Source organism: Papaver somniferum, unplaced genomic scaffold, assembly GCF_003573695.1.
Source record: "Papaver somniferum cultivar HN1 unplaced genomic scaffold, ASM357369v1 unplaced-scaffold_18, whole genome shotgun sequence".
Lineage (NCBI taxonomy): Eukaryota > Viridiplantae > Streptophyta > Magnoliopsida > Ranunculales > Papaveraceae > Papaver > Papaver somniferum.
Genome location: NW_020627707.1, coordinates 7,956,558 through 8,028,646, shown reverse-complemented (window position 1 = coordinate 8,028,646; position 72,089 = coordinate 7,956,558). Strand labels below are relative to the sequence as shown.

The following is a 72,089-nucleotide window of genomic DNA, read 5'->3' as shown; positions in this document are numbered from 1 at the left end:
GGGCCTCAGAGTTGAGTTCAGGCTTTTGGATTAAGCCCACAGTTGACTGGTTTGGGCTTTGGTTTGAGCTGGGCCTGTGGTCTTTCAACAATTTACAATGGGCTTTGAGCCTTGGGTTGAGCTGGGCTTTAGCTTTAGCCTATCAGTACACTAGGCTTTTGGAGAGAACTGTGGACTGGGCTTAACAGTTCACTTGTGAACTGGGCTTGGTAGTGAACTAGGCTTTGCAGAGGACTGAACTTGAGCTTTGAAGAGGAAGCAGCAGCAGCAGTAGGAAGGAAAAGGCAGCTGCAGCAACAGCAGCAACAGCAAGGGAAGCAACAGCAGTAGTAGGGGAAGGAAAGCAATGCAGCAATGCAAGTGCACAGTGCAGTGCAGGGGAAGAAAACAGTGCAATGCAGCAGTGCAATGCAGCAAGGCAAGTGCACAGCAGCAGTGCAAGGCAAATGCACAACAGCAGCAGCAATACTGCACAGTAGCTGCACAAGCAGTGCAAGTAGTGGTGGCACTAAGCCAAGGTAACAGTGGCAATGAGGCAATATAGCAAAGGCAATGCAGTAAATAAAACAAGACAAAGAAGACAATGAAGAAAACAAGCAGAGAACAATGCAAAATGAACCAAGGCCTAAGCCAAAGGCAAGGGAGATGGTGAAGCTAACAGAGCAAAACTAAGGCATTCTTCCAGAGTGGGAAGAGAACTAGCTTGCTCATTGTCACTAGTGAGCACTAGTTTCTCCCCACTACTCAATCAACACAATGCATCAAAGTTTTAATCTAACATTCCATTACTTAACAGTGAGTTGAAGCAACAGATGAACAATGGAGGAACAAACATCACAAACATCATAGGAACATGCACAACAAACAGGAACATCAACAGGAAATTAAAACAGGAAACAAAAACATGAAATTAAAACAAGCACATTAACAGGAACATAACAAACATAACAAACAGGAACATAATTAGAACCCTAAAAATTAACAGTGAAATTAAAATTGGAATTAAACCAAAAATTGAAATTAAACCTAATTGGTAACTTGGCTAGTCCAAGAACACCTATTACAACACCCCAAAGCATATATTTATAGTTTATACACACTCTCTCCAAAATCCCCAAAAAAAACAGAAAAATTAGGGTTTGATAAAAATTGAAATTAATGCATACCTAATATCTGAAAACACTTGAGAGCTTCGACCCATGCTTCTATTTCCTCTATTGCGTCTCCTGCTACTCTCAATTGCTTCTCTAACCTAACTTATTTCATCATCCCTTAATCCTAGGGTTTCAGAGAAAAAGGGTTGAGAAATGATGAAATAAGTTGATAGAGGGGTAGGGTAGTGATGGGTTTACGTATGGAAGATATTTGAGGGCTCGTGTGGAGTTGGTGGTGGTGGCAGCGAGTTGGTGGAGAAGGTGGAAGGGGAAGGCTCTGCTGTGGAGAAGAAGAAAGGGGGAGAAGAAGGAGAACCCGATGGACTGGAGAATGGAACTTCGTGCATATTTGTCGAAAGGAGAAACACCAAGAAATAGATTTGAAAAGGTGCATACATGCCATCACATCCATATCTTCCTCTTCTTTATTGATTGATGGTGACAGACGTTTGACACGAGAGGAAGGAGAAAAGGTGCTGAAAATGTTACATAGTGGAGATGCTGGCAATCATAGTGGAGGAAGATCTTTGGCACACAGGGCAAAAATACAAGGTTATTACTGGCCATACATGCATGAAGATGCAAAACAAATATCAATACGTTGCGAAGATTGTCAGCGGCATGGAAAGAAGATACATGCACCAGGAGCACCATTGTCATCTTCAACTAGTGTGTGGCCCTTTGGAAAATGGGGATTAGACATTGTGGGGACATTTTTACCAGGAACTGGATAAAGAAGATGCTTAATAGTCGCAACAGATTATTTCACAAAATGGACAGAAGTGAAGGCAGTACAACATATTCGCGACAAAGATATCTTTACATTCATATTCGAAAATATCATTTGCAGATTCGGAATTCCTGCACAGTTGGTATCTGATAATGGTAAAAAGTTTGAGGGACAGAACATAGAAATGTTACTTAATGCATTCAAGATAAAGTGTGGAAAGTCAACTCCTTTGTATCCACAAGCTAATGGGCAAGTATAAGCAACAAATAAAAAAATTGCAGATATATTAAAGAAGAAATTGGAAGGACATCACAGATCATGGTGCGAACAAGTACATAATGCAGTATGGGATTATAATACAACTAGAAGAGAAGCTACTGGAATGTCACCTTTTTGTTTAACAAACGGAGTTGAAGCGGTATTACCAACAGAAGTTGTTATTCCGACAACAAAAAGAGAAGCTTGGGAGAAGAATCTTAGTGCGGGTTTAATTTTAAACAAACTTGATGAATTAGAAGAAAAAATAGAAAAATCTTTACAACATGTGGAGAATTATCAGCGAAGATTAGCTCGAGAATATAATAAACGTGTCAAAATACGTGAATTTCAACCAGGAGATTTAGTTCTGCGAGAAACACCAATATATCAGCGAGAAAATGGTGGAAAATTAGCGAAAAAATGGGATGGACCTTACATCATTAAGGAGATAGTTGGAAAAAGAGCTTATAGATTAATGGATCCATAAGGGAGAGATGTCGGTCATAGATTAGACAGACCATGGAACAGGTTGTATTTGAAAAGATATTATCAGTAAGAAGCTTTGAGAAGGTATGAATTCTGAAGAAAAAAAAATTGCAGAATTACTCATATCAAAAGAAGATCATGATGTGCGAAATTGTCGCAACAATTATGTTTCAGCAAAATTATCAATGGTATTGCACAATAGCGTCGCAGAACAATTTCAGAAACGACGTCAGCAAGAATCACGAGAAAGATGTGATAGTCTTGCGAAAATTAAAGAGCTTGCGAAGTTAACATTTGTAAGGTTGCGAGAATGTCGCAAGCTATATCCGAAAATAAAGGACAGATTAGCTGTCATCCACTATGTACTTCCTTATAAATAGTCATTCGAGTTGTAAAGGAGAGGGAGATCTTTTTTGAGTAAGAAACAAGTAAATAGGAGAGAGAAAGTCCAGATCAAAGTTCATTCTTGATTTCTTTATCTTTTTGTAAGAACATTCAAAAATTAATCAATAAAATTAAGAGTGTAAAAACCTAAAAATGAGTTGATCAACAATGAAATCATATAAGGGGTGTAGTGTAGGACTTCCTGCAACTACAACAAGGGTATTAAGGCTTGTCATATTTGTGCAACAATCCTGAATAGGCAATAATACTAGAGAAAAAGATAAGACGAGATCAATGGGTCATTACATGAAAGTGTGAATACGTCCTGCGATTACGTTGCAAGACGACAATGTCATGGGGCTTTATTTTCGCAAGAATATTTAGGCCTGTCATATTGTCGCAACAATCCTGAAGAGGCAATAATACAAAACAAAAAGTTAAGGCAAGATCAATGGGTTTTTGCATGAAAGTGCAAAGACGTCCTGCGATTTTGTCGCAATGACAAGAGGTGGCAAAATAAGACCTTTAACTAGGAAGGCAAAATAAGACCACATAAGAAAATGAGTAAGAAAGTAAGCTTGCGAGAATGATTATATGTAAGCAAACAAGCTTGCGAATATATACATGGAAATGAAACTGAGGCAGTGACAATGCCGTAGACTTGATATTATGATCATACTGTTATGAGATACTAATAGTGCAGGAAAAAGGAAAGATGAAACACAAGTAAGAACTTGTGAGGAACAATAACTACACGAAGAGGAATGCATACACTAAAGAAAAAGCCAGAGAAATGGCGAGTGGAGGCAATTTAAAGCTACATCAATTTTAGCGTGCAAAATGAGCTAAATAATGCAGACATTAGCTATACATTGCAATAGATAAGCATTCTCATCATATAAACATCATACTCGCATCATAAAAGCATTGCATAAGCATTTCATAACATAAACATCGCATACACATTTCATAACATAATCATCACATAAGCATTATATTCGCACAAGTACTTTACAAAACTGTACGGAATAATATTGCAGAACTTCGAAATAATATCGCAGAATTTCGCAATGATATCGCAGAATTATTCAGAATTTCGCAGAATTTCGCAGGATTATTCAGAATTTCGCAGAATGTATCAGAATTTCATAGGATTATTCAGAATTTCGAAGAATGTGTCAGAATTTCGTAGGATTATTCAGAGTTTCGTAGGATTATTCAGAATGTGTCAGAATTTCGCAGAATGTGTCAGAATTTTGCATCATGTGATTATTTCGCATAATGTGATTATTCCGAACGATATGATCATTTCGCTCAATTATTTCGCACAATTATAAGCAACTTGAAGAGATTATACTATCGCATGAGCACAAAACATGAGACAGAGGAAAGATGAGAATGAAGAAACAATTCGCACATTCAACATTTTCTCAAAGATTCTACCCTCATAGATAAAGAACAGAGGCAACTATGGATTACCAAGAAAACATTTTATGTTCTTTATCTTCTCGGCAAGAATCACCAAAAATGGAGTAATAATTTCGCATGAATAGAGGCAATCCTTATTATTCTCATTCAAGGACGGATACTGCTTACATTTCGAGAATTGAATATTTCTTATACTTCATCAAGGATACTTCATGCTTCTTATACTTCTTCAAGGATACTTCATACTTCGCATACTTCAAAAGATGATACTTCTTATTTACTTCGCAACATTCCGGAACTTCACAAAAGAATAGAGTCAAGTACGTACTTGTCAAATCCAGTATTCTTTCGCTCGTTCCTTCATCAACAAAGATCAAAGACTACTCCAACAACACGTATCTCTCTCCAACAACTACAACAATGGATTTTTTCCTAAAGATCGCTCTTCAAGCAATATTCAGGAAAAAAGAGGCAAGATGTAGGATCATAATTTCGCGACAACGATACGCTCGGGAAATTCTTAACAACGCATTACAAAAATATCGCAGAGCACTTTGAGAAACGATACAATAGGTGATATTAGCTTAAACATAAGAAAAATGTAATAACTTTGCGAAGATTAGAAGATCTACGAAATTAACATTTGTAAGCTTGGGATATCATCGCAAGCCAGATCCGAAATTAGGGGAAATCTTAGCTGCATATGAGCTGTCACCCACTAGGTTCGAATCCTATATAAAGAGAAAGGCAAGAGAGAGAAAGGGGAGAGATAATCATAAAGAGAGACACACTTTAGGAGAGGATACATTATGTAGAGAGAGAAAGTAGAATTGGTTGTATTATTATTATCTCCTTCTTCTTCCTCCTTCAAGAACCTAGAGCTCCAAATACTCATTAATGGAGTCTCCATGTAATCGAGATGTAATTACAAATAATCATAGAAAAACCTAACCCCGTGGATGTAGATCAAATTGATCGAACCACGTAAATCTTGTGTCTTATTTTCTATTTTCATTATCTTTATCTTTATTTTCATATCAAATAAGTTTAGATCTAGAAATCATAGTCATGATAATACAAGGGGTGTGTTGTAGGATTTCCTGCAACTACATGCAAATCTGCACTACAATGGGGTCTATGTAGTTAACAAGTGCATCAAACAATGGGAAGACACTGAGTATGCGTATATCATAGAAATGGGGTTGAAGATGAGGGAGAAGTTCGATGTGTATTGGCTTGAAAGTAATTTGGTTATGGGCATCGGAGTTGCGTTAGATCCTAGATACAAAGCAAGATGGGTAAAGTTTCGTTATAAGAAGTTGCATGGAACTGGCTATGCAGTGGAGTATAAAAAATTCAAAAAAAATTGACGGAGTATGATTCACAAAACTCAAATGCAGATGAACACTATTTTGGCGCCCGCAGCTCTGTCTCTAGCTCAAGTATGATGGATTCAGACAATCCAGATGAAGTAAGTGATCCTGAATATGCTGAGTTTATGATGGAGAACATTGAATTTGAGGTGCAGAAATCTGAGTTGGACAAGTATTTAGAAGAACCAATGCTTATCAAAGGCTCACCAAAAGATGAGTATTTGTTTGAAATCTTAAGTTGGTGGAAGCTAAATGCACCTAAGTACCCAACTCTTGCAAAGATGGCAAGAGATGTCTTGGCTATCCCAGGCACCAGTGTGGCATCCGAATCAATGTTCAGTGCAGGTGGTAGAGTGCTTACAACACACAGAGCTTCATTAGATCCAGAGCTTGTTGAAGCATTGTTGTGCTTAAGCGATTGGTTGCCAGATTTCATTTGTGAAGGTAACATTTTTTTTCTTTTTTTTGCTTAAAATCAGTGCATAGATCCATCTGTTATTCTTCTTAGTTCCTATTGAAATATGTTATGACTACATAAGAGAAAAGTATCCCAGATGCTGGTTTTGACCAGTATATTTTGATTTAGAGATAAATGAGCAGTACAAAACAAACTATCTACTTGGATGTTTTTTCTGAAATACTACTAATCTCTATTTATTGTTAGAACTTCAATTTGGATCTAATCTATGTGTGTTTGTCTTAATGCAGATATGGAAAATTTGGAAATCAACGACGAATGAAGTCAAGAGGGTCAGAGGCTGGAGCCTGGAGAGGAGAGTGACAGATACTTATCTTACTTTCTATAGCATTTGCTTGTGTTTCTTTTCATGTATGTGTGTGTAAGAGACTTACTTATAGACATAACTACTTAAGAGTAATGTTTTAAGACTTTTTGAAGACAATTTGGATGGTATGTATGAGAAATTTAACTTAAATATCACCTTTGCTGCTCTGCATATGTTTTACAGACAATAGTTGTTTTTCTTGTCAGAATCGGATATTATCGGATAAATATCTGATATCCGATAGCTTAACCTATCGGAATCGATATCTGATTTTGATATCCTATAGGATATTATCGGATATCGAATATCCGATAGTGCTTAACCTGTCGGATATCAGAATTCTAAATATCCGACGGATATTCTTCCATTGACAGGCCTATTTATGATTCTAATGGTATTTTTAATAAATATCATATTTTGTTCAAATTTATCTCTGCATACTCTAGTAGAAAATTCTTGAGTGAATTTCAAATGATGTTATCAAATTCTTGTAATAAAAGAGTAAACAGATTTTTGGACAAAAACATGGAATCAATCCGAGATAAAGATCCAGACCATGAAAAACCGGTTTTCCAATAGAAAGACCTAGATATAAAATCAGAATTGTCTCCCCACAAGTCTCGGTTTCCGATTTTGGTTGAATTTCCTAAAGCTAGTTATTTCCGGTTTTTGATATTTATTCTTCCTATAAAAGATAACCTCTTGCTATGTTTACAAACATATTGGGGAAGATTGATCAAAACCGTAACTAGGGTTTTTCATATTTTCACAAATATGAGAAAAAAGAAATCAAGGGAAGAAAGCTCTGAAATAGACAAACTGGTTTTAAACCCTTTTATTCCTCCTGGAGATATTGAGAAAATCAAGTATCCTCACTTGATCAAAGACAAACATGATCGTACAATCTTTGTGGATAGTACATGCTCTGAAAGATATCAAGCTTTAAAGGGAGTAAGTTTCACTGCTGAGAAGAGATTCGATCCATATGTTTTAGAAACCAATTATGTGAAGTTTGTTCAAGACCGAATCTGGGGATATATGTTCGGGTTTAAAAAACATTCACCTGATATAGTAAGAATTTTTTATGCTAATATTCACAATATTAATCATGAAAATCTTACTTTTAGTACTTTGATTGGAAGTACTGTTCATCATGTTGACAGAAAGGTGATATCAAAAATCATCAATTACAATGTAAAGGGGAATCATATGATTACCGGTTCTGAAATTGAGCACGATAACACTTCAAAACTTATCACTGGTAAAACTGTTGAATGGAAAAAGGGAAAGATGTTAACCAAAGATGTACCCTTCTACTTAAGGATTTTCGGTAAACTTGTTGTAGCAACTCTTTTTGCTTGTTGTTGATGGTGGTTTTTAACTTAGGGTTCAAATCGTAAAACCTTGCATCTGATGTGACGTCACTCTGTAAGGAAACGGTGCCGTGAGTGCTAACCTCTCCACAGGCATATTTATTGAGACGTTCAATATACTTACATGAAATTTATCCAGACTGGGAAATGTAAAAACCATCCCAGATGTTTTGTAAATTTCGGCGCCTCGCATATATTCACTTAATAAAAGTTCATTTGAATGCCTTCTATGCTATGTTATCCGGCTGAACCCTTAATGTTGATATGGCATGACAATTTGTGTTCACTCGCAGCAGAGTAGCACGAATTTCCAAATATCAAGGATAAGGTCTTTGCGTAAGGTATTCAATCAGAAAAAGCATGCTGCTCTCTGGCAATGAACTTAAAAGAACTATGTGTCAACACATAGAATTCAATCAATTGCCCGGACTAACTTGCATAAGTTAGGGTTTTTCGCCTCGACAGTATATCAGACCTTGCTCGTCGAAATTAAACCTAGGAAAAATAGGTAATTAGTCCGCCATGGATTAGCAGGTGCAAAACCTTGCTCAGAATCAGAAAACAGGGAGCCGCAGCAGCAAAGGGATGCGTGGCCATGCCTTAGGCCAACTGGCGCCACTTGCCATTGGCCACGCCCCTTCCTAAACCGTACCCACTTCTCATCGACCAATCAGGTCTCTCTAAAGACGCCATACTAGCCTTGGCCACGCTGCCAAGCTCTAATTCTTACCACGGCGCCAAATCCTAGCCTTGGCCACGCCGCCAAGCCCTAATTCTTACCACGACGCCAAATCCTAGCCTTGGCCACGCCGCCAAGCCATAATTATTACCACGGCGCCAAATCCTAGCCTTGGCCACGTCGCTAACCCTAATTTTACCACGGCGTCGAATCCTAGCCTTGGCCACGCCGCCAAGCCCTAATTTTGACCACAGAGCCAAATCTTAGCTTTGGCCATGCCACAACGCCACTAGCATGCCTCTATGCCACGTCTACTAGCATGCCGCCATGTCATGGCTATGCCACTGGCATACCACGGCTACTAGCATGTCGCTATGCCACGGCTACTAGCATGACGCTATGTCGCGGCTCCACCAGGCGCTACTATTCCAATGACGTCTCTTCGCTATACAACAAGATGCGACCATAATCAATGGCCACTCTTCCTCATGAGATGCAATCTCAGCTATCCAAGTTCGCCATTGAAATGACGGACTTGCGGCAAGACCCATAAAACCCGCCATGCCACGGATACTAGCATGCCGCTATGCCATGGCTCCACCAAGCGCTGTTATGCCAATAGCGCCACTTCGCTATACAACAAGATGTGTCAACAATCAACGACTACCCTTCCTCATGAGATGTAATCTCAGCCATTCAAGTTCGCCACCAAACTGACGGACTTATGGCAAGTTTTAGGCGGCCGAACAAGGCAAGCCTAATAGCATCACATGCTATTTTCCTATGGAAAAGTCTCTTGACTTTGAATTGCCACACATAGCAACCTGCTACACGTTTTCCACGAAAACACTCGAGACATCAAACATGTCACAAACTGGGGGATACTCATCTGGGTATTGGTCTGGCAGTTTACAACGTGCGGCGTGCAATGCGCCCGTTACAAGAAAGTGTCATGAAGTAGGACAATTAGTGGTGGTGAAAAGTAACGGCATAAACAATTCATTACCTTCATCATGGAAGCGTAATGACTGACGGTTACACAAATTCATTTTCCTCATCATGGAAGCATAACGTCTGACGGTTACACGTTATTCTATTCTTCCACCACTCAATCGTTTCCACTTCCTACGAGACCAGGGTACGTTTCAATATGACTTGTATAAATAGGCTTCACCTATTTTCACCAAAACAACAAGTTTTGGTCGGAAACAACAAAATATCTAGAAATCACCTGGTAGCTTTCCATTATGCTAGCCAGTTCTACTTTCAGATACAAGTCATAAACAACCACACCTTCAGAATAAACTATTCTGGTGTCAACACTCTCTTCGCTTCCTCAGACCAACCCTTCTCCTTCACTTTGTGACCGAAGCAAGACTGAAACGACCATTTCTTGGTTTATGCCAGGATTGTACAGATTAATCTCTCAAATCAAAAGTACTCCCGTGCAGTACATTGTTTAGGGTTTAGATTCGTTTCTCATCCACACACCCAAAATTACCAAAATCAGCAGAAACGGTTTTCATCTACAAACACTTGTACAAGAGATTCTTCACTATGGAGTAGAGAATTTGCTGAATTTATATACTACCTTCTAGAAGGCAAAAATATATTTGTGGATTAATTATCAATCAAATGATTAAACTCATTGAATCTCTCAATACCACAACATTCGATAGAAATCTTGGATATCCCTGTCTCATCACCAAGTTGTTTGAAAATGCAATGGGGAACATCTTTGGAGATGAGAAAGATACTAAAACTGTCTCTCAAGTAATTATCAAGCGGATTAGTGAAACTCAAAAGGGATCTAGTATCTCATATGATCAAATCTGTAGCAATGGAGATCTCATGTTCCACATTTTACGACTTGGGAGATAATTAGACTGTATTGAGAAACAGTTGGCCTTTGCCTATAGAGATGATACAGAAACCCTTGAAGGAATCCTAACGATCAATAATGAGTTTTTAAAAGGAGAACAAGAACAAGACTCTGAAGAATATTCTGATGATCAAACAAATGAAGATTAATTTGTCTTCAAAGAGAGAAAATAGACATCAGTTTTTGATTTCTTTCAATAATTGCATAAGGTCTATTATGAATAAAACTATCTTATTTATGAATAAATTATTAGTTTATAATTTTTCTTGTGATAATTTTTTCGTTTACATAGCCTGTGCTTGAATGCTTTATCTTATTGCTATGTATATGTATGGGATGTTTGATTTCGGTTTTCATAACCTTAATATTCGATCTCATATGGTGTGAACCCTTATGGTTTGGGTGACTTTTTGGTTTAGCAGGATTAAGTTCTAGCCCATGCTGGTAGGCTTTATCAAAGAATCATAAGGGGTTATGATTGAAACTAATATGTGAAAAAGTCACAATATATTGAATCGTTTTTGGTTTAACATAAAAGCATATGAGTTTCGGGGTTTCCACTTTTGCATTGCATTAGTTAAAACCGATTTTCAACCTTTCTCTGGTAAAGGTTGGTGTTTTTTGTTGTTCTTTTGTCTTTCAAGAGGATGACAACACAGTGATATTCCTCCCCGGAAAGATGCGAAGAAATGGAGAAGAGGATACGGAGTTTGAGGTAAAAAATTTGTTAGTTAATCGTTTTTTTTTTAAAAAAAAGCCTGATTTTATTGCATATATTTATTGCTTTTGCTTAACAAAATTTTGGTACAATTGATGTGTATTCCATTATTTGTGTATGGATGTGTGTGTGATTCAATTGTTTCCGGCTAAGAAAAACTATTGTTATCTTGTTTTATTGTTTAGTATCAATTGTTTAGGCTTACAAAATTTCGGTGCAATTGCGGTACTATAATGTCTATGTTTGTTTCAATTGCTTCCGGTTGAGGTAAATAATTATGCAAGTTGATTTATTTGGTTTGTATGAATTGTTTATGGCTTAAAAAAAGGTTTTCGGGATGAATTGTTTAGTCCAATTCGATTCCGAATAAGAGAAACTAAGTTAACTCTGATCTTAGTTGGACTTATCAAAGTGGAGGTTTCGGTTATTCAAGTCTAATCGAATTCCTTAACAAGAAATGCTAGTTAGCTAACCTAGTACTTGTCTTGTTTAATAGTGAAAGGTCTAAGTTATTATTTGAATAATTAGAAACTGATGAAAAAAATAGAGTTAATTCTGATCTTTATTTTGGTCTTATCGAACAAGTGATTGTATTTGTGCAATCGGTTTAGCAAAGGAACTAAGGTGCTTAGTCGATTTTTAGTTTTCTAAACTATTAGGGAAAATTGCTTCGAGCACGCCGTCAATCCCTAATTCTTACCACGACGCCAAATCCTAGCCTTGGCCACGCCGCCAAGCCCTAATTCTTACCACGACGCCAAATCCTAGCCTTGGCCACGCCGCCAACCCCTAATTCTTACCACGATGCCAAATCCTAGCCTCTGCCACGCCGCCAAGCCATAATTCTTACCACAACGCAAAATCCTAGCCTTGGCCACGCCGCCAACCCCTAATTTTACCATGGCGCCGGATCCTAGCCTTGGCAATGCCGCCAAGCCCTAATTTTGGCCACAAAGCCAAATATTATCTTTGGTCATGCTATAACGCCACAGTCGTGGCCATGCCACAATGCCACTGACATTCCTCCATGCCACGTCTACTAGCATGCTGCTATGCCACGGCTACTAGCATGCCGCCATGCCACGGCTACTAGCATGTCGCTATACCACCGATGCTAGCATGCTACTATGTCGCGGCTCCACCAGGCGCTACTATGCGAATGGCGTCACTTCGGTATACAAAAAGATGCGGCCATAATCAATGGTCACTCTTCCTTATGAGATGCAATCTCAGCCATCCAAGTTCGTCACTGAACTGACGGACTTGCGGTAAGCCCCAGGAAACCCGCCATGCCACGGCTAGTAGCATGCCGCTATTCCATGGCTCCACTAGGCGCTGCTATGCCAATAGCGCTACTTCGCTATACAAAAAGATGTGGCCATAATCAACGGCTACCCTTCCTCATGAGATGTAATCTCAGCCATTCAAGTTCGCCACCAAACTGATGGACTTATGGAAAGTTTTAGACGGCCGACAAAGGCAAGCCTAATAGCATCACATGTTATTTTCCTATGGAAAAGTCTTTTGACTTTGACTTGCCACACATAGCAACCTGCTACACGTTTTCCACAAAAACACTCGAGACATCAAACATGTCACAAACTGGGGGATACTCACCAGGGTATTGTTCTGGAAGTTTACAACATGCGGCGTGCAATGCGCCCGTTACAAGAAAGTGTCATGAAGTAGGACAATTAGTGGTGGTGAAAAGTAACGGTGTAAACAATTCATTACCTTCGTCATGGAAGCGTAATGACTGACGGTTACACGAACTCACTTCCCTCATCATGGAAGCATAATGTCTGATGGTTACAGGTTACTCTATTCTTCCACCACTTAATTATTTCCACTTCCTACGAGATCAGGGTACGTTTCAATATGACTTGTATAAATAGGCTTCACCTATTTTCACCAAAACAACAAGTTTTGGTCGGCAACAACACAGTATCTAGAAATCACCTGGTAGCTTTCCATTCTGCTAGCCAGTTTTACTTTCAGATACAAGTCATAAACAACGACACCTTCAGAATCAGCTATTATGGTCTCAACACTCTCTTCGCTTCCCTCCCTAAGACCAACCGTTCTCCTTCACTTTGTGACCGAAGCAAGCCTGGAATGACCATTTTTTGGTTTAGGCCAGGATTGTACAGATTGATCTCTAGAATCAAAAGTACTTCCGTGCAATACATTGTTTAGGGTTTAGATTCGTTTCTCATCCACACACCCAAAATCAGCAGAAACAGTTTTCATCCACAAACACTTGTACAAGAAATTCTTCACTACGGAGTAGAGAATTTGCTGAATTTATATACTACCTTCTAGAAGGCAAAAAGATATTTGTGGATTAATTATCAATCAAATGATTAAAATCATTGAATCTCTCAATACCACAACATTCCATAGAAATCTTGGATATCCCTGTCTCATCACCAAGTTGTTTGAAAATGCAATGGGGAACATCTTTGGAGATGAGAAAGATACTAAAACTGTCTCTCAAGGAATTATCAAGCGGATTAGTGGAACTCAAAAGGGATCTAGTATCTCATATGATCAAATCTATAGCAATGGAGATCTCATGTTCCACATTTTACGACTTGGGAGATAATTAGACTTTATTCAGAAACAGTTGGCCTTTGCCTATAGAGATGATCCAGAAACCCTTGAAGGAATCCTAACGATCAATAATGAGTTTTTAAAATGAGAACAAGAACAAGACTCTGAAGAAGATTCTGATGATCAAACAAATAAAGATTAATTTGTCTTCAAAGAGAGAAAATAGACATCAGTTTTTGATTTCTTTCAATAATTGCATAAGGTCTATTATGAATAAAACTATCTTATTTATGAATAAAATTATTAGTTTATAATTTTTCTTGTGATAGTTTTTTCGCTTACATAGCATGTGCTTGAATGTTTTATCTTATTGCTATGTATATGTATGGGATGTTTGATTTCGGTTTTCATAACCTTAATATTCGATCTCATATGGTGTGAACCCTTATGGTTTGGGTGACTTTTTGGTTTAGCAGGATTAAGTTCTAGTCCATGTTGGTAGGCTTTATCAAAGGATCATAAGGGGTTCTGATTGAAACTAATATGTGAAAAAGTCACAATATATTGAATCGTTTTTGGTTTAACATAAAAGCATATGAGTTTCGGGGTTTCAACTTTTGCATTGCATTAGTTAATACCGATTTTCAACCTTTCTCTGGTAAAGGTTGGTGTTTTTTGTTGTTCTTTTGTCCTTCAAGAGGATGACAACACAGTGATATTCCTCCCCGAAATGATGCGAAGAAATGGAGAAGAGGATACAGAATTTGAGGTAAAAAATTTGTTAGTTAATCGTTTTCTTGTTTAAGAAAAGCCTGATTTTATTGCATATATTTATTGCTTTTGCTTAACAAAATTTCGGTACAATTGATGTGTATTCCATTATTTGTGTATGGATGTGTGTGTGATTCAATTGTTTTCGGTTAAGAAAAACTATTGTTATCTTGCTTTATTGTTTAGTATCAATTGTTTAGGCTTACAAAATTTCGGTGCAGTTGCGGTACTATAATGTCTATGTTTGTTTCAATTGCTTCCGGTTGAGGTAAATAATTATGCAAGTTGATTTATTTGGTTTGTATGAATTGTTTATGGCTTAAAAAAAAGGTTTTCGAGATGAATTTTTTAGTCCAATTCGATTCTGAATAAGAGAAACTAAGTTAATTCTGATCTTAGTTAGACTTATCAAAGTGGAGGTTTCGGTTATTCAAGTATAATCGAATTCCTTAACAAGAAATGCTAGTTAACTAACCTAGTACTTGTCTTGTTTAATAGTGAAAGGTCTAAGTTATTATTTGAATAATTAGAAACTGATGAGAAAAATAGAGTTAATTCTGATCTTTATTTTGGTCTTACCGAACAAGCGATTGTATTTGTGCAATCGGTTTAGCAAAGGAACTAAGGTGCTTAGTCGATTTTTAGTTTTCTAAACTATTAGGGAAAATTGCTTCGGGCAATTGTTTCAACATACCAAAACAAAAAACTTTGTAGTTTCAGTTTTGATATTGGTTATCAAAAATGGTGTGTGGAACCCTCGTGATTAACTCTTATAGGTTGCAAGTCTTTTGAGATTTGTAAGATCATTTCGATTTGTCTTTTATTTGCTCGTACCTTTGTCATTTTGTGACAAAAAGAGGGAGAAATATATGGAGTAAACAAGTGATTTGGTATCACTAAGGAAAGAACATTGGTGCTTAAACGTTATATCTAACGAAAGAGTAAAGCATAGACTAAGGGGGAGTAGCATATCATATTGATACTTGTAGTTACGCGGACTACAAAGGAAACAACAAAGACGTGCCAATTGAAAATCTACCTATCTTACCTTTAGGGAGAGTATTAGCTTTGTTATTATAATGTCAACAACGGAATTTATGGATTGACTATATACAGGTTATTGTGCTGTTGAAATTGGGAATCAAGCATATGTGTAATGAATTCTTGTAATTTGTTTATCCATATGATGTAAGAGTTTTGTCACTAAAATTGCCAAAGGGGGAGATTGTTAGAGCATAGCTCGGTTGAACCCACCAAGCGTTGGTATGTCAAGTTTGGTTTTCATATTTTAGTGAACCAAAACTCATTTAAAGAGTCGCTTGATTATTTACTAGAGTCAACTTCGTATAGGTTTACTAGAAAGTTATTAAGATATGAGACTTACAAGTATTACGTGAAGACTTGAAAAATGTGAAGAAGTAAGGAGCTACAACGACGACATCATCCTTCCTCTTGAGGTTAGTAATATTTCACTTGAACTGTTTCATTCCTAACGTATCTTTCAAGTCGTGCATATTGAAAACATAACTGCGAAGCTGTGAATGGTTATACTCTAGTTAGACATAGTATTAAGGAATTACAATACGAAGTATAACGTCTATCTTTTGAACTTCGTATATAAGACATCGACATAATCGTATGAACGCTATTGTGATTATGTATGGGTATGGGTGAAGATTTCATCCTAGGAAACAATGTTTTTACATTCGTTTAGAGGAAGTACAATTCATAAACTTGTTTTATGAATCGAAAGGGAAATCGCTGAGCTTATTGGTATTGTTATTCATTGCAAATCTTTGTATTACCAATATGTGTGTTTAGTATAACCGCTCATGAATTGTTTATGTATCTTGGTAAAACTATTCACAAGGCCTGACTTTTGTATTTGTATGACTTTTATTAGTGAAACCGATCTTAAGTAATCACTTGAAATGGTATGATCGATTTGTTGTAATTGGTATGACCAACTCTAGACATCGGGGAATCGATCCTAGTAAGAGGTGCAACCGATCACAAAAGGGGAATCGATCCTTGTAAGAGGTGCAACAAGTTTTTAGTTATTGTGGAACCGATCCTATGAACATGTGCATCAAATACAAGTTAGATACCATATATATGTGGGAACCGATCCTAGTACCTAGTCAACCAAGTTTTGGTAACTAGCGTGACAAATTCTAGTACCCACATGGAGGTAGAACTGAAGCTTGTTTTGGTAGAACCGTGAAACCCATGATTTGTGATTTGATAGGATAATCAATCATATAGTTCTTGGAAGTCAGATGAACCAATTCTAAACTTGTTTGGAAGTTTGGAAAATCGGTTCCAAGATTGTAAATATGAAAAAGTATTTACAAATAAAGATGTCGACATACTTTGAACATGTGCATTAACGCTTATCTTTTATTGTTCAAAGATATTCCTTAATAGCTAAAGGAGAATCCCAGATCGAAATAAATTGAGAATCTTTTAATTAAGGTTTTTAGTTTTATATGATTTTAATTTCTAGCAATTAAAATGCATATCTTTAGAAAATAAAAATTGGTAATGTGCATTTACTAATTGGAGATTTTCTACTGAGATTTCGATCAATATTTGGATAAAGCATTTCCAGGAATTATGGAAACCGAATTTGGAAATATATTGCATATCTTGAGAATATTTTGTTTTGGAAATTCCTTGGTGTCCAAACTTCCTTGGTCTATAAATATTGAAGTTTGCATTTCGAGAAAACTAATCCTCAGAGCCAGCAAAACTACCTTGTTGTGTTGTTACTGGTGGATCCGTCTATTCGGATAGGAAAGTACCCTAATTAGGCGAAATCTCTTACGACCGCTCGTTTTAAAGACTTCTTTGGCATGAGATTGGGAAGCTCTACGAGAACCATTGGTGGGAAACTAGATAATTATAGTTTATTATTAGTTTTCGAATGATTTGATTGACTAACGGTTGTTGAAATTTGATTGCACCTAGTTTGTTTATGCTTGAGAATCTTCTCTTCTGATATAAGATTCACTCAAACTAGATCGAAGTTTCGACGGGGATATTTAGACTATTTGTAGTTCTAAAGACGTCTTGTGATAATATATTGTAACAGACTCCGTTCTGTGTGTGATTGATCACAAGAGATTCAAGTTGATTGTGTGAAGGTGTTTATTGAAGATCTAAGAAGATTTGAAGACGAAGAAGATTTTTGATTTGGGTTCATAATATTTGGTGTGCACAAAACTTGATCGGTTGGGGATCCAACTATAATCCGTTTATCTTTGTGATAGATTTGATTGATTAGTTGAGTAGATTGGCATCAATACAATTCTTTATGATTCAAAGTATTGATTGCATAGTCTTAACAATTACTTTGGTAGTTCTTGAAAAGATAGATCTAAGGACCTGACAAAGGAGTTTATTGGGATAAACTGAAGAGCCTTTTGTCAAACTCATATCACTTGTTTGAAAAGAGTTGTTAACGAACAGATTTGTTGTTCCTTTACTGTTTCGAGTACGAACCAAAGGAATTGTTCCAAGTGCGTGACTTATTTCAAGTTGGAGGCGCAGGGATACAAAAGGAACTAGGTGAACTATAGGTTTAGTTGTTTGGTCTCAACTATACGAAGTTGGTTTAGATTTTGTAAAGAGGATTAATCCTGAGAGTATTCAATTATGGACAAGGTCCCGGGGTTTTTCTGCATTTGCGGTTTCCTCGTTAACAATATCTTGCTGTGTTTTTTACTTTTCTATTTCCTAAATTATAATTGTTTTTATTATAATTAGAAGTAAAATACACAAACGTTAATTCTTATTTACTTGATAGCAATCCTATTGTGTTTGGTTAAGTCCGAACTTATTATCAAGTAATCATACTTCGTTGTTGTATTGTCTCGATCTTGTATCCGTAATCAATCACACAAGTTATCTTATTGTCGTATTGTCTCGATCTCGTATCCATAGATGATCACAAGAAGAGTGAACCGATTCGTTGTATTGTCTCGACTCAGTCCATAGACAATCACTTTCGCAGAAAGGACTTATAGGTGGAAAAGTTTTAGATTGAGGTATATTTGAGTACCCTCGTCTTTTCAACAATACAACTAATCGGTTCACACTTCGTGTGGTCGTCTATGGATACGTGATCGAGATAATACAACAACAAGATAACTTGCGTGATTGACTATGGATACAAGATCGAGACAATATAACAACGAAGTATGATTACTTGATAATAGGTTCGGAATTAAGAAAACACAGTAGGATTGCTATCAAGTAATTAGGAATTAACGTTTGTGTATTTTACTTCTAATTATAATAAACACAAATATAATTGCGGAAATAGAAAAGTAAAAGACACGCAAGATTGTGTTAACGAGGAAACCACAAATGAAGAAAAACCCCAGGACCTTGTCCAGAATTGAATACTCTCAGGATTAAGCCACTATACAAAATCTAAATCAACTTCGTATAGTTGAGATCAACCAACTAAACCTATAGTTCACCTAGTTCCGTATGTATCCATGCGCCTCCAACTTGCAATAAGTCATGTACTTGTAACAAGTCCTTTGGTTCGTATTCCAAACAGTAAAGGAACAACAAATCTGTTCGGTAACAACTCTTTTCAAGCAACGTGATATGAGTTTGACAAAAGGCTCTTCCGTTTATCCCAATAAACTCCTTTGTCAGATTCTTAGATCTATCTCTTAACAACTAGCAAAGTAATTATCTAGACTATGCAATCAATACTTTGAATCACAAAGAATCGTATTGATGCCGATCTACTCAACTAATCAATCAAGCTTATCACAAAGATAAACCAATTATAGTTGGCTCCCCAGCCGATCAAGTTTTGTGATACCAAAGATTATGAACTCAAACAAGCAATCTTCTTTGTCTTCAAATCTTCTTAGATCTTCAATAAACACCTGCACACAATCTACTTGAATCTCTTGTGATCAATCACACACAAAACGAAGTCTGTTAACAATGGATTATCACAAGACGTCTTTAGTTCTACAAACAGTCTAAAGATCCCCGTCGAAACTTCGATCTAGTTTGAGTGAATCTTATATCAGAAGATAAGATTCTCAAGCATAAACAAACTAGGTGAAATCAAAGTTCAACAACCGTTAGTCAATAAAATCAATCGAAAACTAATAATAAACTGCAGTTATCTAGTTTCCCACCAACGGTACTCGTAGAGCTTCTCAATCCCACAGAAGTCTTTAAAACGAGCGGTCGTAAGAGATTTCGCCTAATTAGATTACTTTCCTCTCTGAATAGACGGCTCCACCAGTAACAACAGAACTATGTAGTTTTGCTGGCTTTGAGGATTAGTTTGCTCGAAATACAAACTTCAATATTTATTGACCAAGGAAGTTTGTACACCAAGGAATTTCAAAAACCAAAAATATTCTCAAGATATGCAATATATTTCCAAATTCGGTTTTCATAATTCCTGGAAATGCTCTATCCAAATATTGACCGAAATCTCAGTAGAAAATCTCCAATTAGTAAATGCACATTACCAGTTTTTATTTTCTAAAGATATGCATTTTAATTGCTGGAAATTAAAAGCATATAAAACTAAAAACCTTAATTAAAATATTCTCAATTTATTTCGATCCGGGATTCTCTTTTAGTTATTAAGGAATATCTTTGAACAATAAAAGGTAAGAATTACTGCACATGTTCAAAGTATGTCGACATCTTTACTTTGTAAATCCTTTTTCATATTTACAATCTTGGAACCGATTTTCCACACTTCCAAACGAGTTTAGAATTGGTTCATCTGATTTCTAAGACCTATGTGATTGATCAAAAACATTCAATCACCATTCATGGGTTCAATGTGTCTACCAAAACAAGTTTTGGTTCTACCTCCAAGTGGCTACTAGGATCGGTCACATTAGTTCCTAAAACATTGTTAACTAAGTACCAGGATCGGTTACCACTTATTTATGGTACTTACTTGTGATCGGTTGCACAAGTTATAGGATCTGTTACACCAATTACTAAAACTTTTTAACCTACCATAAGGATGGATTACACATCTTGTGATTAGTCCCAACCAAGTTCTAGGATCGGTTACCCAATGACTAGGAATGGTCACACCAATTACAAATATCGATCATACATCTTAGGTGATTACTTAAGATCGGCTTCACTAATAAAAGTCATACCAATACAAAAGATCGGCTTCACTAATAATAGTTTTACCTAGATACATAAAAAAGTTAGAGCGGTTATACTAAACACACATATTGGTAATCCAAAGATTTGCAATGAATAACAATACCAATAAGCCTAGCGATTTCCCTTTCGATTCATAAAACAAGTTTATGAATTGTACTTCCTTTAAACGAGTGTAAAACATTGTTACCTAGGACGAAATCTTCACCCATACCCATACACATAATCACAATATCATTCATACGATTATGTCGATGTCTTATATACGAAGTTCAAAAGATAGACGTTATACTTTGTATTGTAATTCCTTAATACTATGTCTAACTAGAGTATAATCATTCACAGCTTCGCAGTTATGTTTTCAATATGCACGACTTGAAAGATGCGTTAGGAATGAAACAGTTTAAATCAAATATTACTAACCTCAAGAGGAAGGATGATGTCGTCGTTGTAGCTCTTTACTTCTTCACATTCTTCAAGTCTTCATGTAATACTTTTTAGTCTCATATCCTAGTAACTTTCTAGCTAACCTATACGAAGTTGACTCTAGTAAATAATCAAGCGACTCTTTAAATGAGTTTTGATTCACTAAAATATGACAACCAAACTTGACATACCAACGCTTGGTGGGTTCAACCGAGCAATGCTCTAACAGACTGTCTATTTCATTCTCTTGAAAATATATTGGAGTTAGTCCATACAGATTACTAAGCAAAATATTGGTTGTGGTTGTTAGACCCCCGCTTTTTCAATTGGTATCAGAGCAGGCAAACACGTTTAAGACCTTATAAGCCTGTGTTTATAACGATCTGACTCTATGGACAATAGTTTTATCTCTGACAACACCAGTTCAGAAACATTCTTTCTTGGTTCTAAGCCTTGAGTCTTCTGAGAAATATCTCACGCCTTCTCCATTGTCTGAAACTGTGTCCAACTGCGAAAAACTCCTAGATGAACAGTTGGATGAACTCTCGGATTAAAGTGATTCAGACGAGGGACAACATGTTGATGAGGAAGTCTCGAAATATATCAAGTTTTTCGACCATCTTATAAAGAAAAAGAATTCAACAACTTGCTTGGCTGAATTTCTGACTCCTCTCTGTCAAGAAAACAGGAAATTGAGAAAACTCTTTAAGGGATATGATTGTGGTTATAAACACTTACAATCTCTTCTTAAAGATCGTGAAGAAGATGTGCGTTCAAAAAATTCTGAATGTGAGAATCTTCGTCGAAATCTCTTTGTGTTGAAAGAAATACTTGCAGAAACTGAAGCAATATATGACTCTCAACAAAAATGTTTTAATGACAGAGAAATCGGTTTTCTCTCCATAGAAAAACAATGGGAGGATGATCTTGCTGATGTTCTTGATAAGGTCAAATCACTGGAAGAGTGTCTGGAAAGATTCAATTCTAGCTCTACAAAATTTTCTACTATGCTGGGAGCATGTAAAGAACATCGTGATACACGTGGTCTGGGCTATAAAGGAATAGACGCTCCAAGCTTTAGTATGATCAATTTTGTCTGCGCTAATGAGAACCTCCATCAAAAGAGTTCAACTGATGGTAAAAGTGAAACTTTACAGTCAGCAACAGAAGGTTCAACAACCAAAGGTTGTCTCCCTCCTAAAACTAGTCATATGAGAAAAGCCAATAACTCTCCATACATATGTTATTATTGAGGCAACAAAGGTCATCTTGAGAGGAGATGTCGTTTTCTCTTACGGAATGAAAAACTTCGTAACATTCTTATTTGGATGTCTAAGGGAGTATCAAACCGGTTTCTCATATTACTATTCTTAACTGTCCAACCCTCAGACAAGAAAAATGTTGTGATGAGCCAAGTTTTGCCTGTAAAGATAATACAACGGCTTTCTACAATTGTAAAAAGAATTGTGTTATATAAGGACAACTGACTGCCATATTGATCCAATGAGCAAGAAAACTTCTTCAAACTTTTCTTCCATGACTAAAGGAAGTGTTGGATCAAAAGCGTCAATCGTTCCTGATATGTTCATATCAATAATCATGTTTCGGAACTAAAGACTAGTATAAATAGAATCAAGCGAAGCATTAAGAAGGAAAGGAAGGCGGCAACTTCAGGTATCTTTTTCCCTCCTCTTGATAATTCTCTTATGACTAATCTTATTTACTTTTCTGGAGATCTTCAAGAAAGTAAAAGGGAAAATGTTAATACCTTCGATGAGCAATATGCTCATCAAATTACAACTTGACTGCTCAAGTGAGCATCCTTTTTGAAATAGTGTGAGGATGCTCATAATTCTCAATAAGTTCTTTTTTCTTGAGAAAGTGGTCTTTGTTGTATTTTTTTTAATAACATGATCATCTTACTGTTGAGCCCTGCTCCGTTTTATTATTACTTATTGTAATATATTTGATCAATAACTCTTGAGAATAGTCTCTTTGTTGCTTACCTTGAAAACTCTTGTTTTGTCTTCTAAATGACAGTTGATCTGTTGATTTCAACAACTACTTTATGCTCACTTATGATCTAAGTTATTATGTCATTAAAATATGTTTCCTTCAAAATATATTTTTAAATAGACTCCTTTGGGTTCTTGGTTCTGAGCCTGGCTCATAATCACGAACGTCTGTGCACCCGACCCTTACCGAACGTAAACAAGTAACCCTAGGGTTTCCCTATGAAGCACTCATATATATATATATATGTATCATGGTTTTCCTCTTCTCCTGATACATACACGTTCCACAACGTCAAAAGCTCTCTTGAATCTTTGTGGCGTGCAGAATGGGTGGATGCAAAAAGGAAAACAAAGTTGAAAAGGGAAAGGTTATTGAGTTTCACGAGAACCCTGTTTTCATAAATTGTTATCATATTGTTGATCATGAAAACAAACTTCCATTTCAGATGTCATCACAATTGATAGGAAATCTTATTCGAGATTTTGAAGTCGTACGTGAACAACTTGGAATTGCAACAAAGAATCTTGAATTTCTGAAAAACGAACTGAAGAAAGCAACTGAGGAACTTGTTTGTATTAGATCTCTGGTTGCTGGTCATGTCTGATGACTTTCGGTTGCGTTCTCACTGAGAGTTATTTTTCTTTATGTCTATGAAACTTCTTACGAGAATTTATTCTTGTGTTTTAAGAAGGATAACTAGGGTTTGGAATAACAATTATTATGAGTACTCATAGCTATTGCCAACGTTTTTTTATCTTGTTTATTTATTTAAATTCCAAAGTTTATTTGGAAGATGATTTTTCAGTATTAATCTTTATTATTAGTTTTATATATTATTTCGCTACCATACGATTAAGATTATTGTGAGGTGATTGATATTACTAGGTTGTTCTTCGGGAATATAAGTCTGGTTTATCAATTGGTTCATGTTCACCTTGATTTATCAAAAGACGGAACGAAACTCATAGGTATATATGTGGGAGACAAATTTATCTATTCAATAGACTTTTCTGTGTGAGACAGATTGGTTTATCAAGTTTTCGAATTTGGGTCGTAACAACTCTTAGTTGTGGGTGAGATCAGCTAAGGGAATCAAGTGCGCAGAATCCGGCGTGGTTCTAGAGGCGTAAAGAACGCGACTGTACCTGGATCAGTGTGTGATTGGTTAGGCTCAACTACATTCCAGTCCGAAGTTAACTTGGAGTAGACTAGTACCTGTAGCGGCTTAATATAATGTGGTGTTCAAATCTGGACTAGGTCCCAGGGTTTTTCTGCATTTGCGGTTTCCTCGTTAACAAATTTTCTGGTGTCGGTGTTATTTCTTTTCCGCATTATATTTTCTATATAATTGAAATATCACAGGTTGTGCGTAAGTTCAATTAATTGTGAATCCAACCTTTGGTTGTTGATTATATTGATTGACACTTGGATATTGGTTTTTGATACCTTCCAAGTTATTTCTTATATTCAATCGGGCTCGCAAATTCCTATTTGTTTGATTGCATATTGAATTAAGAAATTGAGATGTAACTCTCGGATGTACTTTTCTTAAGATTGGGTCTGACTGTCTAGTTGATTCTCTTGAAAGTATATTGGAGTTAGTTGATGAGTGCCAAATATTGTATATATTTATCCCTTTTTGTTGGCATTTAACTCATCTTTTATGCATTAATTCTACATTTTATCCCATATTCTGTATTTTCATTGTTTTCAAGAATAAATATTTTTATTAATTAATTTTGCATTTTTAGGTAATAAATAAAGTCTGGATGACTTGCGGAGCAAAAAGAGCAGAAAAGTAGTGAAAAGCCGGGAGAAATCACGCAAGGAAGCCGCGAAGAATGGTGCGCACAACCTCATTTTCTACACACTAAAACGCCTCCGTTCTCAGCCATCAGATCAGCTCTCAGAAGCATCCGATGGTCGCTCCTTCATAGAGCATCAAAATCTGAAGTCTCTGCCAAGCACCACAGCGCTGAAATTCCAAGCCTTCAGATTAGATGGTAGTTGAATCCAACGGTTGCTCCCTTGCTGTTCATCAAAGTTTGATATCTCCGCCTTACACTACAGCACCTAACCTAATCTAGCACCGTTCGTTTCGTTGTATCCCTTCATCCGACGGTCGCTCCTCGCTTTCCTCCGCATCACCGTCCGATCTACCTACCAGCTCCACATCCCACGGCTAAGCTTCGCGAAACATAAAAATCTTTATCCCTGCCTCACACCTTAATACCCAAATACCTAATACCCTTCTTCCCAAAACAGTCGACCCTCACCTTCTCCCCCTTTCTTCTTCTCCACAGCAGAGCCTTCCCCTTCCACCTGCTCCACCAACTCGCTGCCACCACCACCAACTCCACAACTGCTCTACCGTACCACCATGTCTGCCAAACCACCCTCTTCCCCGACATCACAGACGCCACCATCTCTCCTAACTGTCAAGTTAGTTCATCCATTTCACGCCTCTCACTGATGGCATGTGAACTCGAGGAACTAGGTTGATAGCTATGATTCGACGCAACAGAGACATGGAGAAGGAGCAGAGAAGAAAGAAGAAGCATGGGTCGACATTTTGAAGCTGTTTTGTCACGTCAATTAGGTGAAGTTTCAAACCCTAGAAAAATTAGGGTTTTCAAAATTAGGGTTCTGCTTACATTTTTTGTATAAATAGAAGAGATGGGTATGGTGTAGAAGGTGTTCTTGGACTAGCCAAGTTACCAATTAGGTTTAATTTCAATTTTTAGTTTAATTCCAATCTTTATTTTAACTGTTCAATTTTAGGGTTTTTATAATTTAATGTTCTTATTTTTAATTCTGTTTTGATACTAATGTTTAATTTTTGTATGATAATTTCCTGTTTTGATGTTTAATTTCAATGTGTGTGCTGTTTCATGTTTTGTTAATGATTTAATCTTTCACTGTTTTAGTCCCTGTTAGTGTTAGTTTATCATGTTAGGTTAATGTTGTTCACTGTTAATGCTTGATGTTCCTGTTGATGTTTGTGTAATGTTAATGTTTAGTTCACTGCTGTTAGTTTGATGGAATGCTAGGCTAGAAACCTTTGAAGCACTGAATTGATTGAGTAATGGAAGAAATCAGTGCTCATAGCAAGCTGATTATCTTGTCATTCCATTTTTGTATGCTTAGGTTGCACTGATTTGATTGAGCATTGGGAGAAACTAGTGCTCACTAGTGACAATGAGCAAGCTAGTTCTCTTCCCACTCTAGAAGAATTCCTTAGCTTTGCTCTGTTAGCTTCTCCACATCCCTGCCCTTGGCCTTAGGCCTTGGTTTGTATTGTCATCTTTCTTTGCTGTCTAGTATTTGCTTTGTTTAGTTCTTGCATTGTTCTCTGCTTGTTTTCTTTATTGTCTTCACTGTTTTGTTCACTGCCATCTTTTCTTTCTCACTTGCCTTGCACTGCTGCATTGCTTTTCTTCCTTGCTTGTGCTGTTGTCTTCTTGGCCTTGTGCTGCTGTGCACTGCTTGTGCAGCTGCTGCTGCAACCCATCTGCCCTGCAACTCTCCTGTTTCCTTTTCCTTCCACTGCTGCTGCTGCTGCATTGAGCCCAAAAGCCTCAGAAGCCCATAAGTCCAAAGCCTGGGTTTTTAACCATTGGCCCTTTACAAACCAAAGCCCAGGTCTAATCAAAAGACCACAGTCCACTGTTAGCTCAATCCCACTGAGCCCAAGCCTAAGTTTAAGGCCAAAGCCCATTTACACTTCAAAGACTAACTGAGCCCAAGCTCAGTTCATTTTATTGTTATCAAACCCATTAGTACTCAAAGCCCAATTTAAGCCAAAAGGCTTCATAGCCCAATAGCAACTAGAACCCAAAATAGTTAGAACACTACAAAACACACCCGATCTCTGTGGATCGACCCGTACTTGCACGAGCTACAACCGACGACCGTGCACTTGCGGTATTACTGTAGGCCCGCGTTTTCATTGCGCTTAATTTTATACACATCTCCGGGCCCACCAAGTTTTTGGCCGGGGACAATTTTTAGGACCTTTTAGAAGCCTACCAAGTTTTTGGCGCCGTTGCCGGGGATTGGTGTTGTGTTTTTCTTTAGCTATTTTGCATTTCACTGCATAGCATTTGCATCTGCATCTGCTTCACTTCATTTGCTGTTGGACCTGCTGTTCTGAACCTGTTTTTCCTCTGCTGGGACGCCACCAAGGAAAAGAACCAAAACCCAACTGGGTTTTTGCAACAATATCAGAGCAGCTGGGCTGTGCTTAAAAGGTAACCCATTTAAGAGAACCCGAATTGTGGGCTTCCAATTTTTTTTAATTGTGGGCATGTAATATTAAAGCCAATTTTTGGGCTTCTCTTATTTTCTGTTGGGTTTGTAATAATTTATTTGTGGGCTTGTTTGTTTAATTCGTGGGCTTGTATTTAATTTTTGTGGGCTTGTTTAATTTGGACTTGTATTTTGTATTCTGGGTTTTTAAACCCAGCTGAGCTTGTAACAGATCACGCTAGTTGAACTCGTTAGTGGGCCGAGTACCCAAATTCTAGGCCGAGATTTTGGACTCAGTTCCACCAAAAGTTTTCAACCAAGCGGAGCCAAAGCAAATACAAAACAAACAGTGGGCTTGCTCCCATTCAAAAACTAAATTTATTTTCTTTTTTTAAAAATAAAAAAAAAATTTAAAAAAAAAATTAACTTTACTTTTTTCCTGTTTTAAAAAAAAAAAAAAAAAAAAAAAAAAAAAAAAAAAAACCAAAATTTTCTTTTGCTCCCAATTTTAAAACCAAATTTCTACTTTGCTCCCATTTTAAAACCAAATTTTCAAATGTCTCCCACCAAAACCAAATTTTTCCCAAAAATCCAAACCCTTTAAAAACCAAATTTTGGGCTTTGTAACATAGTTACTTAGCTTTTGAGCCAATCATGTCTGGATTTTGGTCTGCTCCTGGGGATGGAAATAAAACTCTTAGAGAACTTGCTTATGGGAATGTGCCACGTTATGAACCTTCCACGGACCATGATGTCAATAGTCATAGGAATTATTATGGACATTTTCAAAGTCCCGAGCCGCAATACATGAACCCTAATGACTATTCATACATGCATCATTCATCGCAACGTGAAAATGAACATTTTGCTAGTGCCTCACTCACCCAATCATCACTTATGGATCAAATAGAAGCTCGAATCACAGCTTTAGAAATGCAATCACATGAAGAATCTGTCACATCTAATTTTCTTAGGCAACATGAAATCTATGCATGTCCCGCATGTGGTAGTTTAGACCACCCTGTTGAGAATTGTCATATTTTGCATAATTTTAGGCAATGTAGAGAAACTCCAATGTATGAAATGCCCATAGATTGTGAGAATGGTAGTCATTGGGATCATAATCAATCCTTTGAGGGTTGCGATCAATATTTTGTAAACCCTAATGACCATGCACACATGTACCATTCACCACAATTTGAACATGAAGAATTTTGTACTCCCATGAATTTAGACTCCACCACAGAAGCTTTAAGACTCTGTAAGCAAGACTATGATAGATCTACAGCACGAATTCATGCACATTTAGATCAGATTTTGCTTCACCGCCAAAAGGAGGAAATTCATGAGGAAATGTATGTTGTCCCTGAAGTGTCTAGTCCCCATTCATGTAAATAATGTTGAATATGAACCTTTAGAGGAACATGAATCGCTAATGAACACCACCACTGTTAATGAGGACCAATATGCATGCTACCATGATGATGATTATGATGATTATGATGATGTTAGAAGAACATGAAAATATTGTGGAACCTGTTGGTTCAAAACATATGGCTTCTCGCCCTCGACCTTCATGAATGTTGTTCTTTCTAATACTCATTGTAATTCATATGATTTTGATATTGACATGGGATTCGTACAATTATTCTGTGAAGATGAGCATGACATAGGAATAGTTGAATCTTCTGTAGACACTAATATGCATGAAAATATATTTGATGTGTCTGATTCTCTACCTAGGTCACATTGTGATATTTCTCCTGATTTGCCGATGCATGAGAATAAATTTGTTGATGATGTTGATGACTCTGATTGTGATCTTGCCAATTTGATTGATGATTGTGAGCATGATGTGACATGTGTAGATGAGTTAGGAGATTTTGATTTGATTGATAATGATATGCCTATTCTTCTACCTAAGTCACAATCTGATGGCCTTCCACCCAACCTAGATTTGGTTTGTACCAATATTGTAAAACCAATTTTTCTGAAAATTCCTAATCTAGGATTGGAACTGTGTGCTTCCCAAGTCCTCTTGGACTATTTTGCTTCTAAGTATAATATCTTTGAGGAACCACAGTTGGAAATTGCATGTTTGCCCGTCCCTAGCACAGTTCATTTCGAGCTAGACCTTTTGCATGATGAACCCCCGAAACTGCGCGATTTTGTTTTCAAAATTATATCTTCTGTAAAATCCAGGTTTGGGGGTAGCTCATTTTGTTTCACAGTTTCACTTGCGTTTCTTTCCTGTTATATTATGTGTGAAGCTGTTGAAATGTCTACACTTTGTCTTTTGGGTTGATCCTCAACTCTTTAGATTGTTAGTGTATGGTGAATTTTTGTATATAATCCAGTAGATAAAATTTCTTAAAAACCCTTTTGTTCCTTTTGTATATTTTGCTAATCCAATATGATCTCGGCTGAAATATGTTGGATTTTTGCCTTGAATAACGGAGTTTTAATTCTGCTTTCGCCGAAATCGGGTATTCTCTCTCCTTTTACTCTACTCAGCATGTCCCTTTCCATATGTTGCATTTTAATTCTTTCCATATTTTGAAACATTGAGGACAATGTTTAGTTTAGGTTTGGGGGTATAGAGTAGATACCATGATAATTGCCATAATTGAAAACGAACTCCTTCTTCTTTTTGAAAAAATTGAAAAATTCCAAAAAAAATTGAAAAATCAAAATTCAAAAAAATTAAAAAATAAAAAATCAAAAAATGGAGCTCATTTACCTTGAAATGTTGACTCTTGTGCAAATATGTATTTTTATTAGGAGTCTTAGTCTAGATATTTAGGCACCCTGATTCTAGCACAATTCACATAGTGATAAGAAATTTGCACGCGCACGATCTACCAATACATGTATGGCCTCGATCTTCAAGGTGTTTGATAGGAAGTTACGATTGCCAATCACTTTAGAATACTGAACGAAACTTGACTAGCTTGTTCTTTGGTTGGTTGGGATAGAAGGTGGAGGTTACATTAAGAAAACAACCATCGAATTTAACTGGGTGCATCAAAAAGGGCTACCTCTTGCAAAGTGTCATGTAATTTTTGTTTCCTTTTGTATTGTATCAAAAGTGTTTCTCTTCAAAAAAAAAAAAAAAAAAAAAAAAAAAAAAAAAAAAAAAAAAAAACGATGTATATATTCAAAAAAAAAAAAAAAAAAAAAAAAATCAAAAAAAAAAAAAAAAAAATCAAGTATTTATCAATTCCATCATCTCTTGTTCCAAAAATAAAAAGAGATAGTCAATGTAAATAAGAGTCATGTAATAGTCATTTTGTTGTTTCATTGTAATAAGCAAGGAGGGTGTATGCCATTGATGTACAACGCGAGTAATTGTGAAATACCTCCAACTCATTCACAATTCTCGTAAAGTCCGGACAGCTAGCTAGATTTCGACCTCAGTTCTTAGCCTGAAAACTATCTCTTGGTGATTAGTAGTCATAACTTCAGATCTTTCTTTACACATGTGTAGATACACTTTACACTCTTATCACATGTCTTTTTTTGTTATCAGTGCTAGGATTGTGCCTTCGATAGCTAGATTGACATCTCCATTTTGCTGTGAGCTTAACTGTTTTGCACATGTCACATTTGATGGAATCTGAGCTTATATTTTGACTCTAGGTTTGTAGGTACTCTAAGCAAACCTTCACGAGACTTCAACTCGTCCACTAGGGACACTTAGTGGTTTAAAAGGCTTAGTGCATACGCTAAATGCATTCGAGAGACCAGCGACAGTGGTATAGTTAGGATTTCCTTAGTTTTGTTTTACTTGAGGACAAGTAAAATTCAGGTTTGGGGGTATTTGATGAGTGCCAAATATTGTATATATTTATCCCTTTTTGTTGGCATTTAACTCATCTTTTTGCATTAATTCTACATTTTATCCCATATTCTGTATTTTCATTGTTTTCAAGAATAAATATTTTTATTAATTAATTTTGCATTTTTAGGTAATAAATAAAGTCTGGATGACTTGCGGAGCAAAAAGAGCAGAAAAGTAGTGAAAAGCCGGGAGAAATCACGCAAGGAAGCCGCGAAGAATGGTGCGCACAACCTCATTTTCTACACACAAAACGCCTCCGTTCTCAGCCATCAGATCAGTTCTCAGAAGCATCCGATGGTCGCTCCTTCATAGAGCATCAAAATCTGAAGTCTCTGCCAAGCACCACAGCGCTGAAATTCCAAGCCTTCAGATTAGATGGTAGTTGAATCCAACGGTTGCTCCCTTGCTGTTCATCAAAGTTTGATATCTCCGCCTTACACTACAGCACCTAACCTAATCTAGCACCGTTCGTTTCGTTGTATCCCTTCATCCGACGGTCGCTCCTCGCTTTCCTCCGCATCACCGTCCGATCTACCTACCAGCTCCACATCCCACGGCTAAGCTTCGCGAAACATCAAAATCTTTATCCCTGCCTCACACCTTAATACCCAAATACCTAATACCCTTCTTCCCAAAACAGTCGACCCTCACCTTCTCCCCCTTTCTTCTTCTCCACAGCAGAGCCTTCCCCTTCCACCTGCTCCACCAACTCGCTGCCACCACCACCAACTCCACAACTGCTCTACCGTACCACCATGTCTGCCAAACCACCCTCTTCCCCGACATCACAGACGCCACCATCTCTCCTAACAGTCAAGTTAGTTCATCCATTTCACGCCTCTCACTGATGGCATGTGAACTCGAGGAACTAGGTTGATAGCTATGATTTGACGCAACAGAGTCATGGAGAAGGAGCAGAGAAGAAAGAAGAAGCATGGGTCGACATTTTGAAGCTGTTTTGTCACGTCAATTAGGTGAAGTTTCAAACCCTAGAAAAATTAGGGTTTTCAAAATTAGGGTTCTGCTTACATTTTTTGTATAAATAGAAGAGATGGGTATGGTGTAGAAGGTGTTCTTGGACTAGCCAAGTTACCAATTAGGTTTAATTTCAATTTTTAGTTTAATTCCAATCTTTATTTTAACTGTTCAATTTTAGGGTTTTTATAATTTAATGTTCTTATTTTTAATTCTGTTTTGATACTAATGTTTAATTTTTGTATGATAATTTCCTGTTTTGATGTTTAATTTCAATGTGTGTGCTGTTTCATGTTTTGTTAATGATTTAATCTTTCACTGTTTTAGTCCCTGTTAGTGTTAGTTTATCATGTTAGGTTAATGTTGTTCACTGTTAATGCTTGATGTTCCTGTTGATGTTTGTGTAATGTTAATGTTTAGTTCACTGCTGTTAGTTTGATGGAATGCTAGGCTAGAAACCTTTGAAGCACTGAATTGATTGAGTAATGGAAGAAATCAGTGCTCATAGCAAGCTGATTATCTTGCCATTCCATTTTTGTATGCTTAGGTTGCACTGATTTGATTGAGCATTGGGAGAAACTAGTGCTCACTAGTGACAATGAGCAAGCTAGTTCTCTTCCCACTCTAGAAGAATGCCTTAGCTTTGCTCTGTTAGCTTCTCCACATCCCTGCCCTTGGCCTTAGGCCTTGGTTTTTATTGTCATCTTTCTTTGTTGTCTAGTATTTGCTTTGTTTAGTTCTTGCATTGTTCTCTGCTTGTTTTCTTTATTGTCTTCACTGTTTTGTTCACTGCCATCTTTTCTTTCTCACTTGCCTTGCACTGCTGCATTGCTTTTCTTCCTTGCTTGTGCTGCTGTCTTCTTGGCCTTGTGCTGCTGTGCACTGCTTGTGCAGCTGCTGCTGCAACCCATCTGCCCTGCAACTCTCCTGTTGCCTTTTCCTTCCACTGCTGCTGTTGCTGCATTGAGCCCAAAAGCCTCAGAAGCCCATAAGTCCAAAGCCTGGGTTTTTAACCATTGGCCCTTTACAAACCAAAGCCCAGGTCTAATCAAAAGACCACAGTCCACTGTTAGCTCAATCCCACTGAGCCCAAGCCTAAGTTTAAGGCCAAAGCCCATTTACACTTCAAAGACTAACTGAGCCCAAGCTCAGTTCATTTTATTGTTATCAAACCCATTAGTACTCAAAGCCCAATTTAAGCCAAAAGGCTTCATAGCCCAATAGCAACTAGAACCCAAAATAGTTAGAACACTACAAAACACACCCGATCTCTGTGGATCGACCCGTACTTGCACGAGCTACAATCGACGACCGTGCACTTGCGGTATTACTGTAGGCCCGCGTTTTCATTGCGCTTAATTTTATACACATCTCCGGGCCCACCAAGTTTTTGGTCGGGGACAATTTTTAGGACCTTTTAGAAGCCTACCATTAGTCCATACAGATTTTTAAGATAAATATTGGGTGTGGTTGTTAGACCCCCGATTTTTCACCTTCCAATACCTGCTTCCTTATTGTGTATCAGTGTTGATCGGCTAACCACTGAGATTGTTCCATAACCGCTCTACCATCTCATTCCCTCCTCCTAAAGGCTGCTCTTGCCGCGTAAATTTGCCTCAAAGTGCACACGTTATTCTTATCATCCTCCTTAATCTTCCTAAGGATGTCACTTGGTTTACACGCTTTCATCGACCTTACCGTTTCCAATTGATGTGGTTTCAACCCACAAACGGCAGCATGTCCAATAAGAGAATCCGTATCATCATGATTATGACAATCATTCATCACTTTATAGAGCTTGTATACCTTACCATTGGGTCCAACTATAATCTTAAACGGGCAACCAAACTTCTTTGATTTAGTAATATATTCCCTTGTCGTCTTCTTCACGTATGGTCTATCCTTTGTCCAGTGACTTTCTTGCGTTCCATCTCTCTCATAAACAAGTTCCAAACGATCTTGAGTTGAACGACGGCCTATAACTAATGCGCGTTTTATCTCTATGCCCTTTTCTATAAACCATTGCTTTGCATCATTCCTTTCTTTCCATTCCAAATCGGTGAAATAGTGGGCAGAGGTATCAGGACCTAACAGAGATACGTGTTTGGACTGATCTTCGTCGAACGTCGCAACAATCTATAACATATATCGACAAGTTAAGGATTCAGAATCGGTTTATGTGTGACAGTCGAGATAACCGATTGTCAGGAATCGTATTATATGAGCAATTATAAAGTCCGATTAAAGACTTGGTGATTTCAGAGAAAACTTCCCAAATTTCACAATTGGTTCACGTTGCATAACATATAATCCAATTTTCGTCCTCGTTTTTCCTGAGACATTTCGTCTTCACAAACGGATTACATATATACATAAATGAACTGATTGTGAACTTCGTGTATTTTAGGTGAACATCCAAGTGAAGGAATCGACATATGTACATCACCAACAAAAAACGATTTTGGTCACGCACACATCACACCAAAAATTTACTACAATAGGATTATATGATGATGAACAACAACCGATTATTGTACCCAATTTAGGGATTTTACCCAGAATCGGTTTATGTGGTAATATCGAATAAACCGATTCTTGGATTTTTTTTGAATTTTTTTCCCTTTTTGGGCGATCGAGATCTGCAAATACATGTTTGTAGATCCTTACAACTCATACATGTCTATTTGAAGCATTATCACCTTCTTCTTCCAGGCGATATTGTTCTTGTGCATGAATAATATCCTCAAGCATTCTTTGGTTGACATGCTCTTCTTCGTTCAACAAATTATCCAACTCGGTAGGATCGAAATCAAGACTATCTGATGCACCCACTTCTTCATCACTACTCGAGTCTTCGTCGTCACTATAAAGTTTCATTTTTTCTAAGAAAATCACAAACCGTAGTTTTTCCCTTTTCCCCTCTACTTCTTCTTTCCCTCCAAACCTTAGAAGAGGAAATGGATTTCTACTCTAATCCTAACACTATAATCTAACTCAAACAGTAATTAATTTAACTAATGCTAACTTAATTAATCATCACTAATGAATAAGGGAATATTAGGCATTAACATAAATAGGTGGATAAGAGGTTTTTAGAGATTACTTCTTAATGACCCTTTTTGTTTTTTTAGTCATAGGCCCCAAATAACCACAACCACAGAAAACCCCAAATTAGCCCAAATTAGCCGGGCTATTTTAGAGGAAATTAGTCGAAAACCCGGCAATTGAGCTTCGACCCCTTTCGTTTTTGTTTTAGGTAATACTATTTTGTTATTTGTTTTCATTTATCTTATTTTCATGGAGGTTTTGCCACTCTTTTCATGTTTTTTTAGCTTTATTAAAATAAATTTTCATTATATCAACTAGTTGGTGACTTGGTGTTGGCTCTAGTTCCAATCTAAGACCGAGCCCCAGTCCATATTAGACTAAATTTGGACTAAAACGTTTTTTGTCACCTTTTTGTACTCAACAGTCAACACCCCAAGACTCACACTACCTTTAACCGGAAAACAATCGAAAATGAAACCAGTGTATTGAGGTTGCACGAATCAGATTCGCACTTTGCTCCTTCAGTTCAGATTCCTCTCAGTCTTAGGTTTAGGGTTCATTCTCTTTCTCTCTCAGTCTCCGCGACTATTCAATTTCGATTTTCACATAAAATTTGAAAACCCTAGATTGGGGTTTCTCTGTATATCATCATTTCACATTCAAATTTCTTCATTAGAGCGTAAAATCGAGTGAATGTTTTCGATTCCTTACTTCCCTAATTCGAAATGAACAGTGAAGAAAACTCAAATTTCGATTTTTCCAGACCAAGTATCTTCTCAAACAAATAAACCAAACATATATTTCTCTCATTCCAAAGAAGAAGAAAGTTGTTTGTGCTGCTGATTATAGGCCTATAGGACTATGTAATATTTCATATAAGATTATCTCCAAGATTCTGGTTGGAAGAATGAAACCATTAATGGAAAAAATTATCTCTTCATTTCAGGCTGCTTATGTCTCAGGTAGATTAATCAGTGACAACACAGTGATTGCACAGGAAATTATACATTCTATGAAGAAGAAGAAGAGAGGACAAATAGGCTGTCTGGCTTTGAAACTGGACATGTCAAATGCATTTGACAAATGCATTTGACAGATTAGAATGGAGTTTCTTAATTAAGGTGCTTCATTACTTTGGTTTTTGTGATGATTTTTGTGACTTGGTTTTCCAATGCATCGTACTACTTCCCTTTCAGTCATGTTGAATGGTTCTCCTTGTGAAGCTTTCAGTCCATCAAGAGGAATCAGACAGGGTAATCCTCTATCACCATACTTATTCATTTTGGCTATGGAATACTTATCAAGACACCTTATTGCTGCTCAACAAGATAACAATATTAAAGGTATTAAAATGGCTAACAATTCACCTGCCATTAATCATATGCTCTTTGCAGATGACTGCTTGATTTTCACTCAAGCAAATCTTACTTCTGTGAAAAATCTTCTTGAAGTTCTTCATAACTTTAGTTCACAATCTGGTCAAGTTATCAATTTAGACAAGTCTGCAGTACATTTCAGCAAATATACAAACCCTACTGTGGCTGATACATTAACTCGAATCCTTGGAGTTAAAAAGATGAATGCCAAAGAGAAATATCTTGGATCACCTCTAATTTTGGGTCATAACAAGCAAGAAGCTTTCAAGTCTATACAAGAAAACTTTGAACATAGGTACTCTACTTGGAAGACCACTTCTTTGTCTCAAGCAGGGAGAGCAACCATGGTGAAACATGTACTTAATTCTGTCCCAGTTTATCAAGTGGGTACATTCAAGTTACCCAACAATCTCCTCAACAAACTTACTTCAATTGAAAGAAGATTTTTTTGGGGTTACAATACTGTGAGAGGCATGAATCCAATTGGCTAGAACAAAGTGTGCAAGCCTAAAGATCAAGGGGGTCTTGCCTTTAGAGACCTTGAAAAACTTAATCTTGCACCCTTAGCCAAGCTAGCATGGAGGATTTGTACAGAGAATGAGAACTTAATGGTTCAAGTGCTTAGGGGAAAGTACTTCGATGGAGGAGATATTCTGCATCAAAAATTTGAAGCTAAAAATTGTTCTTATACATGGAATGGTATCACTCAAGGTATAAGTATACTTCAGAAAAATGTTTTCATGGAAGTCAACAATGGTTCTAAGACAAGAATATGGGCAGACAAATAGATACCAGGTATGACTGAACCACCTACTCCAATCAATGAGCTTTTCATATTTTATGAATTTGTATCTGAATTGTTCATGTCTGACTCAAATCTCTGGAATGTCAACTTACTGAATCAATTATTTGACATTGAAACATCTAATATGATACAAAGTTTATACATTGATCTAAGTAAGGAGGATGAGATAGTTTGGATGCCTGCTAAGAATGGTGCTTTCTCAGTTAAAAGTACTTATAACATGCTCACTAAAAGTCAGTGTCAAATTCAAGTAAATGGCAACATCATTATGCCTGCTGTTTGGAAGAACTTATGGAGGTGCAACACTGCTCATAGGATTAACCTCTTCGCCTGGAAGTGCATAAGAGATCTTAACTCTACTAGGTTCAAGCTTGCTTATTATGATACCAGTATTGATGTCAACTGTGGAGTATGTGAGCAGCAGGAAGAAACAATGGAACATTTAATCTTTGTTTGTCCTCATGCAAAAGCAGTATGGAGAGGAGTTCAGGTTGATATGGATGATGTCAGAAGAAATTTCAGTACTGTCTCTGAATGGGTTACAAGTTGGTTCAGTGACAGAAACTACAACGGTGATAAAACACACTTGTTCACCCTCATGATAGGTATATGGGTTTTGTGGAAGGATCGCTGTGATAAAATTTTCCAGGGAGTATCTCTTAATCCTACTGCCTCTGTACATAAGATTAATTATCAACTTGCTTCTCATCTCCATAGCTCAGGAATGTTAGCTACATTACTACAGGATAACTGCATCTCTTTATGGATTCCACCTGACATAGGGATTCTTAAATTTAATGTTGATGCATCGTTTGATCCTGATACTAACCAATTGGGAACTGGCATTGTACTACATGATCATACAGGTGACTACAAAGGCATCAGGGGAGAATATGCAATTGGATTTCTAAATGCTGAAATGGGGGAATGCATGGCGATACGAGAAGCTCTGAGTTGAGCTAAAAGGTTGCAATGCTCAATGATTCAAGTGGAGGCTGATGCACAACTTGTCATTCAATCAATAAACGGAGTCTCATTACTCATACAATGGGAAAACCGAAATCTCATTAAAGAAATCAAACATTTGGCTTTAAGTTTTACTAAGTGTACTTTTTCTTTCACTAAGCGTGAGAATAACCATGTAGCTCATAATATTTCTAGAACTGTTAGAGAATCAGCTACTGGTATTGAAACTACTTCAGATTTTTCTGCTTCCGTTTGTGATCTTCTGGCAAAGGATCAAAACAATATTTCTTCCTAATAATGAAAATCTTAGTTTATCAAAAAAAAAAAAAAAAAAGCCTTTTATCAATGGATCCTCACTTTGTTTAAAAAAAAACTAGTTGGTGACTTGGTGTTGGCTCTAGTTCCAATGTAAGACCGGGCCCCATTCCATATCAATTTGGACTAAACCGTTTTTTGTCACCTTTTTGTACTCAACTACTGCACTCAACACCCCAAGACTCGCACTACCTTTTACCGGAAAACAATCGAAAATGAACCAGTGTATTGAAGTTTCCCCTTACCCCAAAGCACAAATCAGATTCGCACTTCGCTCCTTCAATTCAGATTCCGCCCAGTCTCAGGTTTAGGGTTCATTCTCTTTCTCTCTCAGTCTCTGCGACTATTCGATTTCGATTTTCACATAAAATTTGAAAACCCTAGCTTGGGGTTTCTCTGTATATCATCATTTCACATTCAAATTTCTTCATTAGAGCGTAAAATCGAGTGAATGTTTTCGACTCCTTACTTCCCTAATTCAAAATGAACAGTGAAGAAAACTCAAATGAAGATAGAATCAGCAATTTACCGGATGACTTAATTCATGAAATCCTATCTTTCATAGATATGAAATATGTTGTTAAGACTTGTGTTTTATCTAAAAGATGGAGATATATCTGGACTTCTCTCCCAAAGCTACGCTTCGTCTTCTACGAAGAAACAGATGAAGATGAACCGGATGAGGAAGATATTGATTCGGACTTGGTTCAAATGCGCTTTGTAAATCTTGTGAACAAGGTACTCAGTCTTCATGACAACTCTGATATTCATACCTTTTATCTTGACGGTATCCGAAATTGGGTGGTTACGCTTAGTGATCTATATAGATGGATCGGCATTGTTGTATGCCATAATGTTCAGGAGTTAGCTATTGATAAATGCATTCTCAAAGATTTTGAGATTCCTGCTTGTCTATATACTTGTAAATCGTTGACGAAGCTGGAGCTGAGATTTGAGAATGGTTTTGATTTGGAATGCAAGGTTATTCTACCTAGTGCAGTGAGTTTACCTCGGCTTAAATCATTGGGTCTCAACTTTGGAGGATTATGGTTTGATGATGAAATATTAACAAATAAGTTCTTCTCAAGTTTTCCTACCTTAGAGTCGCTGGTAATAAGACACGCTGGACTTAATCATATGAATCTCAATATGTCTTTTCCTAACCTTACATATTTTGAGTTTTATGATCCAGTTGATTACCATAATAATGTTGAGGTCAAGCTGTGTGCTCCAAGTCTTACATCCTTTATTTTAAAAGGTCAATTTTCGCTCTAGATAATCTTTCAACTCCAGTCAGTGCTGATATGCACATATGGATTAAGAGAAAAAATAATGAGAAAGGAGTATTTTTAGAGATTCATGCAGAGAAGAAAGAAAGTTATACCCAGCTTACGTTGAGATTTTTGAGAGGGCTTCATAACGCTCAAGTCTTAAAATTAAACAGTTCCTTCTTCGAGGTATGAAATCTAACCTTATTTTCAGTGTAAATAGATGAAACACAATGTATGTGGTCATCAGGGAATGGCTCTTGACACAGTAATCACCATCATAAACCCATTTTCCTATACACCTGCTCTATGTTGGTGCGGGGGTGCAGGCGGGATGCCCTGCCGCCCTCCCACGCATTTGCATTTGCTTATGAATTTATGTAATGGAGTTTTATTAGAACACGGCGGATTGCATCAGTGTAATCCAAGAAGAAGAAAAAAACGTGACATGAAGCAGCATAAATCCGCACTTTTTATTTTTTACCATATCGGTTGTGGTCTTATGTTGTTTTGAATCTTTTGTTACTTATATGCGTTGCATTAGTATCTCCCAATTCACTCGTGGTGCCTCTAGACGAGTGACTAGGCTCACATTGCATTAACTCAAGAAGGGTTGCCTGAGCACATTGGCGCTGCCTTGGCGATTCCTTTGATAACATAGCACCTCCATTTCTAGAATCCCTGTCCCATTTAGTTGCTGCTGATGTTAGCCTACTAGTTGAACCTCTCCTATGTACCTGCTAAAAAAGATGATAACTGGATTCATTGCTACCTAACTGAACCATCATATTAGAAGAGGGTGGCTGCTGCAAAATCAAATCACAATTGCATATCTTGAATTGGCATGGAATTAGCTAATATCATGCTATTCTCCGTTATTGAGGTCTTTGCTATGTTTCCATGTAATTAGTTAGCAAGATGCTTGATAAGTAACTTACAAAGGCATCTTTTATAATTATAATAGATGTTTTAGATTGTCCACCAGCAGATGCTTAAAGGAGGGCGTCTGCCCCATACCACCACAGGATCCCCACAAGATACATATTTCCTTTCTGTTTTTTCAACAAATTGTCTGTTTCCTCTTTCTGGCAGTGTGTATAAGCTGCATCTCTTATTTTCCTTTATATGCAGTAAGGCGGCATCATCATAAGATATACATATTTCCTTTTTGTTATTTTAAGTAAAATATTAGCTTTTTGTTTTTGGCAGTGTACCTATGATCTTACTGATGTCTCTCTTATTTTCCTTTTTATGCACCAAGGCATTAGGTGGATCTCCTGATATATTGGAGAGTCAGAAACTTGAGTTTCGTTATCTACACCTTTTGAAGCTCTCGGTGGGCCTTTCAAGGGACTCCATGCGTACAATATTTTACATATTAAAGATTTCTCCTAATATAGAGTCTCTCTACATGAGATTAGGACCAGAGGTTTCAACTGAACTTATTCACATGACATTATTTTATCTTCTCTTGGTATTAAAATTGCTTATTTTCACCTTAGTGCCCATCTTTAACGTTCAATATTTCTGTAGGATTCCCTCGATATTTCAGTGCATCCATTTTGCGATAAGGTAATCGGCGAGCACTCCATGTGTAGTTTTCATCATTTTTTGATTACTTGGTTAGTTCTAACATCATTAGTTGGTTATTGTCTAGGTAAAGTTAAATTCGGAAAACATAGGAGGATTGGCTTTGCCAGACATGGCATATCACCTAAAGTTTGTCGAGATTAAATATCTCAAAGGAAGTGTCAATGAACTGAAGTTGCTAGCAGATTTGTTGAAGCATGCCACGGTCTTGGAGAAAGTGGTATTGTGCAGCTTTTCTACCAAGGAAGAATTGAAACAGAAAGAGAAAGAAATGGAGAAATTTTACGAGCTGCTTCTAACATTTCCTAAAGCTTCTACAAATGTCATGATATCATACTCAGTTTCTGAGGACACGACTTTTTCCACTGAATGATGACTGACCACGAAACGAGACCCTAAAGATACCAGATTCCAGATTTTTATAGATGATATCTCTTAATTTCTTTGCCTTAGCTCTGGTAATTTCTCAATTACGCCGGTTCATGTTTCGGTATACCTTCTGAAGTTCTAGTGCTGTTAGTTTATTTGTCTATGCCGATGTAAATCAGCAATTCTATAAACTGAAAAAGTGTATCACTAGCTTCTGCATAAATGAAAATTCTTATTATGTCAGTTCACATAAATTTAGCAACTTTAGCAGAATGCAGCCTCCACTACATATTTTTGCGATCTGATAAGTTGTTCCCTGGCTAAACCCCAGAAGTGATCCCCTTAGCCAGAACAAGGGAAGGGAACAACTGCTGCCACGAGTGTCGTGGCTTAAACAAAGAAAGACAGCAGGAAGACCAAAGATGACAGCAGAAACAGACATAGTGACACAAGCTTTCACTAGAAGATCAACGTTTAAGCACCATATTGAGTAGGTATAAGAATTCAGAAGATTATTCACATAGATTTTCAATATCCTTGCATTGAATATACTCAGTAAGCCACCAGTTACAACCTATAAAAAAGACATCCTGATTTTCAATATCCTTGCATTGAATATACTCAGTAAGCCACCAGTTACAACCTATAAAAAAGACATCCTTCTTTTCGTGTATGATTACAAGTGGAACCTGTGCCACTTTCTTTACTTTCCATTCACAAAATTGTTAACACATTCTACTTTCTAAGACTAGCTTTCTGGTCTCCCCTAGTTGTATGTGGTAACAAACATTTGGCAAATACCAGTAAAAGGTTACAGGGGAGAAGTCATTCACCCAACTAAGAGAAATATATAGATCATACACGTTGTCGGCTGCCAGAGTTGGTTCGGGTAGGATAAGCCACCTCCAGATAATCGTCAGGCCCATCTTCCTCGTCGGAAGATAAGAGGGATGAACCCATCCATGTCTTGAAGCCTTCATTCACGCGCCTCTCCACTTCTGGAGTCACCTCCTGAGGGGCTGCCTCCAACATCTCCAATCCAAAATTTCGACCTGCAAAGTCACCCTCGTCAAGAATAGTAGCTGCCTTTCTTCTAAGCAAGAATGCAGTTCCTCCATAGAAAATGACCAGACTCCATGAAGCAATCTCGTAACACCAGAACAAGGGAAGGGTACAACTGCTGCCAAGTGTGAGGAGGCTTGAACCAAGAAACACAGCGAGAAGACCAAAGATGATGGCAAATACAATGTTCAGAATAGATAGACAGCGAACTCCACCTGTTAAATGTACTAAGCCAATTAGCATATCTATGTAAGTAAATATATGAACATATTATAAATAATCCTGTTCCAGATCAAACTAAATTGAAAAACAATAACGCCAACATCCACGACTACTTGGGAGGCCAGGCCAGAGTCCAACTTTATAACTTTTCATTCGAAGGACTAAGAAGGGGCAGACTTAAAGACAGAAACAATAACCTAGGAACTTCATATGAATGACTATGTTAGGTTTATTGACTCTCACAGGACATGAATCCCACACACAAATGAATTGAATAGGCCAAATCACAAAAAAAAATCATTCCGAGGGACAAAAAAGGATGTGGCTTTTCCACTCAGATAAGTCGTTCCTTTCATCATTTTGGACATGAGTAGACGGTAGATTCCTGAATCCAGTTGATTTAAATTTGAAAGTACTAGTAAACCTATAAGCTAGAGATATCCTATTCAACATGTGTTGAGGAATAAAGGAAATTTAAATTTTCGTACAAATAATAATAACTCAAACTGTTTTGATTGGTCTATAAATCCAAAGGGGAAAAAAATCAAGTGATGATCAAAGTCCCATCTATAACAAAGTAACCGATGGGCATACGGATTGTTTAGTCATTGTGTTCCCTGACAGTGGATAATCTATAAATTTTTGATTTCCCTATTGATAGTATCTTATTCAAAACTATTTTAGTTAGATGGAACAACAGATGCAGACACTAATGATGTATATCCGATAACTTGCTGATGAAAATACACTACAGAGTGACTTACATAATTACTTCATCACAGCAGAAAGATAGAACAACTAGTAGGCAGAAATAATGATCTTTTTAGGTATAGAAAATTGAAAAGATATTTACTACTAACTCTCGGAGTTATAAAAGGCGGGGCCTAGGCTCGCCATATTTTTCAGACGTTTTGGCGCCTATTCCCCAATTTTGGATGGATTTTATAAAAATCGGCCTGCGCCTGGGCACCGCCTTAACCAAATAAGTAAGCTTAGCCAAGGTTTTAAGAAAACACAGGACTAAATATTTCTTATAACCCTAGAGATTTATAATCTAACTTTCCTTATTCTTCTCCCATTTCTTTTCATGCAACCACTTCTTCTCCTCTTCTTTCTTTTCTGTTCTTCTACTACCAACACATCAAGCACACTACCAATACCAGAGATGGTAAAGATATAGCATGGGAGTTGGGTGAGAAAATAGAAGCTAACACAGACATTAATCCCTCCTGACAGCGTTTGGTGTAAAGTTTGTAACTAGAAGCTGTCAGGAGGAATTAATAGGTTGAAAAAACATCTTGCTCAGAATGGCCGTGTTGTTGTTTTAGGTATTTAGAAACTTAAAAGTAGTGAGTAACATAAGTATGAGTCTAAGTAGCAAAACTTAAGTATTATTGAATGCTATAGATTTTAGAACATGGTTTATTTACCCCTCTATCTTTTGCTAATATCATGTGCGTAATTATTTTTTCTGACTATTCCCCGGCCAGTCCACGCCTAGTCTCTCCAGGCGCTAGGCCTTACCCAGCCGCCTGACACCAGCCTAACGACTCATTATTCTCTAAATAGATTCCTACCTTGTCCTCTGGAGGACAAAAAAACAGAGCCCACCAGATCAAAGGTGATACTCTACCACTCACTAAGCAAACTTACCATAAACAATTAGAGGTTCACTGAGTTTCCTACTTACTTTAAAGTTCACAATACATTGGAAAGTGACATGTATCTGTTTGGGGAATCATTAGGGATCCTCACCGAGCAAAATTATCATAAACAAGCACAACAAGAGGTGCTGCCTTTCGTCCCTGCTTTAAAGTTCACAAATAATTGGAAAGTGACATTTATCTTATTTGGGAATCATCGGTGATCCTACTGGATAAAAAAGGAAACATATAAAGGGACATATTTTTCTTGATTGCAAGAAGGTACAAGATCTAACAAATCACTTATGAAAGCATGAAAAGAAAGAAAATCAAACTGAAACTACAGGTGCTAACATGTCGAAGATAGTTGTATGTATAAAATTGATAGATCCTTAAATGGGTGAAACATCAGATACAGTCGTATGATGTTTTCAGTCTTGGAGTATGTATATTAGGAGTTAAGTTAAGATGCAAAAATATTAGTAAGTCACACGTACCCCTTTTTGAGGCGCAATAGTTGTTTTCCACAACCTTTAAGCATCCGTTTCTTGTTGGTGCAGAATATGCAACAGCCATTCCTGTGAAAAAACATAATTACATTAAAAAGCAAACCTCGAGAAGCAAGTATCAGTGACTAGTGACAATGGTTACTTTAAATCATGGTAACTGGAGTAATGCTGTTCTTTTCTTTGTAACTTCTGTATGATGAGCCTACAGCAATCAAACAAAGTCTTGTGACTTAAAAACTTGGTAGCAGGTCTCATTTTATCTTGATTACCATAGCAGAATGGTGATGTGAAACATGGGTTATAGTATACTATTTTCAGGCTTATAAACTCGGTGATTGGTCACTTCAATGATTATGATGGATGGCACTTGTTCCCATACTCATAACCAACACACTGATCTAGAATACAAATTGAGCTTTCACTTTACAATTCTTTTCTTATTCATTATTGTGACAAGTAAAAAGTTGGTTTATTGGAAAAGATTGATCAGTAGACTAATTCTAGAAGTGCAGGCCATCGTTGCAGAATACACTTTTATATTTCACACGACATATCAAGACATTTTATAATAACAGGTCAACACTTTTTGGTAATAACAGCTAATTTTTGGTGAATCATTCTCACTAATGAGAGATGATAGATAGCAAAACCACATTAAACTACAGATATATGACACAGTTTCATTTGCAATAACTATGAGGTGCAATTATTTTCCTATTGCATTCTCAGAAATGTTATAAAAAAACGTACGCAAGCATAGTTGGTGAATGAAATGCTTACAAATGCCAAAATTGAATTACATAGCGAACTCTAAGCAGGTGAGAGTTGAAACAAGAGCTCATTGATAAAAAGGGATGCCGGTGTTTTCTTCATCTACCCACTGTTTACATCTAAAACTAATCATGACCCCCTTTATGAAGTTGAAAACTCCCGAACTCAATTAACACAAGTCACGGTGTCCACAACGTTAGAACACATATCACAGGTCAACTATACAGTTCCCCTGTACATCAAGTTGAAACAGTCCAAACTCAATTAACACTAAGGGGCATCCACAAAGCTAAAATACATGTTATAGATCAGCTATAAAGTTCTTCCTGTATATGGGTTGAAACATTGCAAACTCAATTAACACAACTTAGGGTGTGCACATAGTATAAAAAATCAACTGTAGCGTTCAACATTCTGTAAGATATCACTGTTCAAAGTGAATTTGCTGCACACCAGGTCATACGCTGAACAAATTAGAAGTTACAATCTTACTAACTTCCCTTGTCCCTCCCACACCCACGATACCCATCTAAATCACAAACTTAAAGAGAATCCTTGCACAGGACAAGGAACCCAAGCAGCATTAAACTTATGGGTTGAACAACATCTTACTCTCACGAACAACTAAGGCTTGAAAGAAAAAGCCAAACAAAAATCAATGTCAACTGAATCGAATAATTACCCTGACAAAATAAACTAAATCAAACCAGGTACCAAGGTAAGATATTTCAGCGGCAATAATTATCTCAAGTTCTTAGCTTTATAGATTCCAACCAAATTGCACAGCTTTGTTAGGCATCACATAGCACTTAAAAACTTAATTAACATAGTTTCATACCAATTCAGGGAGTTCAATCTCACAGTTAGGATTCGTACAGATAAGGGTGATTGAAAATAAGACTCATCAGACAAATCCATACTAAAAATGAATCTACAATCTGAATGTACACTACTGGACAATGTCAACTACAATTAAGAAAAAAACACTTCCCATTTCCTCTCAGTCACTCCTCAACTACACTTTTCTATCCTACTTCCCTTTGTTTACTGTTAGCCGAACTTCCCTGGTTTCCATAAAAGTAGTCCGAAACAACCCTCATAAGCACAACCGAATAGTAGAAAGAACTTAGTTATACTAACTATCTACTTTTCTCAGCAATAAATCCAATAGCCAAATGTCACAACATGCGCTGTTACTAAACCAAACAGAGTCTGATATTTCAGTAAAAGAACTACCTGATGTTCAGCACTTTAGTTACAGAACACACTACCAAATAACACAACTTGGTCAATAATTGATAGACCCTCAAAATCCCCAATTGACACAATTCCATACCATTTAGCGGAGTTTGATTTCACAACTAAGATTCAAATGCATAAAAGCATTCCAAAACAATACCCATAGCCACACACGACACCAGAATGAACTAATTTAGTCTAAGTGTTCTTTTCCACAACCAAATTTCACAATGTTTCATACAATGTCCCAATTAGGTCATCTACAAAACTAATTAGCACAGAAAAGGTTAAATCAAAACAAAATTTCACAAAATTACCTGCGAGAAGATAAACCGAAGACACAACGAAAATAATCGCCGAAGGTATAAACACAACCATCCAATAATAATCAACAGCTTCTTGTTCGGTCAAATAAAAAGCCCCAGGAAACAAATCTGATTCGCCACTTCCTCCTAATAATCCATTATCATTAATCTGAACCCTTTGATGACAAAAGGGTCTATTCCCATTATCAGATGGAAACACAATATTTAAACTAATTGTAACTGAGATTAACACCATTAAACCTAAAATCATTACAATAACTAATACAATAGGTCTCTGTATACGACTCCATGCTTTTTCTTCTTCTCTTAAACTTTCGTATTCATGTTTTGGCATAAATGCTTGTCGTAGTGCATCACTGATTATCGCCATTTGTCTAGGGTTTGTGATCAGATCTGTGTCTAGCCCATGAAATCTAGGTTTTTTCTGGGAAAGGTAAAATGAATCTAGGTTTGCTTCTTGATTGAGATTAGAATAATAATTAGGAACCCAAATTGAATCAGTTCAGTATGGAGTATTACTTCGATTCGCTCAAATTTTTTTCTGGATTTGGTTCTTGTTTTGTTTTGGGGCTAACGAGAAGAAAGCGATTTGGCGGGTATTTCACGTTTAGTGAGTGGTATTAACGTGCATAGTTGGCGATGTAGGCCTTTTGAGGCCCTTTCAACTTTTGTGTTGTGTCCCATTTATGGTTTTTTGTTCTTTTATTTTTTTTATTTTATTTGGCTTTTCAATTGAAACTTATTATAGGGGCTCTATATACGAGAATAAAGTAGGGGCTCTGTACAGGGGCTCCAACCAAAAGGTTTTGATGGCTCATAAAATGACAAAAACGGATCATCAAACAATAATTTCAAAAATTCTTTATCCTTTTTATTTTTGTTATATCTAAAATGACCTTTTTAAAATGTTGATTATCTAAACTAAGTTAGATTTGTGACATGAATAGATTAATGATTTGATTTATACTCGTTGTTTGAAAATCAAAAATCATTTTTTTGTTTTTCTGGGAGTGAAGTAGAAGAAGAACAAGTGAAGAGATATTTGAGGAAAACCTAGAAACCTGGTTTCTAACAAGAATAAAGTAGGTGAATCACCATCCCTCAAATCAGAGAACAATCCTCCAATTATAGATAATCAAGAATCTTTTTGATTTCAGAAATCCCAGAATCTAGACTGTAACCCCTCCTACGGTGGGGAATTTTTCGTCGACGAAACCGTAGGCAAGGTATACGGTTTGGACATGATATGTTCCTCACCGTAGTTAGAACCAGTTCGGCGTGGAATTTATGAACTCCACACCGTAAGTTAATCTAGGGTGGGAAACCGAACCGTACATTTGTATACGATATTATGGTGTGAAAATTTGTAAACTTAACTGCCTTCAAAAGTAGAGCGATCTTCACTTCATAAACGTTCATGGAACCTCAATTTCGAATTATATTCATTTATGTGTTTTGTTTTTTTTGTGACTTACTGCATTCAGAAGTGGCCATTAGCGATGCTCACTTCATAAGCTTTCACCAATGTCAGTTTCAAACGTTGTTGTAAACATCAATCCAATGTTTATTTGTAGACCAGTTCGCTTCCAGTGTGATTTCTCGGCCTGCGACCTATTCACTTAAGAAAATTGTGATTTCTGGACCTGTGACAAAAAAAACTAGCTACGGTGTAAAACACCAACCGTATGCGAACTCAGAGAAGCATACGGTTTGGAAAAAACTCTAATGTGCCTAACTACGGTGTGAAATGTTTTATGGAAAAAAATAACTTACGGTTTGAAACATCAGCTGTAAGCAAACACAGAAGATTCTGAACAAATACAGGTTTTTCTACAGCGTGAAAGTTTGAATATTCTCCACCGTAGAAAAAAAAATACGGCTTGGAGTTCTTCTTTTTCAGCCCGTAGGTTAAGTCTACGATTTAAAAAGTAAGGTTTCACACCGTAGGGAAGTTCTGAAACTGAATTTTAGAATCCCAAATTCGTCTGATGCTGGTGGATTGCTTGCATATGATGTTATCTTTGGATTTGGATTCTTGTTTCCATCAGGATTTTTTGTCCGTCCCATCGTATACGACGATTTTAATCACAAATGAATGATTTTGTGGTTGGGAGGAACAGGAAGAAGAGATGGGGGAGAAGAAGATGCGATTTTCCTTTTGTTTTGGTTTTAGTTTTAGGTTAGTAATTAATGGTTAAGGATAGTTTGGCATTTTTGATTATACATTAGGTCTCCCTTATCTTCTTTTAGGGTAGTTGAATCCATAGGAGCCCCTAAAACTTTTTGGTTGGATCCCCTATAATAGATTTCTTTCAATTTTGTTCAATTTTTAGAAATCAAAAGGTAAGAAGTTAGTTTGACGAAGCAATTTTGTTGAACAGTTACTTGTTAACTCATTAGTGGTTGTAATAATACTAATAGTTGTAATAGTGTTTGTAGGATGGTATGTAGGGTGGCCTTATTTTCTTCCTCTCTTTCGTCTGACAACGCGCTACTGTAGAAGACGTGTTTCTCTTCCTCCCTTTTGTAATCTATATATTTACACCTCATCGTAAATACTGAAATCCAAAGGATTAAGTTTTAAATCTTAAGTTTGAGTTGGTATCGGAGCCTCTCATGGTAGAGGTGAGTGCTTCTTTAGAGGGAGCGCTAGTTACACGGTAGAGTTGAGTGCTTCTTTAGAGTGAGTGTTGCTTATTCCAATTGATTGTCCTTCCGCTACGCTTAAGGTTCTTCTTTTATTTGATTCTAGAGAAAAAAAATTCAAAATCAAGTAAGCTTCGTTGAAACTTAATTTGTTTTGTTGAAAGAATTTTATCTGACGTTTTATCTTTAACACTACTGATTGGGTCATACTACTTTTACCTTCTTCTTTTTAACCTTGTTCTTTCTGTTAAAGAAAAGGAATTCTATTATTATCTTTGGCAAGTTGTTTCTCAAGATTCCTTGTTGCAAACTTTACTGGATTTTTCTTTTTCTTTTTTGAAACTTTTTAAGTTAATCTTATGGCTACTAGTAATGAATATTGTGTTATGTTACTCATACGATGACCACTGCGATTTCACAAGAGCCAACTTCAATTCCCTATGGTGTGAAATTAAATGACAAAATTTTACTCTTTGGTCACAAATTGTGACTACGTTTGTCTCAAGTAGAAGCAAAACAAGATATTTAACTGTTTCAACTCCACAATCTATTGAAGGGTGTACGATAGATTCTCTTGTAAAAGGTTGGGTTGTTGGTGTCGTGGAACCGGAATTAATGAATGTTTTCATTCGTCTACCTATTGCGAAAGATGTTTGGGACATAGTGAAACATAGGTATTGAAGGGGCTGATAAATCAATTCTTTATAATTTATCCCGTAAGGCTATGGCAACAAAACAAGATCGGTGGCTACATTTTTTTTCACGATCTTACGGTTATTTGGCAAGAACTTGATTATCGTAAACCAATTACTTTTACCCAAGCATACTTAATTAAAATTCGAAAAGAGGAGATTGATGAAGAACGAGTTTATTTATTTCTTTCCAGTTTTGATGATACTTATGATTTTGTCAGAGAAGAAATACTTCGTCGTACTTCACTTCCTAGACCCGAAATGGTTTTTTGTATTTTGAGGCGCGAAGAACAACGCCGTAGTACTATGATGAATCAAGTTGTTTTCCCTCATATAGCTATGACAGTAAACAAATTTGGGAATAATTCTTTGTCCCAACAATCTTCCTCAACAAATACACGCACAATATATACTTATTGTAGAAATGGTAAGCATATTGTCGAAAACTGCTTCAAGAAGATTAGTTATCATGAGTGGTGGAACAATCAGTCAAAAACAAAGAAAGGAAAAGGAAAAACAACTTTTTGTTCTACTGCGATGATCAGCTGCAACAATGATAGCTACTCAATTAGTTGATGAACTTTCATCGTCTACCGATCATCTTATTCCACAAAAGTTAGGTAATATTGGCCTAGCTCTAATAGCTACTAACTCAAACAAAGATCATGGCTGGATTCTTGACTATGGTGCCATTAATCACATGACATTTGAAACATATATCTTGAAATATGTATGTGCACCTAATTGCTCAACGATTTAGAATGCCAATGATGTTCCATATTCGGTTATTGGAGCTGGAGGAGTTGATTTAAATTCTTCCTGAACCTTAAAACACACTTTGTTGATTCATTCTCTCTCTAGTAATCTTTTATCAGTATCACAAGTGACTGCACAATTAAATTATGTAGTATTAATCTAATCGACTTTTTGTTTTCTTCAGGATTTCAACAACGAGGAAATAATTGGGTGTGGTACTAAGATAGGGGGTTGTATTACGTAGAAGATGTGTGTGAAGGACGGTATTTGTTATCCAAGGGGTCCTCTCTTGCATATGAAAATCAAATATTATTGTGTCATCACCGACTAGGTCACGTTTCTTTTGGTTATTTGCAACATATATTTCCAACCCTATTTTCAACCTGCAAACCTTCTGATTTTAATTGTGAAACTTTCATCTTAGCAAAGATTCATCGTACTACTTATTCAGATAGTTTTAACAGAAGATTAGTTCGATTTGCTTTGGTTCATTCTGATGTTAGAGGTCATTGTCGAACTACCAATAATTTAGGATTTCGTTGGTTTGTTTTGTTTGTCAATGACTTGGCTTTATTTGATGAAAAATAAAAGTGAAGTAGCTAACATTTTCAAATAATTTCATGTAATGATTCAAACAAAATTTTTCACCTCTGTAAAGGTCCTTCGTTCTGATAATGGTGGTGAATATGTTAATGAAGCTTTACAAGGTTATTTTCAGGAAAAATGGCTTATTTCATGAGACTACTTGTCCTTCTACGCCACAAAAAAATGGTGTTGCAGAGCGGAAAAATAGCCAATTACTTAAGATTATTAGCGCTTGTTTAATATGAGCAAACATGAGGCCACATTTCTGGAAGAGGCTATTACTTTTGCGGTGTATATCTTCTTAATCGTGTACCCACTAGTGTTTTGAAATTTCAAACACCTTTGGATACATTGGATTCGTTTGTGAAAATTCATTTTCAGTTTAAGTTTCTTCCACGAGTATTTGGATGTGTTGTTTATGTCCACATACAAAAACATTTGCACAACAAGCTAGGCTCTAAAGTGTGTATTCGTTGGTTATCATCTGTACCAAAAAGGTTACGGGTGTTATCATCCTTCTACTCGCAAAATTTATTTTTTATCATGGATGTTACCTTCTCTGAGCACAGGAAGTTTTACTCAACACATGATGTAGGTTATCCTCTTCAGGGAGAGAACACTATCAAAGAGTTGAACTGGATGGATTTATTTTCAACTAATAATGAGATACATCTTCCCGTCATAGAAGAAAGTTCAAGTAACATCAATCTTCAATCGATTTGGGTTTGACTACTACACAACCTCCAGATACAGTTCAAAAGCGTATTGTATAAGACCCCCTCTTTTCTTCTACAATGGTACCTATACCCAGTTATCCTCCAACTGATATCCTTAAGGTAAGCGTCGATATTTGATTAGTGCTGACAATACTTGTGAATTAACTGAGATAAACATGTATAAGTTTCCACAACGGAGTAACCGTGGGGTGCCACCAGATCGTTTTTCACCTGAACAGTCAAAGAAGGTGAAATATCCCATTGCAAACTACATGTCTACTCATAGATTGTCAGAAGCTGGAAAATCATTTGTCAATCAGATGGAAGATGTTATTATTCCTAAACACGTACAAGAAGTATTACGTGATCCAAAATGGACTGATTCGATGAAAAAGGATATGATAACGCTGGAAGAAAATCATACATGGGAAATAATATTGTTACCAGAAGGAAAGAAACCATCTGGTTGCAAGTGGGTATACGTATGCTATCAAGCATAATCCAGATGGCTCTATGGACGGGTACAAAACAAGAATTGTGGCTATAAGGGTTTACCCAGACTTATGGTATTGATTATCAATAGATGTTTGCTCCTGTTGCAAAAATCAATATTATTCGAGTACTATTGTATTTGGAAACAAATTTAGGCTCTTTCCTACAACAATATGATGTAAAAATGCATTTTTACATGGTGATCCACATGTAATGCTCCGAACGATGCTAACATGGTTTATAAGATAAAGAAGATCTTATATGGTTTGAAGCAGTCTCCCAGATCTTGGTTTGGTAGACTTCGTCAATCAATGAAGAAATTTGGGTATACACAGAGTAACGCTGATCATACCTTGTTCCTAAAAAAAGTGGGTGACAAGTTAACCGTGATTATTATCTACGTAGATGATATGGTGGTAATAGGAAATGACGTCCCTGAAGAGCTAAGTAATCTGAAGAGTTCTTTGTATTATGAGTTTGATGTGAAATATCTGGGTGGACTTAAATACATCTTTGGCATTGAAGTTATTCGATACGAAAATGGGATTTTCTTGTTTCCGCGAAAATATGTGATTGACTTGTTAAAGGAACCCTGTATGCTGGGTTGTGAGTCGATTGGGTCTCCTATGAAATAAAATCATAGTCTTAAAGTAAGATCTCAACAGGACCTTACCCCTTTTGCTTAGAGTATTATGATCAAGTACCAGCTGACAAGGGGATATACTAGAGGTTAGTTGGATTTTGATTTATCTTTCTCATACAAGACCTGATATTGCATATGTTGTAAGTATTGTAAGAAAATTTATGCATAATCCTAATGCATTCACGAGGATACTGAGATATTTGAAGTCCACATCGGGCAGAGGGTTGATGTTTTCAAAGCATGGACATATCATTGTATCGGGTTACACCGACTCAGACTAGGGAAGCAAAGGCGACAGGAGAAGATCAACATCTGGGTATGTTACCTTCGTTGGAGGTAATTTAGTAACTTGGAAATCTAAGAAGTGCTGAAGCAGAATACAGGCAATGGTGTAAGGAATTTGTGATTTTTTATGGTTAAAAAGGCTTATATGAAGGAGCTTGGTTTCCCTACTAAAAATCCTATGAAGTTGTTTTGTGATAACCAGACAGCGATCAAAATTGCAGAGAATCCGGTGCAACATGATCGAACGAAGCATGTGGAAATGGATAGGAATTTCATCTATGAGAAACTCGAAGACAACATTATTGAAATACCATATGTTCGTACAACACAACAGTTAGCAAATTTTCTGGCCAAGGCCATATCCAATAGTGTATTTAACGATTCACTTGTCAAGTTGGGTATTTATAATATATATGCATCATCTTGAGGGAGAGTGTTGAACAATTAAGTGTAAATAATGATAGTTGTTACTTGTTGACTCATCAGTGGTTGTAATAATACTTGTAGGTTGGCCCTATTTTCTTCCTCCCCTTCGTCCGACAACACGCTATTGCAGAAGAACGTTTATCTTACTCCCTTTTGTAATCTATATACTTACACCTCATTGTAAAGAATGAAATACGAAGGATTAAGTTTTGAACCTTAAGTTTGAGTGATTCTAATATGGTGATTGAAAAAAATTTGAGTTTTGAAAAATGGGTTTGAATATCTCAATAACCTTCAGAAGTATTCTTAGTAAATGTATCATTTCTGTTAATTCTTTTCAGCAATGTTAGACTGACCCAAGGATTTTCGAGGAAGATCTGGAGGGAAAAACTACTGGCGATTTGGACAACCCCTCTATCATTATGATGTTTAGTGAATCCCAGACTTTTTTTTCATTCATACTAATCACGAGAAAATTACTTAGTCATTCTAAATTTTTTGGAGTTCTCTTACCTGCACACATGGGATTGAACTCACCAGGGATAGCAACGAGTCCAGCACCGATAGGTTAGAATATGACCCGAACAGAATCAATGAATTCCATCATAGAATTCTTGGACTAGTAGGGTAAACAATAACTAGTATTTAATGTTTAAGGGTATCTTTCCTTATCATTATAAGAAGGATTTAAATGTATAAACAAAGTTTTCATTGGTAGGTTTAGAGGCGTAAAACCTGCCCGCCCAGCCTAACCCTTCCCGTGAAGTGCACGATTAGCATGTTGCGTATCATGTTGTGTTACGCCAACAATTAAAGTGTGCAATGTTATGCTATGTTAGAGGGGTTGTTGTGTTATGTTATGTCAGAAAAGTGACCGCGTTGTTTGGTGATGTGCTTTGCTAGTATACTTATCCAAAAAAATATATTTTTCAGATGTCTAGATATATTATGCATGGTTATAGAAATAAGTCAACATAGCGAAAATAAAATGTCAAAGACTTGACTTGAATAACGACTATGTTGTGAAATATACACATGAAATATGGTGTATTATACCGTGTTATGTGATATTCTATGTATGTTATGACGTGTTCTCTTAGCGTATTGTGCTTCATGCTTATATGTGCCAATGTACTGATTCGTTTGGCACAACACAACCCAAGAAACTATCATATTGTAATGTACTATGCAAGGTCACTATGCAATACTGTGCTTAAATTTTATCATGATGGCCCAGTTTACACGTTTAGGTTAGCTTCTTTGCCTATCGGTGATGAATGCTATCAATATTCTAGAAGGCTATTATTGGGGCGTCACACTCCAATAAAGGGGCTTCATTTGGATTCTTAATGTCCAAAAAAGTGGTTACGGGATATCCTAACACATATACAAAATGTCTAGATTACCCTTTAACTAAAATAAAAACTTAAAAACCGTAGGTGATTTCACGTCCAGGTTTGGATTAATTCCAACCGTAGAATTTTATTTTCATGTAGTTTTACGTCCAGGTTTGGATTAGTTCCAACCGTAGAAGCTCATTTTACGTCCAGGTTTCTTTTAATTCCAACCGTAGAATCCGATTTTATGTCGAGTTTTTTTTTAATTCCAACCGTAAAAGTGATTTTACGTCCAGGTTTAAATTATTTCCAACCGTAGAAGTGATTTTACGTCCAGGTTTGGATTAATTCCAACCGTAGAATTTTATTTGCATGTAGTTTTACGTCCATGTTTGAATTAGTTCCAACCGTAGAAGCTCATTTTACGTCCTGGTTCCTTTTAATTCCAACCGTAGAATCTGATTTTATGTCTAGTTTTCTTTTAATTCCAACCATAAAAGTGATTTTAAGTCCAGGTTTGGATTATTTCCAACCCTAGAAGTGATTTTACGTCCAGGTTTGGATTATTTCCAACTGTAGAAGTTTATTTTACGACCAGTTTTTCTTCCCACAAAAACTTTGTCCCATAATTCACCAAGTATGCAACAAAATTCATTAATTTAATTTTTATCTAATTAAATTAAATTAAAATTAACTAAATAAGGGTTGTTTAGTCAATACAAAATTATTTTAAATAAGGAGTTTTTGATACTACTTATGGATGACCCGTTTTTGTCCTATTAAGTGATGTCCCTCTAATGAAATGTACGTCCTAATAATAGTTTCCATATTCTAGCAGAGCCGTCTGTCGGTCTTGTCCCCTTGAGCTTTATAGCTTGTTTGGATATGTAATTAGATGTTACTTTTGACTTCGAAAAGTCAAAAAAAAAATCAGTTTAGATATCGGATTTCAAATCGATTTTTGAAAGCAAAAAAATTTATTTTCTTCTAAAGCAAAAGCAGAAACACTACTACTTCCCAAAACGCGCTATTTAGATGGTCTCCGCCTCAGTAGAAATCACTTCTCTATGTCGCCTAGACGGGTATTGACTATTGAGTCCATTTGAAGGATACGCAGAGAAGCTTTGCCGCGCCCAACAGTCCTAAAACCCTAGAAAGATAATTCAATTGGGGTTTGAAGAAAACGCGGTGGAGTTGCAGTACAGCTCGTATGCGCTGAAGGATTTTGGTATTCCTTTTACATTGTTTATTAGGGTTTTTAGGCTTTGTATTTTCTAGAGATGGTTAGAGACACATGTTCTTCTCCTTCATTGGGCGAAAGCCTCCATTGTAGAATGAAAGCTTTAGAAGCTGCGCGAAAGAAGAAAACACCTACAAAAAATGTCAAAAGAGCTTCAAAACAGCCACGGACATGCTATAATCTGCATGTAGATAATTCATCTTCTTCTTCTTCTTCGAATGATACACTTGATTTGTTCAATAAAACGCTTAGGGTTACTTACGATCTTTCGAACAAGAGGAATAATGGAGTAGAAGATAAGGATACGAAAATTGAAGTCGAAAATAAACCAAAGAAGAAGATGAAAATTGAACCAAAGAAGACGAAAATGTTGGAATCGCATAAAGGTGAAGAAACAGGGAAGGAGAGTGTATCGAAGAGTGCCATCACCACAGATGGGGGACTGAAAAGTGATGATGATGATGGGAAAGTGAAGAAACGACCGAGGTTTGAGGATATTGGAGGTTTAAAAGAGGTTTTAGATAGGATACATGATGAAGTAATTGATCCGCTTCGTTATGGACATCCAGAATTGGACAAGAGGCTGGGTGTTAAACCCTCAGGTGGGATCTTGCTGCATGGACCACCTGGATGTGGGAAAACCAAGCTTGCTCATGCCATTGCTAATGAAGCTGGAGTTCCTTTTTACAAGATAACTCCTGCTAAAGTAGTTTCTGGAATTCCAGGTATCAAATTCATTCCAATAGATATATGTTTTTCTGTTTAGCTATTCGTGTCTAAGACTGCTGCTCCAGTTTGAATCATATGTGAGCAATAAGAAAACTTGGGATCCCACCTAAACACTAGAAGAAAGACTCCGATAGTTAGTCAAATGTTCAGCATCAACGGCCAGGCACCCACATTAAGCAAAGTCTCCAGGGTGCATCTTGCACATGGATGCTGTGGAGATTTCCTGCATATGTATATGAAACCTATATGAAGTTTTACTGCAAAATAGGACTTAATCAAGCTAAATGTAAATTGTGTATTGCGATATAAACAAGAAGTGCATCCACACTGAGAAAGGAATAGAAACGCATAAAGTAATATAGTGACACTTTACCCTTTAGGTTGCAATGTTCTCGCCCCAAGCTCGTTGCAGGGCCCCTAGGCGAGCACATAGGTGCACCTACATAGGAAGTTGGGCTGCTGTGAGACACCCAACCTTTGGAGTTTGGATATGGAGCCTACTGCCTAGGGAGATGACCATGCCCCTCTTATTACATTATTTCATATTTGTGTTTTGTAAAGTTAGTGTCTATGTCCCCTTTGGAAATTTAGTTATTAGCTGGTGCATATTTGGATTTAACGAGGTTTTGGGACTGCTTCGTAGAGACGTATATCTCATTATTTTTATGTATATATCACTTCAGGTAAATCTGAAAAGACGATACAAGATCTGTTCTCAGAAGCATACAAGACGGGTCCTTCAATTGTATTCATTGATGAGATTGATGCTATTGCTTCCAAAAGGGGAAATTCACAAAGGGATATAGAAACACGAATAGCAACACAACTATTGACTTGCATGGACGAGCCCCAAATCCTAGGCACTCCAGATGTAGATTCAAGCTCAACAAGTTTTGAAAAGATAGCTGGTTATGTTCTTGTAATTGGAGCAACAAATCGACCAGAGGCTCTAGATCCGGCCCTCAGGAGGCCTGGGCGATTTGATCAAGAAATTGCTTTGGGTATTCCTGATGAAAATGCACGAGCTGAAATCCTATCTCTTTTAACACGTAATCTTGAACTTCTGAAGGATTGTAATTTAGCAAAAATTGCCAGAGTTACACCAGGTTTTGTTGGAGCTGACTTGTCAGAACTTGTTAAGAAGGCTGGTAAGCTAGCAAAGAAAAGGATAATTGCTATTAGGAAATGCAATAATGAAGTGCCCGACGTAGACTGGTTGATGCAACCGTTGGAGGCATGGACAACGGAAGGACTGGGCATTATCATGAGTGATTTCGAGGTACTTTTGGCTCGAACAACCTTTTAGTGCTTGATGGGAAATCATACTAATGTAGGGTAAGCTGCTTATATCGTGCAGCTACTTAAATGCGTGTCTGCCTCTGATATGATTCATGACGTTTCTAGTTGTCTATTTTTATTTTTCATCTCTCTGCCAAAATGTACAAATTCTTTTCGTTTATTTTAGGGGTCTTGTTTCCGGGTTTTGTATTCTCCCCAGAAACATAAGCTATTACAGAAAAAACTACAATGGTTCTCTTTAGTATGCAATATTTTATGTTTCAGATTTCTTGTAAATATGCAGGACGCGGTTAAAATGGTTCAACCATCTTTAAGAAGAGAAGGATTTTCACCTACTCCCAATATCAAGTGGGAAGATGTTGGCGGTCTTGACTTCCTGAGGAGGGAATTTGACGAATATATTGTCAGTTGTATAAAGTACCCCGAGGATTATGAGGTAAGTCATATGTTGGCACGACGCTCTTGTTATCCTAGAATTGATTTGTACATGTTACGCATAACATAATTAACTCCTATTTGTGATGTGCTTTGGTTCTCCAGGAATTTGGTGTAGGTTTCGAGCAAGGTTTTTTGCTTTATGGGCCTCCTGGTTGTGGTAAAACTACAATTGCGAAGGCTATAGCAAATGAGGCAGGAGCGAATTTCATACACATTAAGGTGTTTGTCTCTCGTACTCTCTGGTTTTCCTTTTGTTCCTTGAGTGTTCAGTATTCAGTATTTGACTATTGTAAGTTACTTATTAGCTATGGTCACCGTCTAGGGCCCTGAACTTCTGAATAAGTACGTGGGAGAGACTGAGAAGGCAATTCGGGAAATATTTACTCGTGCTAGGGCATGTTCTCCCTGCATTCTTTTCTTTGATGAGGTACTGGTCTCTTCTTACACTTTACTATTCTGTTTTTATGTCTTCAACATACAACTCTATCTAGCTGCACCATGCTGCATCCAGTGTTATCATTCATTTAAAGCCATTTGTAATGTAGAACCTGAAAGTGCAAACGTTTCCTTACATGAAAACAACAGTTGGTGATAACAATGGTACCTTCATAGTGTTAGTTCCACAACCTGATCATATGCTCATTCTAACCATTTTCTTATCCTATCCGCACGTCATAATTCATTTAGTTACCTTTGTTTCAAAATTCGAAAGTTTATGTGTTTCTTTCACCACTCATGACTACCTGAACCTTACATAACGTCAATGTTTGTGCATTTTGTTTCACTTCACATTTATTACTTGATGCTAGTTGTTAAACTGTACTTTCTTGACTCTACATTTTTCTCATTTTTGCCCTCTTCACCATGTGGTATCTGGGTACGGTGTCTTGTACTGCATTTTACCGAGGTAGTTTGTATCTCATTAGTAACTTTTAAAAGGTGTTGTCTCACTTCCCAGGTGGAAGCAATAACAACAAAACGTGGAAATGATGGGGGACGGGTAGTTGAGCGTCTTTTAACCCAGGTTAAATACAATTTGGAGCCAGTCTTTTTTTGCATGCCTCTATTTATTTCTTAACTTTTAGAACTTTGAGAAAGGATTAAACATTTTTATATGGAGTTTGAATTGGATGTTTCTATTGCAATTGTAGTTACTTATAGAGCTAGATGGAGGTGACAAACGGAATTGTGTTTTTGTGATTGGTGCTACAAACAGGTGCGCACTTTCCCCCGTTTCTTGTTTCAGATCAGAAAACAAAATGTAAAGTAAAGAATAACATAACCGTAAGATAAGGAGAGTAAAAATGAAACCCTCAGGGTCTGACAAGCGGCTGTTGTATGTATCGGTAGGCCAGAGGTTATGGATGAAGCTGTCAAAAGACCTGGTCGGCTAGGGAAACACATGTATGTCCCCCTTCCGGGTCCAGAAGAACGGGAATTGATATTAAAAGCCCTTACCAAGAGAAAACCTATATCTGAGGATGTAGATTTAGTCGCCATCGGTCGGAAGAAAGCGTACGAGAATCTAAGTGGAGCTGATCTTGCTAGAGTGGTATGTATGCACCGCTCTGAAGTAGTGTGATTTTGTAGTCCAGCCAATTACATTTTCTATCTTCTAGTTCTGAGCTTCAGAGATATGACTATATGCCTTCACAAGCTGACAAAGCCGCCATGATTGCCCTAACGGAGAAGCGAATGTCAGGCGAGGGCGGTCACGAAACAAAGAAATGGACGATCAATGAAACACACTTTGATCAAGCAGTGGAGACAATCTCACCATCTGTTACCGATGAGGTGATTTTATCTCAAAGTTTATTATGAATTATTGCCCCAAGACTTGTGTGCATGCCAGCTGGTGAGTCTAATTTGTCTTTGCTTTTTCTTGAAAGCAGCAGCGGAGATACTACGACAGACTATATGCAAGCTATTCAGATTAGGAGAATATTTCCATGGAATCTGTCAGTGCCATCTACGACAGACCGATGGACCGACTCGGAACCGATGGAACCGTACCTGATTTTGGACCGAACCGAGGTACAGGGTACAGGTACCGGTCCAAAATATAGGAACCGAGCTCTGGGGGTACAGGTACACGGTCCAATACAAGAACCGTCCCGTACCGGACCGAATTCCCGAATGATTATGACCGTTAGATTTAGGGGATAAGGGATTGTGTCAGTCGTTGGATTATAGGGGGGTATATAAGCTAACATTAACTGGTTACTTGGTTAGGGTTTCAGTTCTGTTTTTCGCCTCTTCTGTGTCTGAGTTCTGAGAAGGAGAAGAACTTCTTCTATCTTCTCTGTTAACCTTCACTTCAAAAGACTAAACAACTTGGAGATTGTCTTCGTAGTATTTTCCCTCACCGTGTTTCTTCTCATCGTTCTCATCAACTCATACAGGTTCAATTTCATTTCCTTACCAACTATTATATACCCAGCCATGGAAATGGAGAAATTAGTAACCCCAAACATTTACCATTGATTCTTGTTCTGATTCTAAAATCCCACAACTCATTATTCAATTTGTGGATCTCAAACCTGCTGGAACCAGATTTAGGTAAGTGTTTTTTCTTTTCTTTTCAATTATTATTTTTTTGATTGAAACCATTTTTGTTTCATTTTTCATTTCTAGGGTTTTTTTCAAATCTCTAACTATGTCTGATATAAAATTATTGTTTTGAGATATGGGTGTTACTCAAAAATGATTATTATTGCTAAAGCTGTTCGATTCAGTGTTTCTGGTTATTTAGGGTTTGAGAATCTTGAGATGTCCTTTGATTCATTAGTCCGTGAAGATGACTTGAACCGTCTCGTGTTTGACTAATGATACTGTTTATGTTTTTGCAGCCTTACACTATAAACAGTGCCAAAGTAATCTTCTTGAACCCAAGGCCTCAGACAAGGGCTTGCAAGGGTTCCGCCAATATTTGGTACAATTGTGAGTTTATGACAGAATTCTCCAAGAAAAATATCACTTATGTTCAAGTGAAATCAAGTGAGTTTGCATGCCTATTCTCAAAACAATGAAATCATATCATACAAATATGATTTACATGCCTTCTGTTAGGGGTGTTTCCCAATTGTCTATAGTTGACACCAAAATAGCAGTTTACATGCCTTTTTCTTATGGAACAGAATTCTTCTGTGAAACCCTAAGTATTTTTATCCTTAGTTTAGATATATCAGTCTTGTAGCTATAGGTAGTAGTTTGATTTTGTTATGTTCATAGCTTTAAGTTCATTATCGTTCTGTAGTTGTCAAGGTTATTAGTTGCATTATTTAGCTGTATTTTTGCATTTAGTTACCACTTGCACAATACTAGATTAGTTTAAAGCAGTTCATGCTACTGTCGCCCTGTATAATATGCATTCCAGCATGTTGCATATCATCTCTGTTCCTGTGACCAATTGCAGTTTTGAATTTCAGTTCCTTTTAGTTTTGTAACTTTTGTTGGCTAAATTGTGTGATTGGTGTCCTGCACTACTCATTCCTCCTTTCTGTACACATTTTTTGTGTTATGAGTTTGCATTTTTGTATCTTTGAATTTGTTTAACCAAAAACAAAATCAGTTATTGCCTACAGGTTATATGTATCCATATGTTTATGTGTATTCTTATGTTATCTTTGTTTTCAAAATTTCAGGAACTTGAGGAGAAGAGAAAGGCAAGATCCCAGCTTGTGTATGAAAGGAAAAAGCAGTTGAACAAGTTGAGACTTAAGGCCGAGAAGACTGTTGAAGGACAGCTTGGCGCACAACTCGAAATTCTTTCCCCCGTCAAGTACTAGATTAATTCCCCCGATTATCGTTAGTAGTATCTTTTTCAGGTGACAATTTTTAGTAGAAATTTTCCTATCAGTAAAGTAAAATAATGTTTTGTTTATGTAGAATTTTGTTTATGTAGAATTTTTCTGTTTTTGCTACTTATTAGTTGTTGCTTTGAGATATTGAAAAACAGGTAAAAAAAGTAAAAAACAGGGCAGTAGATTTTTTTTTTTTTTTTTTTTTCTGAAAATGGAACCGGAACCGGTACCGTAACCAACCGGAACCGACCGGTACCGAATGGAACCGGAACCGAAGTACTCGGTACCGGACCGGTCCAATTTTTAGGAACCGAAGGGTGGGAGGTACAGGTACTCGGTCTCGGCAAGAACCGAACCGAACCGTACCGTGTGCACCCTTAGTATTAATAACATTAATAGCTATGCGTGTTAAAGACATTGCGATGACATTTCACCATATTTATTCTCTGCAGCATTTAAATTCAAGGTTACGAAAACTGCAAATTAGTAGGTTTGGGGCCTTAAAAGCTTAACCACCCTGCACCTACTAAAGTGTATTGCTAAATTCCACTTTATATTTGCAGACACATCATTAGACTTCTGGTTAACAATTTCTTCCACTTCGAATTAACCTTTTACTTCTTATGGGTTCTGTCCTCAAAAATCTTGGTCACTGTGCGTTCTCGTTGTAGCAAAACACTTAACATGCAATTCTATTATTTTTCAAAGAGAAATAAAAGTTTTTGGTATGTAGCAATAAATTCTCTCCTAACACATCAACAACCCTTTCATTAAAACAACATATGACAACACTGATTATATATCAGTTGCCAGTAGTACTACTGGAATCATATCACACAACTCATAATCTTCTCAAACTCTAGCTATAGCTATAACTTCATCTTATTAGTGGTATGGAGGACTTGAAGTTAGTCGAAAAGCATGTCATTGTACCTGAGACATTGTTGAATCGTCGCCGTCTTTTCTTATCTAACATAGACCTCACCCTTGTTAGTTACATAGAAACTGTATCATTCATCGAAGCAACAATAAATGCTATCAGTTTTGCAGAAATTTGTTCTAGTTTTTATCGTGCGCTCCGACTGATTTTAGTTTCTTATGATTTCATGGCTGGAAGGCTTATTCATCAAGCTGGTGAGGGAGAGAATGATGATCGGTTTGAGATTGATTGTAATGGTGAAGGTGTTGTAGTTGTTGCAGTAACTACTAGTACTGAGATGAGTCAACTCGGTGAGTTAAGGAGTCCAAATAAGCCTGAATTCAAAAAGCTGGTTTCCTTCTTGCGTGATGAGGAGTGGATGAATTTGGAGCTCAAAGATAAATCGCTGTTGTTTTTACAGGTACAGTAGCTAACACTTGATATGTGTATATATGCCTAGTCCTGCATCCTACTCAACTACATTTTACTTCGTGTATATCTGATGAATCGAATTTCTCTTTGCATAAATGCAGCTAACTCGGTTTCAATGTGGAGGTGTAGCTCTAGCTTCTCGATCCAACCATTGTACCCTAGACGGCACCGCAATTCAAGAATTCATCGTGAACTTAGCCTCATTGACACGCGGAGATGATCTTGTTATCCATCCGAACTCGGATCGTAGCATCTTTAAAGCACGTAACTCACCAAGAATCAGTCACCCACACTTTGAATACTCCATACCCAAAGTATCAGACATATCCTTTAGCATCCCTGGGAGTATTCTCATTCCAGCCATAATCAAACAACCCTTTCTAAAGACTACTACCAAGCTCGTTTACTTGTCAGAAAGTTGGATCTCCAACTTAAAATCTTTAGTCCAGAGAGATGGAAAATTTATGAAGTACACGACGTTCCATGTTTTAGCGGCAAAGTTATGGAAAGCAAGAAGCATTGCAACACAGTTACCAGATGAATGCATTTCCACTGTATTATTTCCCATTGACGTTCGCCGGAAGATAGTTCCACGTGCACCGAAAGGGTTTGCAGGAAATGCATTAATTCCTGGCTTTGCTTGTTCGACCATGAACCGGATTAAAACCGAGAAATTTTCTGTTCTAGTTGATGAAATTTTAAGGCTAAGTCGTGTGGTTAGCTAGATTAGCGTTCCACGTCAACTAGGATAACCTCCTAAGTCATATGTCAATGCTAATCTAGCAGCTAAATTAGCAGTCAACATCAGCGCTTGGTTAGCTAGATTAGCGGTCCACATCAGCTAGGATAACTTCCTAAGTCATATGCCAATGCTAAGAGTTTTTCCAATGGTGAATGTGAATATTTCATAGGTGGCATCACTTCTAAGACATCCTTTGAGTATAAAATCCTAAATATTAGGAAAAATAAATTTTTATCTCAAATCCATAAAGTGCTCAATTATTTGTTTACTTATTTGTAGGCATATAATTGGTTAGAATCCTTTCCATTTTTATTTTTCATTGACTTTTATTAACAAAAGTGTGACTAGGATGGGAAGACATCCTCTAAGTGAATGTCTAAAACTAGAGGTTCACCTAGAGGATGTCTAGCTTTTTTTTTGCCACATCATCTTCACATCAATGGGTTGGAGATGATTTTTTATAAATATTGTTGTGGATTCTACGTGGATTGTTACTTTTTCCTTAACACACATTCCATTGGAGAGGCTCTAATCTAGCAGCTAGATTAGCAGTCCACATCAATGCCAAGCGCTGTTTGGTTCAGCTCAACTAATCTCAGCTGTCAGATCAAAAAATAAATCTCCCAACGCTGAACCATTCAGCGAAAATGTGATTTTTTGTGGCGCTGAACCATTCAGCGCTACTATCTCGCTGCTAGTTCAAGTGCGAGCAAATGCTAGGAGAGAGAACTAGTTTTAACAAATAGACAACACTTTTTTTGAACTGCAACACTTTTATGATAATCTAGCAGCTCAATCTAGTTCATAGGACTTCGTCTAAATATTTTTTTGATAATTAATTCTGTTCAAAATTCAATCTTAGTTTGATTAATTTCCTTAATTTTTTTTACTCATACTGAATCTGTTTGTCGCAGCAACACCTTAATGCAGATGATGCTAAAAATCAAGGAAATGTCCACCACACGCCCTCTTCTTCTAATGAGCCAGCAAAGATTACTACTATGAAAGTAGTCATCGTATAACGATGATTAATCCAAAGGCAAACGAAGAAGTACTAATTAGATGTGATGATTCTCTTGCTAAGTATCCCTTGCGAACCATACAAAATGAGGATCTACCAAAGGTATAGCAAGTCTAGTAACAATATTTCGTTAGGCAATCTGTATGGACTAATTCCAATATAATTACAAGAGAATCAACTAGACAGTCAGACTCAATAAAAGAAAATATATCCAAGAGTTATATCTCTGTTTCTCAATGTAATCAGCAAATCAAACAGATAGAAATCCGCGAGCCAGATTATTATGAGAAACAACTTGAACGGTACCAAATACCAATGTTCAAGTGTCAACCAATTTCAATCAACAACCAAAGGTTGGATTTACCAATTGATTGAACCACGCACAACCTGTGAAATAACACATACACCAAAAGTTTTGTTAACGAGGAAACTAAAAATGCATAAAAACCCCGGGACCTAGTCCAGATTTGAACACCACACCGTATTAAGACGTTACAGACTCTAGTCTACTACAAGTTAACTTCGGACTGGAATGCAGTTGAGCCCTAACCAGTCTCACACTAATCAAGTTACAGTCGCGTTCTTTACGCCTCTGAATCACAACAGAACTCGACACACTTGATTCCCTTATCTGATCTCACCCACAACTAAGAGTTGCTACGACCCAAAGTCGAAGACTTGATAAACAAATCTGTCTCCCACAGGAAAGTCTATTCTGATAGATAAATCTGTCTCCCACATAAATACCTATGAAGTTTTTGTTTCGTCTTTTGATAAATCAAGGTGAACATGAACCAATTGATAATCCAGTCTTATATTCCCGAAGAACATCCTAGAAATATCAATCACCTCATAATAACTTAACTATATGGTCGTAGAACAAGTTATTGTGGAATCACAAAGAATGAGACGAAGAGCTTTGTCATTACTTTTTATATCTTATCTATCGGAGATACATTTCGAGCAAATCTTAGAGAAGATAGTACTCAATACGATAGAACAAGTAAGATCAGAACACGCAACTACAGAGAAAATAGTTGGGCCTGGCTTCAGAATCCTAATGAAGTCTTTAAGTCGTTAACCTATAATGGTTTTAGGAAAAACCTAGGTTAAAGGAGAATCGACTCTATTCGAAACTAGTATCACACAAGAAGTGTGGGATTAGATTTCCAAGTTGCTAGAGTTCTCCCTTATATAGTCTTCAAATCAGGGTTTGATAACTTTGGAACAAAGCAATCAATATTCACCGTTGGATGAAATCCTGATTTAAGATTCAAGTTAAGTTTTCTTAATACCAAAGCAATATCTCTCCACCGTTAGATGGTCTTAGCTTGTTACACACGAATGAATTATACCTTCATTTAGATATGGGTAACCGTACCTAAAAGTGTATATTGAGTTGGCTCAATAACAGTTAACCGAAGTTAGCCATATGAACACATTTGTATTAACCATGTTCATCTAACACTTCTAGATCAAATGATAATCAAATGAATCTAATTGTGTTACTCATAGAGTTGTTCAATTGTTTATATTCTCATAGAAGTATACATGACACAATAGAAGCAAATCGGATTTGATTCACAAGAATCAATTCATGAACATTTAGCCACGGTTTGCAAAGATTGCATTCCTTAATATATAAATGTATTTGTTCATGAGTATGAAATTATACTTAACCGATTTTAGAACTTAACCACATAAGTTTGCAAACGGGTACGCAAACTTAAGTTCCGGACTTTGATCCTTTCCGACAGTTCGCAAACGGGTACGCATACTCGTTCCGGACCGACCAGGTGAAATTTTTTGCAAACGGGTACGCAAACTTAGTTCCCGGACTTTAACAGTTAAAACCGTTTGCATACGGGTATGCATAATTGGTTCCCGGACCCGAATCATTCTTACAACAGTTTGCATACTGGTATGCATACTGTGCTATATCTAAACAATGATTAATTGTACTAAACTCCCATTTCAATCATTGAAGCATCCTTAGAAGATGACAACAACTGTCTCACACAAACTACTAGCTTATAATTAATTTTCAAATGATCGAATAATCAATACGAAACATTCCGATTCTACATCAAACGACTGTCTCACATAAATCATGTAAGATGTTACAAGAAGATTTTCACATGATCATATTTTGACTTTCGTCAAGAACAATGATGAACGTAGTTAAAGAAAAAAGCTTTCCAACATATATTTCGAGAAAGATATAAGCGAGTTAAACTCAATTAGAAATATCAAATGTGTAAAGTGTAAAAGTATATATAGCTATACGACTTAGTCTCAATAGGAGATAGAATAGAATAGACTTCTGAGTGATAGATGAGTTCAAGTCTCCACATACCTTTTGTTGATAAAGTTCCTCCAAACTCCCCTTAGTAGATCTTCATCTTCAATCGAGGAACGCCGTGACATCTAAAGCTCACTACACATTCTATCCTAATCCGATACATAGCTACAAATATACTAGAAATGAAGACTTATAGTTTTGACAACTAAACTTGACAAACAAGGTTGAGATAGCAACGCTTGCGAGTTCGACCGAGCAGTGCTCTAACAGATGGTACCTTCTCGGATGATAGCACCATCATTATCCCCATTGTTACCTTGATTAACACCACCGTTAGGTACTTAGGTCTTGGAATATTATTTTTCACCAGCAGGTTGCAAACAGAGAAGAAGAGTTTCAATGTGACGATTTGCATCTTCACGACTCTGCCGCAATTCAGTGAGTATTGTAGTTTGAGTGATTTGTGTAGTTTCCATGTTGATACAACCTGACCGCATCTCTTCAAGTAGCGATGATACAAATGCACTTAAAGTATCAATGCGCTCGGATAATTGCGTATTTGTAACACCCATCATTGTTAAAATTCAAGAAAGATTTGTGTTGCGACATGTACTTATACTAGTAGTGGTTGGTGACCAATTATAAGGTATGCAAAAGTATGAAAAGACTTGGATTTAAATACCAGTTGAGATGACCAAAAACGATATTCAAATAATCAACAACACAACTCACCGAGCCGTCCTACTGACGAAACCTTTAAGTTGTTGTCGCACCTTGTTAAGAAAGTTGATAGTACGTAATTGCTGACGCCGGGAACTAACACTTCAGTATATTCACGACCTTTTTTTATTATTTTATTTATTTATAGATGGAAAGACGGAGCGATGGAAAGACGGAAAGACGGAGCGATGCTCTTTCGATTGCTAACGAAGCGACGGTAATATGGTGTAACAATGGAAGATAAGATAGGAAAAACTTGCTCTGATACCAGATATTAAGAACTGAGACCGAAAATATAAAAATTCTTTGATTGGGGATTAGTCACCAAGATAACAAACATAAAAACTCTAATTATATTTCTTTGATAATCCAAACCCTAGAATAAACTAACATATTTATAGAGAATAAACATAAAAAGAGTCCTAATCCTAAGCGAATACTGAAAAAATAAGTGTCCCAAGTCTATTAGAATTTTAATTGGTTTTGGTGTTTGATACGTATGATCTCTGTACCTTGGTAGATATTACTATAAAGGAGGAATTCAGAATAATAATAGACGAGAAACTTAGAAAACAGAACACGGGTAGTAATTTCGAAGAAAATATCTTCTCTAGATTATGAACAAGAAAAATATTACAATTCTCTTTTTGTTACGCTCACAATCTTCTCTAACAGTGAATTAATCTTAAACTGTTTTCTAAGCTTGCACAAGTATTATTCCAAGCTTTTTCTAGGTTTTTTGTGCCTAATATTCTGTGTCCTTAGCTATTAGCCAAAGCCCTCTATTTATAGCCTTCATCGTACTCAGTCGACCAAGGACTTCTATAAGGAATCTATTTCCTAAACTAAGAGTATTTCCTAAAACAAAACCTTTCCCTAACTAGGAATTCTGCCTAGAATAGGATTCTTCCCTCAACTTAGCTTGAGGTTAACTAAGTTCCCTAAAGGAGTACATATACACCTGTATCATGTGTCCCCCTTTTAAGAACTTGAACTCCTGTGAGAGTTAAAAATGAAGGTTAGGGAAATCGAAAGTCCCTTTTTCCTTGTGAAACCACTTGGACTTGCTAGGAACTTGGCCTTTGCATCCAATTAGAAAAGCTTCTTTCTCTCCTTGTCGCGTTTTAGTCACTCTTCGCTCTAATATGCAGTCTTCCTTGAGTGGTTCCTCTCTATCAAAACATAAGTCTTCTACTCGTGGTAAGATCATAGTGTCGTCGCCTTCATCATCGAGTAATGCTGGTTCAAACAACTTCAAGTATTCGTCATTTATAACCGAGTACATTCCTAGATAAGGTGGTAAATCCAGACGAAAGGCATTGTCACCAATCTGATCGAGAATACAAAACGGTCCATATCTCAATGGATTCAACTTCTTACCTTCCCCCTTCAGTCGTTCCTTACCTAATTTTAACCATACTAAGTCACCAACACCAAAATTACAAGGCACAAGATGCTTGTCATGCTTTGCTTTGTATTTGGCTTGTGACTTCTTTAACTGTGCTTCAACAACCACATGAATATGAGATATCTTCTCCAAGAATTTGTGTGCCTCTTGCCGTTCACTTCCTTCCTTTCCCCCCATCGAGGTGTCACTAGAAAATACTAGATCGAAAGGACTAGGTGGGAAGTAACCATAGCACGTATCGAAAGGAGATTTTCCCAAAGAACTGTGAACTGCTCTATTGAAAGCAAACTATAGATATGGTAAACTCTCATCCCAAGTTTTAAGATGCTTAGAATTATATACCCTTAACATGTGAACCATAGTCTTGTTGACCACTTCTGTTTGCCCGTATGTTTGTGGATGAAAAGTTGTACTCTTCTTCAACCTAGTGTTCATCATCTTCCACAAAGAATCCCAAAAATGACTAAGGAACCAACTATACCTATCAGAAATAATCGAAGTAGGTAACCCAAAATACTTCCACACATGCTCAAAGAAGAGCTTTGCTGCACCGGCTCCCATTACCGTCTTTGTACATGGAATTAATGCAATCATCTTGCTGAATCGGTCAACCACAACGAACAAGTAATCATAACCAGACTTGGTCTTCGGTAACCCACCAATAAAATCCATAGAGATACTCTCCCACGGCC

General features: G+C 36.9%; 5 protein-coding genes across 5 annotated transcripts; 4 read left to right on the top strand and 1 right to left on the bottom strand.

The window, feature by feature from the left end:
* Positions 1 to 39,250: 39,250 nt before the first annotated feature.
* Positions 39,251 to 40,042, top strand: LOC113338002 (putative FBD-associated F-box protein At5g56440). The gene has a single exon (XM_026583529.1). The coding sequence runs from the start codon at positions 39,251 to 39,253 to the stop codon at positions 40,040 to 40,042; it is 792 nt and encodes a 263-aa protein (XP_026439314.1).
* A 22-nt stretch (positions 40,043 to 40,064) lies between these two features.
* On the top strand, positions 40,065 to 42,190 carry LOC113338141. The gene is made up of 4 exons (XM_026583650.1): positions 40,065 to 40,224; positions 41,297 to 41,464; positions 41,569 to 41,607; positions 41,693 to 42,190. Exons 1-4 carry the CDS (start codon positions 40,072 to 40,074, stop codon positions 41,996 to 41,998), a joined length of 666 nt encoding a protein of 221 aa, XP_026439435.1. The 5' UTR covers positions 40,065 to 40,071; the 3' UTR covers positions 41,999 to 42,190.
* A 295-nt stretch (positions 42,191 to 42,485) lies between these two features.
* On the bottom strand, positions 42,486 to 49,211 carry LOC113338072. The gene is made up of 3 exons (XM_026583590.1): positions 47,758 to 49,211; positions 45,419 to 45,499; positions 42,486 to 43,271 (listed from the first exon to the last, which is right to left on the bottom strand). Exons 1-3 carry the CDS (start codon positions 48,134 to 48,136, stop codon positions 42,850 to 42,852), a joined length of 882 nt encoding a protein of 293 aa, XP_026439375.1. The 5' UTR covers positions 48,137 to 49,211; the 3' UTR covers positions 42,486 to 42,849.
* Positions 49,212 to 57,624: 8,413 nt separating this feature from the next.
* Positions 57,625 to 63,813, top strand: LOC113338001 (cell division control protein 48 homolog C-like). Its single transcript, XM_026583528.1, has 12 exons — positions 57,625 to 58,309; positions 58,997 to 59,592; positions 59,896 to 60,048; positions 60,153 to 60,269; positions 60,373 to 60,477; positions 61,009 to 61,074; positions 61,202 to 61,266; positions 61,401 to 61,606; positions 61,708 to 61,844; positions 61,943 to 62,609; positions 62,900 to 63,047; positions 63,695 to 63,813. Exons 1-10 carry the CDS (start codon positions 57,625 to 57,627, stop codon positions 61,985 to 61,987), a joined length of 2,175 nt encoding a protein of 724 aa, XP_026439313.1. The 3' UTR covers positions 61,988 to 62,609; positions 62,900 to 63,047; positions 63,695 to 63,813.
* Positions 63,814 to 64,660: 847 nt separating this feature from the next.
* LOC113337784 (omega-hydroxypalmitate O-feruloyl transferase-like) lies at positions 64,661 to 66,193 on the top strand. Its single transcript, XM_026583371.1, has 2 exons — positions 64,661 to 65,193; positions 65,306 to 66,193. The coding sequence occupies exons 1-2, from the start codon at positions 64,747 to 64,749 to the stop codon at positions 65,927 to 65,929; spliced, it is 1,071 nt and encodes a 356-aa protein (XP_026439156.1). The 5' UTR covers positions 64,661 to 64,746; the 3' UTR covers positions 65,930 to 66,193.
* Positions 66,194 to 72,089: the final 5,896 nt, after the last annotated feature.

Excerpts from the sequence above, each read along its gene's own strand:
- LOC113338002 (XM_026583529.1), top strand. The coding sequence starts at position 39,251 with ATGAACAGTGAAGAAAACTCAAATGAAGATAGAATCAGCAATTTACCG.
- LOC113338141 (XM_026583650.1), top strand. The coding sequence starts at position 40,072 with ATGCACATATGGATTAAGAGAAAAAATAATGAGAAAGGAGTATTTTTA. Across the intron at positions 41,465-41,568 it reads ACATGAGATTAGGACCAGAG|GATTCCCTCGATATTTCAGT; the intron begins GTTTCAACTGAA and ends ATATTTCTGTAG. Across the intron at positions 41,608-41,692 it reads TGCATCCATTTTGCGATAAG|GTAAAGTTAAATTCGGAAAA; the intron begins GTAATCGGCGAG and ends GTTATTGTCTAG.
- LOC113338072 (XM_026583590.1), bottom strand. The coding sequence starts at position 48,136 with ATGGCGATAATCAGTGATGCACTACGACAAGCATTTATGCCAAAACAT. Across the intron at positions 45,500-47,757 it reads TTCGGTTTATCTTCTCGCAG|GAATGGCTGTTGCATATTCT; the intron begins GTAATTTTGTGA and ends GTTTTTTCACAG. Across the intron at positions 43,272-45,418 it reads CTATTGCGCCTCAAAAAGGG|GTGGAGTTCGCTGTCTATCT; the intron begins GTACGTGTGACT and ends TACATTTAACAG.
- LOC113338001 (XM_026583528.1), top strand. The coding sequence starts at position 57,625 with ATGGTTAGAGACACATGTTCTTCTCCTTCATTGGGCGAAAGCCTCCAT. Across the intron at positions 59,593-59,895 it reads TTATCATGAGTGATTTCGAG|GACGCGGTTAAAATGGTTCA; the intron begins GTACTTTTGGCT and ends GTAAATATGCAG. Across the intron at positions 61,845-61,942 it reads CACCATCTGTTACCGATGAG|CAGCGGAGATACTACGACAG; the intron begins GTGATTTTATCT and ends TCTTGAAAGCAG.
- LOC113337784 (XM_026583371.1), top strand. The coding sequence starts at position 64,747 with ATGGAGGACTTGAAGTTAGTCGAAAAGCATGTCATTGTACCTGAGACA. Across the intron at positions 65,194-65,305 it reads AATCGCTGTTGTTTTTACAG|CTAACTCGGTTTCAATGTGG; the intron begins GTACAGTAGCTA and ends GCATAAATGCAG.